We start from the raw sequence: 72,089 nt of genomic DNA on the forward strand, positions 1-72,089 counted from the left end.
TGGAACAGTTAGTTGATAATCACCCTGCTCCTTCGGATATTCAGACGCCCGCACCCCTTTCCGACCCCGAGACGGCTGGGCTTCCCTGGCCTCACGTCCAGGTTTATTCAAAATTGCGCAGTTCCAAAGAACAGGCCCATGGTGACATTCCCGCCAACTCTTCTCCTGCCCGTACCTTCTCTATCCCTCCCACTACTGCTACTGACATGGACACTGATTCATCACAGGAATTCCGACACCGCAAACGCGCCAAGAAGCACAAACACTCTTCCCCGCCCGTCCAACCTTTCCCAATCTCTTTTGACCCTTCGGACATCGTTCATCCCCGCTCCTCAGATTGGGCTCCCGCCCCGGCAGTGGCGGATTATATATGCAAACACACTTGAGCAAGAGCTTCAATAAAGAAGTTAGAGCCCTCCTTAAATCCGAATGTCCCTGCCCTGATCTGACTCACAAGGTGGCCATTACCCCGGATATTAATTCATCTATGAACACTTTTTTTAAGAAGTATAAGAAGAATCCAAAGAAGGTCATAGATCGCGCCCTTAGGGCATGCCAGGATAAGTTGTTAGATGTTGCAGGCTAAAATCCTTGAATTGGCCCTTCAGGCACAAGAGACCGGAGCTGCTATTTATCCGGAGGTTCTGGCGGGGTCGACCCAGAGGGCGATTTGTCTCCTTGGCAACACCAATTGCACCCTCTCGTCCGAAAGGCGTAAGTCCGTCCTTTTGCGCATCGACCCGCAACTTGTAGAGTTGGCCTCGGCCGAACCAGGCCCTTTGGCGGAGGGGCAGCTTTTTGGGGAACGTTTTGTCAAGGACATAGCGAAATTCGTCAGCACTTTTGCATCCTTGGACAAGTCACAGTCATCGCTCAAAAGGGTTTTTCACCCAGTATCTGGCAGGGCCGGTCACGGCAGGGGACGCTCGGCCAGCCACTATACCAATCCAAGTCCCCAGCGAGGATTCGCCCCACGGTGCAGAGGGTATACCCAGGAGCCAGAACAGGCGAGTTTCTACCCCTCCAGGTCCCATGGCTTCTGTGGCCATTTCAACAGAGGCATCAACAGGGGTTACAAGAATTTCGATGCCAAATCATCAGGTATGTCCGCCTATCTTTCCAATGATCCCCCTTGAGGGCAGAGTGTTGCATTTTGTGATGAATTGGACACAGCTAATCACGGATAAGTGGGTCATCCACATGGTTCAGGGTTACCAGATAGAGTTAATAGACTCCCCTTGCCAGGTGGCCCCTCCTCTTCCACTCTTTTTTCCCTACAAGAGCAAGTTGTATCGACTCTGAGCTTTAGGAGCTTTTGGCCAAGCAAGCTATTGCCATAGGACCCTTCATTCCTGGCGGGTTTTGCAGCAACGTTTTCCTGGTACAAAAGAAAGGAGATTAGTTTTAAAACTCAGGGAGTTCAACCCCTTTGTGGTATACAGGCACTTCAAGATGGAGGACATCCATCTGTTGAGAGATCTTCTCTTGGAGAACGACTGGATGGTGCGGCTGGACCTAAAGGATGACTACCTCACGGTTCCCATTTGCCCCTCCCATCAGAAGTTTCTCCAATTCTCCTGGAAAAAGCAATGGTATCAGTACCATTCCCTCCCTTTTGGCCTGTCATCAGCCCCTTGGGTTTTTACCAAACTGTTAAAGCCGGTGGTCACTCGTCTGCGAGAGATGGGAGTTCGCATGATCGTCTATCTCGACGACATGTTACTTCTGGCACAGGACCGGAACCTTCTGCAACCTCCCTGTTACAGGAGTTAGGGTTTGTGATACATCTCAAGAAATCGATGACCACCCAAAGTCAACAGATGGACTTCCTGGGGTTTCAGATCAATGCAGTCACCGCCCAGTTACTCCTGCCCATGACCAAGATCAAATCAATAAAGAGAGAGATCCGCTCCACTCTGTCGAAGCAGCTGATCTCGTTGAGTCTTAGCGAGGATTGTAGGCCTTCTGGCCTCATCTATTCAGGCCATCTTCCCAGGTCCCCTTCACTACAGGGCTTTACAGCGATTCAAGATCTATTACCTTCAAAAAGGGTATTCGTACGACCACCTGATTCCCTTGTCTCCAGAGGCTCTGGAGAAGCTTCTTTGGTGGTTAGAACACATGGAAGCGTGGAATGGCAGGGCCATTTTCGGCGCCTCTCTGGACATCATCATAGAGTCCGATGCCAGCCTTTGGGGCTGGGGTGCAAGATGTGGAGACTTTGCCACCGGCGGACGATGGTCTGCTGACGAGTTAAAGTTGCACATAAATTGTCTGGAGCTGTTAGCGGGCTCCTTTGCCATAAAATCGATCTCCCCTCTGAAGAGTAATTGCTGCATCCGTCTCAGGATGGACAATGTTTCAGAGGTGCGGTACATCAATTGCCTATGAGGGACGAAATCCCGGCTGTTGGCCAACATTGTGAGGGACTTTTGGCATTTTTGGCTGGATCAGAAGATCAGTGTGATAGCAGAATACCTGCCTGGCAAGCTCAATCAGATAGCGGATTGGAACTCCATGTTCCTGAGGGACTTCAGCGATTGGAGACTCCATCCATCGCTTTTTGTAGACATCATGAATATGCGAGGTCCATGCAGGATAGACCTCTTTGCCTCTATGCTTACCTCCCACGATTCTTCAGCTGGAGGACAGACCCAATGGCGATGGGAACAGACACGTTCCTTCAACATTGGGGGTCTCAGAGGAACTATGCTTTTCCCCCCTTCGCTCTGATTCCGAGGGTGGCGGCCCAGGTCCGTCGACAGGAGACGTCCGTAGTCTTGGTCACACCATTGTGGAAGACTCAGTCGTGGTTTCCGACACTATTGGAGTTATCAGTGGACCTACCTTTTCAGCTACCTGTGTTCCCGTTGTTTCTCCAGGACCCAGAGGGATCCAGTCATCCTCTAGGCCTGCAGAACCAGTTATCCCTCATGGTTTGGACGATCTCAGGAGACACAAAATAATTGAGGGCCTTTCATCGGCGGCTGCCAAGTTTATACACCAAGCTTGGGCTCCATCCACCCGCAAACGATATTCTGCTTCATGGAAGCGATGGGTGGGTTGGTGCCTTCAACGACAGGTGGATCCCGTCGGATCAGATGTGAAGGAAGTATTAAAAATTTTATCTGAATGTGCTGAATCATGTCTTGCTTACAGGTCTGTTAACAATTTTAGGTCAGCTCTCTCGGCTGGACACAATCACATCGATGGTAAGCCGGTGGGGATGCATCCCCTTGTGTGTAAGTTACTGAAAGGTATCAGAGTGGCTAGTCCGCCTCATCCCAGGTACACTACTTTATGGGATGTTTCTACAGTAGAATATTGGCCAGATAACAAAGACTTATTGTTAAAAGAATTGTCTGCTAAACTTGCTATGTTACTGTGTTTAATCTCCTGTAGGAGAGTTTCTGATGTGCACGCTTTAGATTTGACTGGGAGGATGTTCTCTCCACAGGGTGTGTCTTTCACCATCTCTAGGAGGAATAAGACCACGGCATGTTCGGTTGAGTATCCTGCCTTTCTTCACAATGACAAATTATGTGTTTTAAAATGTTTAAAGGTATATGAGGAACGCACATTACCTCATAGAACAGACCCCTTGGGTCATCTGCTGTTAGCAATACAATTGCCTTTCCGTCCAGTTTCAGCGGCCACCTTGGCGCGTTGGTTCAGATGGGTTATGTCTGAAGCAGGTGTTGACATTTCTGTTTATGGTGCGCATTCCGCCAGAGGCGCTATGGCCTCTAAGGCATATATTTTGGGGTCTCGTTTGGAAGACATTTTGAAAGCTGCAGATTGGTCTTCAGACTCAATGTTTAAAGTGTTTGACTATAAACCTATTACGCATGTTTCTTCAGTTGTTGTTGGTGAGCTTTGAACCAGCATAATCTGAGCCTCCGGTCCTGCCATAGAATACAAAATTGTCCAGCTATCGCGACAAGACTTTTAGATTCTATTAGGACACGGAGGCGAGGATTATCCCACCCATTGGGACAGGTAAGATGTCAACTCTCATGTTGTAAGATAATTACGTATGCAATGTTGTTTCCCACCCTAAGATATCAAACCGTTTTGGTTCCCTATTTTCAAACTTGTTTTCTGTTTCAGGAACTGATTCCAAACAGAATTAATGTTTCGATGATCTATATTATGGATCTCCTCGTCGTTGGAGGATTGCTGTCGTATCCAGGAATCTTGGGTTGTGCTCTCCGTTGAGAGCTGGATTTACTGTTACTGCTCTCCGTTGAAAGCCAGGATTGTTGTTTGTTTTTTCAGATGCTTAAAGACGGGTTTTGCAAAGAAAGAGGAAGCCAAGATGGTGCCTCATTATTTTGTATGCTAACCTCTGTTACTATTGGTTGTTGAAGGAGGCGTGGTTCAAAGCCTCATGGGTAATGTCATTTTTGTGTAATGTTTTACTTTTTTCTCATTGGCTGCTGTTGAGTAGTAAAATAATTGAGAAAGCATAATCCTCGCCTCCATGTTCTTAATAGAAGCTAAAATTCTTGTTGCGATAGCTGGAAAATTTTGTATTCCTCAGGATTATTGTGAGGTGGGCGAGAGTACTCTAAGTGTCCGTCATCTAGCTCCTTCTTCCAAGACTGATTGTTACTGTAACTCTTTAGGCACCCAATCTCTTGGGAATTACAGTGATTTCGGTTTTGCAGACATTATATTATTAGACGAGTGCATTACACTAGATGATCCAAAAGGTAAATGCTACCTACCAGTATGCATCTGTTCTTGGCATGTAGAGCTGCAGATCCGTACACTGTGCATAGATCGCCATCTGGTGTTGGGCTCGGATGCTTGCACCTTGTTGTTGTCTTAGAAGAAGTCTTTTGTAGTCACGAGATAGGTGACTCCTCCCTTGGACGATAGTGCGCATGGGCATCGACTCCATCCTCAGATTGTTTTTCGCCATGATGGGAAATGATGGCGTCAGTAAGAAATAGAAGAGATGTCCATGGGAATGTATCTACTTAAGATAACACTGGAACAGATACAGGTCCCGGGGAGGTGGGTGGGTGTGTACAACTCTGCAGCTCTACATGCCAAGAACAGATGCATACTGGTAAGTAGCATTTACCGTTCGAGGCATATGAGCTGCAGATCGTACACTGTGCATAGACTGTACAGCGGTGTCTCCCCTAGCGGTGGTCACCTGTATCTGTTGCAGTAGTTTGAAAAAGTGTTTTAAGAACAGCTTGGCCTACAGAAGCCTGTTGCTTAGCCTGTACCTCAACACAACAGTGTTTGGTGAAGGTGTGTGGTGTAGACCATGTTGCTGCTTTACATATGTCATCTAAGGGGATGTTCCCTAAGAATGCCATGGAGGCCCCTAGTTTGCGTGTTGAATGCGCTCTAGGGGGAATTGTTAATGTGCGTTTAGCCTTTTGGTAGCATATTTGAATGCATTTTACTATCTACCTCGCGATCCCAGCTTTGGAGATGGGGTTACCTGTATGAGGTGGGGAGAAGGCTACAAACAGTTGTTTTGTTTTTCAAAATGGTTAAGTCCTGTCAATGTAATAAAGTAGTGCTCTTTTGACGTCTAGTGTGTGAAGAGCTCTCTCAGGTACGGAGTCTGGGTTTTGAAAAAACACCGGTAACTCAACTGATTGGTTAAGATGAAAAGCAGAGATGACTTTGGGAAGGAATTTTGGATTTGTTCTGAGAACCACTTCATTACGATGTATTTGTAAGAATGGTTCTTGTATGGTTAAAGCCTGGATCTCACTTACTCACCTGAGATAGGTAATTGCGACAAGGAAAGCTACTGTCCACGTGAGGAGCTGAAGTTCACATTTATGTAGAGGTTCAAATGGGGGACCCATGAGCCTGGTAAGAACAATATTTAAATTCCACACCGGAGAAGGTGGCAATCTGGGAATTGTCTATTTTGTAAATAAGCAGCAAGTGCTGCTAGATGTAATCGTATGGATGAATATGCTAGATTTCATCTTTGCAAGTGCAGCAAGTAGCAAATGATGTCCTGGATGGAAGCATCCAGCGGATCAATCTTATTGTTTTTGCAGTAGATGACAAATCTTTTCCATTTTGCAGCATAGCAAGCTCTAGTAGTAGGGCGTCTGGCTTCTTTAATGATGTTCATACGGTCCTGCGCTGAGCTCTCGGACTTCAGGAGCCAGATTGCTAGATTCAGTTGACCTGGATCAGGGTGCCTTATCTCTCCATGGTTTTGCGTTAGCAATGTTGGGGCGAGGCGTAGTTTTTGGTGTGGAATTACTGAGAGTTCCAGCAGTGTTGTGAACCACGGTTGGCGTGCCCATGTGGAAGCAACTAGGATCATATTGAGAGACTGTTGTCTGAGCTTGCGTACTACTAGGGTAATCAGAGGGAGTGGCAGAAAAGCGTACGCAAATCTGCCTGACCAGTTCATCCATATTGTATTGCCTTTGGACAACGAGTGTGGAAACCTGGCGGCGAAGGTTGGGCAGTTTACATTTGCGTGTGTGGCGGACAGATCTATGTCTGGTTGACCCCACAGTTGGAAAAATGGTTGAAGAACTTGGGGATGAAGTTCCCATTTATGTATCTGCTGTGTCTGCCGACTTAGCAGATCCGCAATCTGATTGTGAACTCCTGGAGGATGTTGTGCAAGCAGGTGTATGTTTTGTGCGATGGCCCATCTCCAAATGTTTTGTGTGAGCTGGAACAGCTGCAAAGAATGTGTGCCTCCTTGTTTCTATATGTAATACATGGCTGTCATGTTGTCCGTCCGGACTAGGACAGTCTTGTTCTGTAGATGTACTTGGAATGATTTTAATGCTAGAAATATTGCTAGTAATTCTAGGTGATTGATATGGAGCACTTTCTGTTGAGTTGTCCATTTGCCCTGAATTGTATGTTTTAGGAGATGGGCTCCCCAGCCGGTGAGTGATGCGTCTGCTGTTAGCACTATCTGTGGAACCGGTTTGAGGAACGGCCGCCCTTTGGATAGGTTTCGTGTGTTCCACCACTGCAGAGGGTGATGTGTGCGGCTGTCCACCAACACCAGATCTGTAAGATGTTCCTGAGCCTGGTTCCACTGATGTGCTAGACATTACTGTATGGGGCGCATCTGAAGTCTTACATGAGGTACGATAAAGATGCAAGAGACCATCATTCCTATGAGTTGCATGAAGACCCTTGCTGGGAGGGAGTGCTGTGGTTGAAATTTGGTGATTAGTGTTTGCATACTGGCTATCCTGGCTGGACTGGGATATGCCAGAGCTCTGGAGGGGTCTACTGTGGCCCCTATATACTGATGTATATGAGAGGGCTGAAGATGTGACTTGGTGTAGTGTACTGTGAATCCCAAGTCGTGTAGCAGCTGGATGGTTTGATGAGTGTGATGAACACACTGGCTGAATGACTTGGCTTTTATTAGCAAGTTGTTGAGATAGGGAAAGACATGGATTTGTGGTCTTCTCAAGTGTGCTGTAAGCACCGCAAGGCATTTTGTGAACACTCTGGGTGCGGTGGTCACCCCGAGTGGAAGGACTTTGAACTGATAGTGTTGTCCGTCCACTATGAACCTTAGATACTTCCTGTGAGAAGGATGTATGGGAATGTGGAAGTAGGCGTCCTTGAGATCTAATGTGGCAAGGAAGTTGCCTTGTTGCAGCAGTGGGAGGACCTGTTGGAGAGTGATCATATGAAAATGATCTGACTGTATATAGAGATTGAAGGGTCTGACGTTGAGTATTGGTCTTAGAGTCCCGTCCTTCTTGGGGATTAGGAAATACAGTGAGTAAACCCCTGTTCCTTGATGCTGTAAGGGAAATGGTTCTATTGCGTGCTTTTGAAGCAGTGAGAGAACCTCTTGTTTTAAGACTGTAAGGTGTTCTGTGGACATTGGGCGCCGTTTGGGTGGTATGGTGGGTGGGGTTGCTGTAAGTTCCAGGCAGTAACCATACTGGATAATTTGTCTTATCCACTTGTCTGTTGTGATGGAGTCCCAGATAGGTAGGAACTGTGAAAGCCTTCCCCCGACCGGAGTGGAATGGTCTGGAGGGAAGTCACTGTTTATTAGTGGGGGAGGTGCAGGTGTTTTTACCTCGGCCTCTCCCTTTGTTATTTTCCCTTTATCCGTCTCTAAAATATCCTTGCTTAGGCGATGTTTGCCTGGTGTTTTTGTAGGAAGAGGAGGCGGTCTCTGTTCCAAGGTTTTTGGATGCTGCTCTATAAAGGGAGCGACGAAAGGAACCACGTGTGGATGGAGACTGTAATGCTCCCATGGATTTAGCAGTCTCTGTGTCCTTTTTCATGTTCTCTACAGTGGTGTCTACAGCCGGTCCAAAAAGTTGTTGCTGATTGAACGGCTGGTTGAGAATAGTTGACTGTACCTCCTGTTTAAAGCCTGAAATGCGTAGCCAGGCATGTCGTCTGAGTAGCACACTAGTGTTAATACACCTAGAGGCTGTGTCAGCTGCATCAAGGGCACACTTGATTGAGGAATTGGTTATTAATTTGCCCTCTTGAATTAAGTAATTTGCCTGGGTTTTGTACTGCTCAGGTAAATGTTGTAATAGGGTCTCTAGTCGGTCATAATGAGCCCTATCATACCTAGCAAGTAATGCTTGGGTGTTGGCTATGTGCCAGTGATTGGCTGCTTGGGCAGCAACTCTCTTGTCAGAGACATCTAACAACTTAGATTCTTTATCTGGAGGTGGTGCGTCACCGGAGGTTTGAGAGTTGGCGCGTTACCTAGCATTAGTTACCACTAGTGAGTCTAAGGGTAGCTGCCCTTTGATGTAGATGGGATCATCGGGGGCAGGTTTATATTTCTTGTCAATCCTGGGATTGAGAATTCTAGATCTCACTGGGTCTTTGAATATGTAAGGGGCATGTTTAATGACCCCTTTTAGCATTGGCAGTATTTGGACAGTCTTCTGTGACTGTTCGAAGGTGTCTTGAAGGAAATCCTCATCTGCAGGGTCTGAATGCCTGTGAACACCACGGTGGACAACAGCTCTATTAACAAGCTGACCAAAGCCAATATCATCTGGGGAAGATGGTTTTGTTGGATATGGCTGGGGTCCAGGGAGGTCTGGGCGATCTATTGGGTCATTATAATCGTCCCAATCGTCGTGTGGTGTGTCCGTGTCATCAACAGGGTCAGTGAAAGGGTCAGTGAAAGGGTCATTGTTGCCTCCCCACCCCCAAAATCATCATCCTGCTGTGGTGGTGATAAATGTGGTGGAAGTTGTGGAGGAGAGACAGGTTTAGGAAGAATAACAGGCTCCGGAGGAAGAACAGGAGAAGAGGGTCTTATAGGTGGAGTAACACAGTCTTTTTTCTTTACAGGCACTGCAGGAGTGTCTGGTGTGTCCAGCTTCCTCTTCTTGTGTGGAACAGCAGCCACATGTCCTGTTTTGGGGTCTAAATGGAGTTTTTTCTGCCTGGGATCGACAGGATCCGGTCGAAAAAGTTCTCCCTCTTCGGTAACCGCTTTCGGCGCAGACTTCTTCGGGTCCGAGCAGGTTTTGGATTTCTGCTCCGAGGCCTTAGGAGGTGGTTTGGAGTCCTTTGGCTTGGCTATGGAGACGGAAATCTTTTTCGGTTCCGAGGGCTTTGGCTTCGGATCTGATGGTTTGTCTTTCGGTGTCGAGGTGGTTGGTGCAGACTTCTTTTTGAGAGTTTGCTCTCCCGTCTTTGGTGACAAAGGCGCCTGCGGGACACTGATATGTGGTCTGCTCGGTCCCGAGCTGCCGGAAGGCTTGTCCTTTATCTTCGGAGCCAGGGGTAGGGCTTCTGAAGCTTTTTTTCAGTCGCGACTGGGCCAGCAGTCGAAGTCTTGACAAGGGCCTTCTTTTTTTGGGTGGGGTTGGGGTAGGGGCAGTTGTACTCACTCGTTGACCAGGAGAGATGTCGTCGTCTGAGTCGGACACGATTTCCAAATCCTCAGACTCTTCCTCTGAGACATCGGGGCCTTCGTCGAAGATATCCACTGGTGCTGGAGCTGCTCTCTGCACCAAGATGTGTCGTCGGGCCCAGCGATCACGGATGGGTTTCTTGGATCGAAAAGAGGCGCAGGTCTGGTAATTGTTCTCGTCGTGCTCAGGCGAGACACAAAGGTTTCAGACCTTGTGATGGTCACTGTGTGGGAATTTCGCTCCCCACTGGGGTCATTTTTTTAATTGAGTCCTTTCCATGAGCTGTAGGCCCGAACAGAGTCGATAGGCCCAGCGGCCCACGTCGACGACTGGAATCGAGTAGTTGAGATGCGTATCGAAGATCACGCAATCGAAGACAATACCGTAGATAGTTTGCGCGTCAAAATGGTTTGGAAAATAAGGTGTCGAACCGCAAAAGTTAAATCCAAACCCAATGACGGAAAAAAATAATCTGAGGATGGAGTCGATGCCCATGCGCACTATCGTCCAAGGGAGGAGTCACCTATCTCATGACTACAAAAGACTTCTTCCAAGACAAAGTGCAAGCATCCGAGCCCAACACCAGATGGCGATCTACGCACAGTGTACGATCTGCAGCTCATATGCCTCGAACATAACTTTATTATGTAAATGCAAAACTCCTAACAAAATCTCCATTCAGACATGGCTATGCTACAGTCAGAGTGCGGATAGTATTTCACTGAAATAGTTAGACCTGGTAATTAGCAAGCACTCAATCTGGAAAAAACTAGATCTGTAGGTCCAAAGAAATGCAATCACCATAATGCACTACTTCAGGAAGGAATGAAACATATCTATAATATTCATTTAAACCCCAGACTTCTACACCAGAGAACTCAATTCTCCATAGATACAATACAAAGTGATGGTAGGTCATAGACTCCCACAAAACGTAAACTCATACTTGACTTACATAATGCACGGTGTCTGTGAGCGAGCTAGAGCAATGGAGGCCTATGGGATCCATTTTAGATACGCAGACCTGGTGTCACACAAGATGGAGGGGAGGTTGTTTTCCCAGACAGTGGAAGTGCATTACTGACATTCTTGAAGCTGGAGGGAGGAGCTCTAGATGCTGAGGTGAAGGAAGAGGACACATACTGCTTTAGAATTTCAACTAGGATTTTTGCAGAGCAAAGAGTTGCTGACTCGCCTCCCTGCACTATCATTTTGTAAATGGTAGGGGTGAAGGGTGGGACAGCAGATTGTTTTGCAAGGTGAAGGGGACTTAAAAAAAAAATTTAATTAACTGAACAATGCCGCAGCCTGCGGCATTGCACTCTTCTTCTGGGCAGAGGCTACAAGAAGGAACTGGGGTCAATTCCGACACTGCATGAAAGCAGCGTTGGGATTTGCCTGAGTGCCAGCAACTTGCACTCCCAGGCAGACTGGGAGTGTGTGCCTGCTCCTTTCAACCCCAGCAACGCAGCTGGGGCAGGATAGCTCCACTGCACATGAGGGTTTGGCCAGCCAAACCATCATGAGCAGTGAAGGGAGTGCCCACTACTACCCCCAACAACAGCGCCATCCCCTGGGTCCGTCCCTAATATTCATCAGAGTCCAGGGGGTGGGTCCTGGGGATTAAAATAAAACAGGTTTGTGGGTGGGGTCAGCGCTCCAATGGAGCAGCCGCTGTCTCCCCACGGCAGTTCCTTCCTAGCAGCAACTGTGAGAACTTGACTCTACATCGCCAAAGCCTTGTCAGGGATGTGAGCAGAGTTCAAGATTTGCCTGTGATGCACAAATTGTCCAGCTTGTGCGTGGTTTTGTTGCCTCAAAGATTGGCCTGTGCATGGCTGTGGTGCCTAGATAAATATCAGTCTGTACGCAATTGCATTTTCTAGATTGGCCTGTAAGTGGCCGTGTTGCTTAGCAGCTCAGTCTGTGTAGCCACACCACTGGAAGTTCTGCCGGTGCAATGCCACACCACAGGAGGAAGGTTGGCTGCATGACCCTTGCAAGCCTGTTCGCACAGGGCCCACCTGTTTGATGCTGTGATCAAGCCTTCCATGGGGATCACTGTTCCTGTCTGCCTGACTGCCACCAATGAACACAAGAAATGTGCAGAACAAATTGCCTCTGCCAGTCAGGTACCAACAGCCAGTGACGAGACTCCAGACACAGCTTCCAGTTAGCACACCTCCTCCCCGAAGCAGGAAGAATCGTACACGCCGAGAGGAAGCCAGACGACTGCCGAATAGGACTGTTTCACTACGAGCAGTGACAATGACGCAAACCAAACAGTAAGAACCGAGTGAACTGAGTCGTGAAAGACTGGGTGCATGCATATTGATGGGGGGTGATCTGCACTTGAGCCAAAATCACGCTATTATCCTAACTCAAGCTGGGGCATCTAAATTAGGAGGACTGACGAGATAAGAGGCACAGCTTTATTCCGCTCTGATTTGCATTAAAGTACTTGTCTTTCTTGAAAGTCAAACACTGGGTTGGATATTCAGTCACTGCAGTGCTGTGTGAATGTTGAATCCTGAGCTTGAACACCACACACTACCTCCCTGAGAACCTGTGACTGCTCACCATCACTACCACAGAGTCAGTCAATCAATCAAGAAAAGCTTTATTCGATTGTAAGCAAACAATCATAAAAAGCACAGTAGCAGCATTTCATATATATAAAAATTCATATAAAAGCTCATTTGGACAAATTAATTGAGATTCAGTAAAAAGATAAAGCATTATTAAACTTGACAAGCTTTACTGGAATTAAAAACATTTAAAGAAGAAACAATTGTTTTCTTTGGCACAAAACCTTTTTCAAAAAAGCAACCATCATAAAAACAGTTTATACATTGTCTAGTTGTTGTAGTGCCAAAGGGCAAGGTCGACATTGACGAAGCCCAAACCGTTTTTGCATGGGGACTATGCTCATTCTCCTGGCATTAGAGTAGAATTTGCAGAGAAGAATAACATGAATCGTAGTTTGCTTGGAGATATTGTCGCAGGGGCACAACTGTAGGTCTTGAGACCAGTCATTCGCTTTGGGAAAAGTGACAAGTCTATGGAAAACTCCCAAGCGGAATAGAGTTAAAAGGAACCTGTTGTATTCGCTCGGGACCAAGGTGAGGTAGGGTTGAATATTAAAAGTAATTAAAATCAGCTGGTTGTGCAGGACAGAAGGTTTTGTAATTTCAGGTGATAGTCTAACAGTGTCTAGTAGAGACAAGCCCTTTGCTTTTAGTTCCTTCCTAGTTATTTCCCTGATGGCGCTGGGATTAGTGAAGTACTCTAGGTAATCAAGATCTTGTAGAAACTTTCAAACATGGCTTATCCATGGAATCCTCAGGGCCCCATCCAGTTTCAAAACATCCAGAATGATGTCTCTGTTTAATTTGGTCTCTTCCTTTGTCCAGAGTCTGTGCCATAACAGCACAGGCTCGAGTTTTATTAGATCTGAAATAAAGGAGAGGCCCAGTTCTGCGTGACAGATACATGCAGAAGTGCCGTTCGGGACAGATAAAATATATTTAATAAAAGAGTTTTCTACTCTTTGAATAGGAAGCAAGTCAACTGTCCCCCAAACCCCAGTCCCATAAACTGCCGCTGAGGCACATTTTGCTTTGTATATTTTGATAAGCTCCTAGGCTGGTCTTTTACCTAGTTTTTTTGCAAAGGCTCTGAGGGCAGATGTTGTACGCAGTAATGCCAATTTTTTCGCAGACGCAGCCTGTGACCAGGAGTCATTGTGGGCAAAAAGGATGCCCAAATATGAAAATGTCTTGGTGACCCCAATCTTTTGTCCTGACACAAACATATCTTTAGATTTGTTGATGCCGGTACGCAACGCATGATAAAAGTCTTGGAAGAATTGACTCTTAGGCCTAACTCACTCATAAATTTAGTAAAACTATCCAATACCCTCTGAGTTCCTACTTGGGTGCGGGACATCAGCACTGCATCATCTGCATATAGGAGGGCTGAGATAGGTCGTCCCGCCACATGGGGAAAGTCATGGTTATCGTTTAAGAGAGCCTCCCCCAAACCGTTTAGATATAAATTAAAAATAAATGGTGCCAGGACGCAACCTTGCCTGACTCCACTTCTGACCACAGAGTCAAGCGCTGAGGGTGGAGGACTTGGCCCATGGCAGGACAGACTCCGGAACATCAGAGGCAAACTACCTCACAACAGAGGTCCAGTTGCCGCCATGGGTCCTGTGGCCTCCCCAACCAACAGGGTCTGTCAATGTGTTACTGCTGCCCATGCTATCCCTCTTGTGCACTAGGGAATACTGCACTACAGCTAACTGTGCTATACCAGGTGCATATTAATCTTGCACTGCACTGAACATGCTGTACCCTAAAAAGTGTGCACTTCCAGTGCCTTTGCTTTATAGGGTGTGGCTGAATCTTGCACTGCTGCTAAATAGTGTACACCTGTTGTGCCACATAAGCTTGCTCTGCTTCTAGAACTAAATCTGTTTTAGTGGCGGCTGGGGTATCTTGCACTATTGATGTCTATGCCATACAGATATGTGGTTGTGCAGAAGGTGTGCATTACTGCTGCCCCTGTTGTATTCAAGGAAAGCTTGCAGATCTGTGGTATGTACTATCCTTGGTGTGTGTGAATCTTGCACTACTGATGCACAATTACATTTATTCTATGCAAGGGAAGATTGCACCACAGCCGACTGTGCTATTTATTCATAGTGCGTGTAAATCCTGCAGCGCTGCTACACAGGCTGTATATTTTCTGTGAGGTCAGCTTCCTCTACAGGTACCTGTGCAATAGCTGTTGCATGTGCATCTTGCACTGCTACTGCACAAGCTATGTGTGTGATTAAGCATCTAATACCACTGCCTGTGCCGTACCTGCTACTTGAATCTTGCATTAGTACTTCTGTTCTACTTCCCAGCTGTGCCTACTCATTAACAGAGGCTTGCAGCACTGTAACTTACACTTTAGTGGTGGCAACCTTGCACTGTTGTTGTCTGCGCTCTTGTGGTGTGTGGGTTTAGAGTCACATTCTACTGCTACTCATGTAGTACCTCTTGGCACTAAGGAAGCTTTCACTGCTGACTGTGCTATATCTCTCGGCACTAAGGAAGCTTGCACTGTTGCCCATGCTGTACCTATTGGCACTAAGGAAGCTTGCACTTCTGCCCATGTTGTACCTCTTGGCTCTAAAGAAGCTTTCACTGATGATGCCCTTGCTATACCTCTTGGCACTAAGGAAGCTTGCACTGTTGCCCATGCTGTACCTCTTGGCACTAAAGAAGCTTGCAGTGCTGATGCCCATGCTGTACCCCTTGGCACTAAGGACGCTTGCACTGCTGCCCATGCTGTACCTCTTGGCACTAAAGAAACTTGCACTGCTGATGCCCATGTTGTACCTTTTGGCACTAAGGAAGCTTGCTGCCCATGCTGTACCTCTTGGCACTAAGGATGCTTGCACTGCTGCCCATGCTGTACCTTTTGGCACTAAAGAAACATGCACTGCTGCTGCCCATGCTGTACCTTTTGGTACCAAGGATGCTTGCACTGCTGCCCATGCTGTACCTCTTGGCACTAAGGAAGCTTGCACTTCTGCCCATGTTGTACATCTTGGCTCTAAAGAAGCTTTCACTGATGGTGCCCATGCTGTACCTCTTGGCACAAGGAAGCTTGCACTGCTGATGTCCATGCTGTGACTCTTGGCACTAAGGAAGCTTGCACTGCTGATGCCCATGCTGTACCTCTTGGCACTAAGGAAGCTTGCCCTGCTGCCCATGGTGTTACTCTTGGCGCTAAGGAAGCTTGCACTGCTTCCTATGCTGTACCTCTGGACACTAAGGAAGCTTGCACTGCTGATGCCCATGCTGTACCTCTTGGAACTAAGGATAAGGAAGCTCACACTGCTGCCCATGCTGTTACTCTTGGCACTAAGGAAGCTTGCACTGCTGGCTATGCTGTACCCCTTGGCACTAAGGCCGCTTGCCCTGCTGCCCATGCTGTTACTCTTGGCGCTAAGGAAGCGAGCGTGGCTGCCCATGCTGTACCTCTTGGCACTAAGGAAGCTTGCCCTGCTGCCCATGCTGTACCTCTTAGCACTAAGGAAGATTGCCCTGCTGCACCTTTCGGCACTACGGAGGATGCACTGCTGATGCCCATGCTGTACCTCTCTGCACTGCTGATGCCCTTGTGGCACTGGTTTCCTGTGCTTATGGTGGCTTAAGAGATCAGAAAGTGTTGGTTGCTGAGGGTCATACACGCCCGTCAGATACATGACTCGCTTGTGAACCTTCCTGAGAAGCCTCACTCACACCACTCAGGAGATTACCTGGGCACACAAGCAGCATGCCCACCATGACTAGCCATGAAACTGGAGAGGATGGCACAGGCCTCCTCCAAGACCACTCAGGTTTAGCAATACTAGGCAGCAGAGATGCTACGGTGCACCCTTCACATAATGGATCAGGCTTCACTTTTGCGTGTTCCTAGACAGATGCGTGCCCTTCCCCTCCACACCCCAAATATAAGGACACACTGTAACGCCCTGAACGTCTCAGGATCGTTTAACAGACACGACAATGAGGACGCAACCACTTGTGAAGGGTTAGTTCTTTTAATGAAGGCAAATAAAATACAAAGAACAAACAAAAGTTATAGTCACTGGAATCCTCCAGGCTAAGTACGTTACCAGCCCACAGCACGGATGGTCCTAACCGTCCTCTGCATATACGCCGATCCCAGCGTATGCCAACAGAGGGCAGAAATGAAATGGCCGACAATGCCAATCGGTAGGCTGTGAGGGGCACGAAGAGTGTTGGGGAGAATCGAGGAGTCAGGGAAACACCCAGCCGGGGTCTCTACCTGAAGGGAGCAGCCGCTCAACCTCTTCCTCAGACTGCACCGGGACGCGGAGTCACCTCCTGGTGATGTGTCACCGATACCCCAATCACAAGCAAGAAGACTGAACCGAGAGCAGCCGCTCGATCGATCCTGTGGACTTCCGAGTCTGTAACGCGGCAAACACCTCCTGGTGTGCGTTACAGCTGGCAGTCCCTGTGTCTCTGGTCGGGCTGGGAGTTACGACTCCAACCAGCAAAAGCGCCACTGCGCTTGGACTCAGCCGAGTCAAAAAGCGAAGCTCAATGGTTGACCGGTAGAGCTTCCGGGTCCTTCACAGGTGACGATGGGGCAAGACACGGCCCAGGGAGTAACGACTCGACCTACCTCCGTTCTTGCCTTACTGGAGCACCACTCCGGAACACTGCTCTTCACGAAGCAGGTACGTCGGTGTAAACACAATATCCGACAGCCTTGTACCTCCCGGTTCCTCCCTTTATAGGGAGTGTTTTCCTTGAGTTATGTAACAGCTCTCCTGTTTACATAAGGGCGTGTTTCCCTTGAGTTATGTAACAGCTCTCCTGTTTACATAAGGGCGTGTTTCCCTTGAGTTATGTAACAGCTCTCCTGTTTACATAAGGGCGTGTTTCCCTTGAGTTATGTAACAGCTCTCCTGTTTACATAACCTCTCAACCGCTAAGCATCCTGGGAGATGTAGTCCGTTTTCGCTGGTTACCGTTTTCCTCCCCTCGTATGACAGGAATTCTTGACACACACAGAGTTTCACTGCTTTTATTGTGATCATTATGTATAGTGTTCAACCTCATGATTAAGAATTCATAACAATAAACTGGCATCACAGACTCCAGAATCACAAACCGACTACGCGTTTGGACCCAAATGACGTGCACCGACCTCCTAAACAAGTGACGTCCTTTTCTCCACACCCAAACACCTTACTGGCTATATGATTTTACACCCTCGTGTGTAGCTCTTTCGGTACTCTTTATATAGGCTTTAAGCCTAACCATCTCTCTATTCTTGGCCTATGCAGTGACCTATACGTTAAATCAGACCCTAACAAAAACCCTAATCCTAGCTTCAGCTTTGTACAACATTATTCCTGTGGCATTAGGGCCTAATTAAGAGTGGCTTGTTAAATTACATGTTTGTTTTTATTTTGACACATCTAATTATTATCGGTTAAGTTAAACACCCCAACATACGTTACATTTGGGCAGGTATGACATGCTGAAACGTAACGGGTGAAAACTATATAGTATTTACAGAATCATGCGGGTTTGGTGCATCAAACACCAAAACCCACATTATTCCCCAACAACTCGTAACAAGTGGTATTTATTGCACTCGATAAATAACGTACCCCATGGTTTTGGTTTTATCCTGTGCGGACTTTAGCACCTAAACTCGTAAACAGGGCCTATGATTGTTCCTTATTTTCTCCATTCACTGTGGGGGCACTTTCCGTCATGGCATATTCCAACAATGTCACAACAAAGGGAGGGACAGGATATGACAGGATGCATACCAAGGACACAGGTCAAAAGCAGAGCTTGCTTAGCGAGACTGCCTCAGCAAACACCGCCACCCCCCTCCCCCCCATTGGTTCATTGTTTTGGGAGTTTCCGTGTGCAAGTCCCAACATTGCTCTTGTTTAGAGAAGAGCAAGATTGGGTCTGGCAGTGCAGACTCCTTGTCATGTCTAATCACAGGTGTGCGGTTACCTGGGCATTTTTGGTACCGGGCAGCACCCCTGTGTAGCTGCTCTGTGATAGTCAACAAACGCAGCCCCAAATGCTAAGAACACTTCTATATGAAAATCCATCCCAATGTGTGGTCAATGTGAGTCAGCTACCCCTGTAGGTCTGGTATTGTGATGGCTAGGTGCCCATAGGATACTGAGGTGAATAGCTAGATTTTGACATAGGCTGGTTTGTGAGGGCTAGTTGCCATAAGATGCTCTCACTTCTTGGTGGCTGGCGTGTGAGAGGTCAGTCCCATGTGCATCTGAGCCTGCCCTACATCTTCTGAAGACAGGGTTCCATATGATGCTGGGACTTCCTGGCTGCCTTTAGAGAACCGGTCCCATAGGATTTTGAGGGTTTAACATATGCTTGTTTGTGAGGGTTAGCTGCCGAAGGACGACGGCATTTCTGACTGCCTTGCGAGAGCTAGGTTCCTTGGGATTCTGAGGCTGCCCTATATATGCAGGTTTGTAATGGCTAGTCGAGATAGTGCACTGCGCTTTACCAGTTGGTTTGAGCTAAGGTCCCCTAGGATGCCGGGATTTCCGAGCATATGTTGGACAGCGTGACGCTTCCCAACTTTGCAAGGGCATTAGGGGCTTCCCAGCTGGTATCTGAGCATTCCGCCCCTCCCTGCAGCTTTGTAGTGCTTCATACTTCGGAGTACACCGCGGAATGGCACTCATTTTGTCAACCGCGGACATCTATCTGCTGCTTGGCTTTGAACCCGTGACCTGCGGGTTTCAGCCATCTGTACAGCAGAAGCATTAACTTAACTTACAACTATCACTTTATCACAGTATAGCTTATAAAAATAAGACGTAGGCCCAGCCCCTTCCATCTAGGAGTGGCGATAAACCATCTGTGCAGAAATCCACTTTGTTAAGTCAACATTCCAACAAAAGGAAAGAACTGGCATCGCCTTCAAAATAAATTAAAATGTCAAAAGACTAGCAGAGCAGGTCTCCACTCCTGGCACAGACTCTTGGGCGTGATCCACCATGGCAGGAAAAGGCACAATTGGCTGCAGTTCACCAGTATGAGGGAGGCCATCTTGGATTGAGGCACTGGGCAAGGCACACAGTTGGTCACGTATCTGCCAGGCGCAGCAAGGTCCCGGATGTCGTGGGGATGCTAGGGAAGAGAATACAGAGGGAAGTTAGACGCATACAGGCTAAATTAGCCACAAGCTTTGTTGCCCGGAGGGTTGAGACCCATTCCTTTGCTTACCCTACCTTAGATCACATATTTGGACATTCTGCAACACAGAGCTCTGTATCCCCAACTGCTTTGGAAGGAGGCAACCACCACTGCCCACCCATTAAAAGGCCCCCCTTCTGCCTCAGAAGCAGTGCTTGTTTAACTGTGGTCCGAGATAACCTGGTGTTCCTTCTTGTGTGCCAGGAAGGGGGAATGGTGACGGGGGGAGGGGGGGGGGGGGACGGGGGAGGGGAGGGTAATCTGCATGTAGAGTGCCTGGCTATAGTTTGGGCTGGAGTGGATTCCTGCCCAATGCGAGGGCTGGAGTCCGTATCTTAGATCGGGTGTGGTTCCCCGTGTGAGGTTGGTGCTGAAGCTCGACTCTTGCTTGGTCTGAGGGGGTGCCTCTTCAAGGCGGGCAGTGGTGGTTGCTTCCACTGTGGTGATAGTTGCTTCCTTGACAAACAGATGGTGATACAGATGCTCTGTGTCGCATTTTTAACAACACACACAACAATCAGACACTCTGTAAGCAATGCTAGGGAAATGCAGTTAAGCCCTCACCTATACGCAAGGCCCCAGGCACTGCAGTAGACTGCTGCACAACAAGGCACTCAACAGTCCTCTAGGTAGGCAAGCACTCATGACCTTGAAGAGACCATCATTCCCAGCCCCAGGGTGTAAGGCGACATCACATCCTGCCTAAGAAATCGTGTAATAGCTAGTAAGCGAACGCCATCTTAACCTGTACACTGGCACTCCACCCTAGCATTTACGGGACCGTCACACTACTCTGAAGAGACATGCACTAGAGGACCGGTCTTTCAGGGTCGTCACAGCACCACAACGAGATGAGCAACCCTGCGCTTGTGTGTGAGTGCACAACACACCGAAGAGACCATTACTCCAACCGTGACCTATAAGAACACACCATACTGGGAGTTCCTGTTTCACGTCACAAGGTCACTGGTCCATAGATGCCCTCAAGGAGTGTACGCCAGAAGGGTATTGGGGCAATGAAGAGTTAGGAGGTAAACAAAAGGGGTTCAAATGCAGATGGGTGGTTCACAGCAAGGTCTGCTTTTAAAGGTTGGGGGCCGTGAGGAGAGTAGGGATGATGAAAGCAATGTACGGACACACTCCTTGGGCTTGTGCTGCTTAGGTCTGACAGAGAGATCAACACCGAGGTGAAGGCAAGAGAGCGCCCTGCATGCTGATATTCTTCCAAGAACAGTGAGACACGAGTGGCCAATGGCCAGTCGCAGCACTGATGGTTACAGGGTGTAGGGGCAGACATGCATCATCAGAGTTGGGTCTGAGGGTGTCATGGTGAGGCCTGCGGGAGAACTTCCTGTGGAGTACAGTAAGTGAGGCAGTGTTGAAGGAGACAAGGCTGTAGAGCAGTTGCTGCCCTTCTTTATGGCACGTTGAATGTAATGAGACAGGAAGGATGGGTGCTAGGAGGTTTGAACTTATTGCCTCTGTGTAGATCACCAAATCGTAGTCTACATCTTCCGCTAAGTATGTCCCTTCAAACAACGCCAGGTTGCCTTTCTCTAGATTAGCAATGCCACCACACTCCTCCGTCTTTCAGACACCTCCTCAAACCTTCAGCCATGGCACAAGGAACATTAGGCCATGCAACGAAGCAAGGACTTTCTACAGCAGTCCTACATTACCAGTCAACGAGCTCCGCGCCAATGAGGTCGTAGATGTGGTACTGCAGACCGAGCTTAACGTTAAATGGCACTTTCCGGCTCTGGAAGTCCTGCAGGAGCACCTCTTTATATTTGGTTTTTCGAATTACACCCAGGAGGGTTTTCCGACCTAACAAAAACAAAACCAAAGAAAAAACAACGTAAACAATGAAAGAAAGTAAATAAGGAAAGGAAGATAGTCAAAGCACTTCCAGTTGTATAAGATGCCTATGCAGTGCGAGGAGGCCATGTGAAAGAGGCCTCTATACCTCTTTAGAGATGCCTGAAGGACTCTTTGGATGCAGTTCTTCTGAACACTTTACACAACAGGCCTGTTTAATGTTTTGGTAACAGTATGCGAGGCTCTGACAACATGTTGGATGGTGTAAGCAACATCTGTTCGGGAGAAAGGGGTGGTAAAAGAGGAATGTCCCAGAAGGCCCCGTCCTCCCGTTCATGAAGGTCTTCAGACCCTCCGTGTTTTTTGTGCTAACCTCCCACGGGATATGGAGAAAGCACGCGTTTTTCCTGTATAACCCTCAATCACCAGGGTTGCCCCTTTGTGGCATGCTTCATCATATGGTTCTATCGTTCCACTACTGAACGTGGCGTGCTGCGACCTATGGATTATGTGAGAGCAATAAGCAGTGTACTCTAGATGACGAAAGGAATAGGAAATGGTAAGGGTTCTAAGTGGAGGTTAGCTATTGTGCTAGTAAATGCTTCCAGAAATACAGTTCAAGCAGGAGACCAAGGCAGCTGCCTTGGTTAAGCTGCTGTGCCTCTAACAGGATGCCCACTCTTTGCCCCCTACCCAGTAGTGGAACTGTGTTCTGCTGTAACATACTACAAGACCATCAGAAATGTGCCCAGTCTATTGTAAGACATGGGTGCAAAAGTGCCCTCGCACTTGCACACCAGCACAGCTCCGTGCCACGAAAGCACAGCTCCGTGCCTCTAAGAGCACCGTCCCTTCTAACCGGACACTGCCGAGGCTCATCTTTCTCTCCACTAAATCAGGCAAACTCAGTCCTCCTAAATATAAATTCTATCACAGAACCATAGTAGATCTGCAAACTGCAGGAACTGCTTGTGCCCCCAACCAATAGCACATTCTTGCATGTAGTCCTTCAATCGCTACTGCGAGAAGAGGCTTCCAGTATCCGCCTAAACAGCCTTATTGGGAATTTATGAGCTTGTAATAAAAACTGCGCCATTAATACTGTGCAGGAGTCACAACTTAAAACCGGCTTGAGTGCACAATGGCAAGGGGAACCATACACACAGTAATGCGTGCTGTGCAACTGCTTGAACTAAATACAGTTATGCACAAATGTACAACTGCTGAGGTTCATTCTGGCAGTTCAAAAAGGAGGCCTGTGCTAACGAAGAAAAAGCTTGCCAGCCGAGCACCACCTGCATGTTTAGAGCAGAGAACTAAGAAATAATAAAATGGACAGTAAGCATTCCTTTGAGACATTGGCTTGAAGCTAGGCAGAACTGATTAAAAACGTCATTAATGTAATGAAGCTACCCACAGTGCCTATGCTCATGGCAATCAATAAGCCAACCTCTTCACAGTTGTGGGCCTAAACTAAAAGCAGGAAATAAAGGTGACATGGATGAGAATACATACGAGTGCAGCTTACATCTACAACGAGGGGGCAGGAGGAGAAACACACGACAGAGACAGCAACATGGGGGCAGGGGATAAGCACAGTAGTGAGACAACAACATGGGGGCAGGGGATAAGCACACTAGTGAGACAACATGGAGGGCTGGGAGGTTGTACAGGGAGAAAAGCACATGGGAAAAAGAGCAGCCACGAGGGGGGTGGTCAAGCGAGGGGAGATTTTGGGAAAGAAACACAAGAAGGATGGAGCCAGAAAACACATGCACTCTGATGGAGTGCTTATGCAAAAAGGAAAAAAAATGAATTCCTAAAAGTTATGTTATGTGGTTTTATATAGCGCATAGCTGCCCTGGCAAAGGGGCGTCCCAGCGCTGAAGCATAAACTGCAGAAGCAGTAGAAAACAGAAGCCAGGTAATTTTTCATACTCCGGATGGCGATGGGGAGCGTATTCCAAAGTTTGGCTGCCAATACACGAAAGGAGAGCCCACCCGCACAAGCCTGCCTCACCCGAGGAATAATCGCCAGGTGCTGGCCCATAGACCGAAGGTGACGGGAGGGAATGTAAGATGTAAGCAGATTGGCCAAGATATCTGGAGAGGAAAGATTTAAGATTTTAAAGGACATACAGAGAATCTTGAACTCTCTGTGTTTCGCCTACGAATAGCACTAGAAGTAGGGCAAGTCCTGGGCAGACCCAACAGAGTTCTAGCCGCATCGTTCTGGACCCTTTGCAGTCTTGTAATTTCCACCTTATTGGCTCCCAAGTAGAGTGGATTGACAGAATGAAAGCCTGAACAATCATCTGCCTCATGGGCGGGTCAAAGAACCCTAGCACTGGTTTGAGCCCCAGTAGAATGCCACAGCATGTTCCTGCTACCTTCTTGGTTTGCATCTGAAAGCTTCGGTCAGAGTCTACCCACACACCCAGATTTCTTACCACCTGTGTGAGGACGGGTGCACAGCCCAGCTTAGCAGGCCACCAGCGCTCACTCCACAGCTCGGTGTCTCTCCCAACTAGCAGTACCTTGGACTTGTTGGCGTTGAGTTGAAGACAGTTGGCTGTCATCCACTCAGAGATGATCTCCAAATCTCGTTGGAACTTAGAAGCATCCTGCCCAGTCATCCGAGAGTGCAACTACCAACTGTTGTCCGCATAGGACACTGCTGTGAGCCCTCTGCCTTTTGCCACTACTGCCAGAGGTTGTATATATAGATTGAACAGTGTCGGGCTAAAAGCTGAGCCCGATGGTATGGATCTTGGAAGCAAAGGGGGGGGGGGGGGGAGGAGGGGGAGTGGGGGGGGGGGGGGGGGGGGGAACTGCAACCTGGAAAGTCCTGTCAGTTAGGAAGGAGACGAACCACTCAATGGCAAATTCCACGATGCCCACCTCCTCCAACCTCTGCAGCAGGATCTGGTGGGATACGGTGGCAAACGCGGCAGTGAGATCTAACAAAATCAGTGCCAGTGTGCGACCCTCGTCTAGAGCCCCCATCAGATGCTCAGTTACAGCCAGGAGAGCTGACTCCGTGCTGTGGCCCGTCCCAAAACCGTTCTGAGAGGGGTCCAGTAGGTTATTCTCCTCCAAATAGCCTGTAAGTATGGAATTAATATAGGCCTCCATAATCTTGGAGACCCAGGGCAGGAGAGAGATGGGCCGAAAGTTCTCCGGTTGATCAGTATCCAGCTTGGGCTTTTTCAGCAAAGGGGCCACCCTGGCTTGCTTTCAAGCTCTGGGGACAGCTGATGTGGACAATGACAGATTGATGAAATGGCTCAGAGACGGTAGCAGCCCGGATAGAGATTTCAGGAACTGGTCCAGCTTAAGGGGGGGGGGGGGTCAGCAGGAGAGCCTGATTTAATCGTATGGCAGAGCACAACAAGCTCCTCTTGAGGGATGGGTGGAAAAGCAGCCAGAGTATGGCTAGATAAAGGTCCGGACACAGGCCCCTGATAAACTGCGTGTTGAGGGAAGGATCTATATATAGTTTCCACCTTCTTCACAAAGAAGGAGGCAAGGGCCTCACATTGCGCATCAGATGATACGGAGGGTGTTGTAGTATCTGCCGAGGTTTTAAGTGCTTTTACTATAGAGAAGATACTTTTGAAGTGAGCAGTGGAAATAATTCCTCAAAGTGAGCAGTGGAAAGAATCAAGGGGATGGTAAAGAAGCTATGCACCAGGGCCTGGACAAACACAAAATATACAAGGAAAGCTTTCAAACGAGAAGCAAGCAAATGAGAGTGCCAATTAAGGCAACCAATGGGCGGACTTTAAGCCGTCCTAAGTTATTGATAAACCCACAAAAGAACTTTTGCAAACGGACTGATATGTCACCTAAAAACCGGTGAAATTATTTAGCCCCATCTTGGTATGAATAGAAGCTTCACTCAGAAATACCTCGGGCTTTTGGTTGGTTGCAGGGTATGTACTGATGCATGGGCGGTAGTGTCCAAGCCCTGTATCCCAACACCCGCAAGCATGAGTTACGCATGTGTGAAGGAGCATCATTGGTGAATTTTGGGCTGCTAGGTTTTGCAACGGAACCAATACCTCACTGTAACTGGGTTTTGTTTCCTGTGAATTTCTCCACATGTGAAGGTTACTGCGTTTGCACTGACTGCTAAAGTTTAAAAGAAAAAAAAATCTAGTGAATACATTCATGCACATAAAGAGAGACTATCTTTTGTCTGTGCAGTGCTTATAGGATGTTGAAGGCCTCGGGTGTTTGGCTACATAATTTGACACGTTTATAATGAATTATAGGTACGTTTCCGTAAAAGCGCTGTAAAATACCACCAGGCCACTTCGTGTAAATGGTTAGTGTATAGCTTTTCCATAGAAACTACAAACCATTCACAAAGTATTTCACGAACCGCCCGGCATTTGGTATCGAAAGCCACCAACTTCCAGCATCCCTCACTGTCAGCACACCGGCGTGAACAAGTAGTCTGCAAAGAAACGTAGGACAACAGGTTTAAGAGAAGCGGCGTTTTTAGTATATTTAAAGCAAAATCAGTGATGAGGGTTATGCACCGAGGTCTGATATAGTTCTGCCTTCCAGTACATGATATTCCAATAGATAACAAAGATGCAAATATAAGTCCAACTACGAAGTGAATGACTCATGCACAGCATGGAAATCTAGAGTAGCTTAGAGTATCATATTTCATACACCTCATTCCGTACTTGCTGCACCACCTATTCCAGTACTGCCACCCATACATCTGTGGTCAATGCAGCTTACCATTACATCTATCAATGCGTTCTATTCCAGTACTGAGCCCACACACAGGGTCCGGCAATGCACCACAATCCTGACCTGATGTGTCCTCTCCTATTCTGGTACCTGTGCCACCACCTGCACTGCTTACAATGCCAGTAAATGGACTTGCACAAAGCTCTGCCTGAATTACAATCCTGGCCAGATGTGTCCTATCCTGGTACCTGGGCCACCACCTGCAGTGCTTAAAATGCCAGTAAATGGACTTGCACAAAGCTCTACCTGAATTACAATCCTCACCTGATGTGTCCTATCCTATTCTGGTACCTGGGCCGCCACCACCTGCATTGCTTACAATGCCAGTAAATGGACTTGCACAAAGCTCTGCCTGAATTACAATCCTCACCTGATGTGACCTATCCTGGTACCTGGGCCGCCACCACCTGCATTGCTTACAATGCCAGTAAATGGACTTGCACAAAGCTCTGCCTGAATTACAATCCTGGCCGGATGCACCACTTATTATTCCGGTACTGGACAGGCACACAACCCTCTTCTGCGTTCTTACTTTGGAAACCCTTTGTTACCTATGGATAACCAGGCACAGCTCGGACACTGCACCATGTATTATTCTTGTACTGAGGCCCCGATACAGTCCTACAAATACACTTGTGGTCTGACTTGTAGCACTGCCTACTATCTCAGTTCTGGGTCCTAAATGCACCTTTGTGAGATTGTGGGGTACGTTACATAGGGGATTGCAGGAGGACTCAAGGGAGTAGTGCAGCAAGACTATGCACTTACGAGATCTCACGGTCATGGAAGCCGTGTTGCGACAGCATCTGCTCTTTGCTGAAGCTGATATCATGGCAAGAAGGCAGCACCTTCTCAAGGAACTTGTGCACCGTGGTCGACCCAGCCTTGCCCTCTGCAGCCGCTCGCACTTTGCTAACATAGTCTTCCGTGAAAACCACACCAAAGACGTCAGTGTCGAAGCCTTGCTGGAACATTCGGATCTCACCCTGCTCCTTCATGTCACTCTGTGGGGGGAATGGAGGGAGAGAGCGTTAATAATCTCTACATGGAGCCAAAAAGACATCTCACAACACGAGAATGAAGACGAGCTAAGCAGGGATCAAAAGGGCATTTGGTGGTAACATTTAATGATCCATTAAGGATGGCATCGCCCTGTATGTCACCGTATTAGTAAGGAGACTTCATTGTACAGAGATCACTGCATCATTTGTGATTCTCAGACATGAAAAACCAGGCCATGGCGCCCTTTTGAAGGACCTTTATGTGGTTTTTAACTCTTTAAACTCCAATGGATCTTGTTAATCACCCTCTTCCTCTCTAGGTAAGAGACAGATTAGGCAGAATAGCTGAGCTTCATGGAGAGTTGTGGGAAATCTTGAGCCTGAACGATTGAGACTTCTGACCCTACTGATACACTTGGCCATAGATGTATCCTTCATACTTGCATTTCAGTTTTCTTTGCATTTACCAGCCCCCTACTGTCATGATCAGCCATCCTCCAGAAAAGAGGTTGACTCGGCTATATGTATGAGTGATCCCCCATGCACGGTTAAATGTACTTGATTATTCTGAGGGACAGTCATTAGAAAGGACAGTTCCCAGAATGGCAAACACAAGCATCCAGTTTCTAGCAATGTCAGTGCCTTTAAAGGTTGGATAAAATAGCCATCTCTGCGACACTAACAACATACCCGATCACAATGCCACCCACACACACACTCTCCTCCCTCGATGGAACTGTTTACGTACTTAACTCAAAAAGTACAAGCTCCTAAATGTCAGTTTCTTTCTATACATTCTTCTATATGTAAAGCTTGCTTTGAGTGAACATGCTCGTGGACTTTATTCCACATGTATGTGCTCCTAAATGTAGATGATTTCCTGTAAATTATTCTATGTGTAGGTGAGCATTTATGCCCCTACTTTTTTTGCACTGGTTTGACATACCCAAGGAAATTAGTTAACTCTTTCCCATGGAGTGTCACGCATTCCTTTGTGAGGGTGTTCTTGTACTTTTTATGTATGCACTTATTCCAAAATATTGCACTTTCCTGGTCAATTAAATACATAAGCCACTAAAATGTAAGGGCCAGATGTAGGTGGCCAAATAGCGAGAGTTAACTCTGAAATTCGCAGAATTTCAGCGCTTGCGATAGCTAATAAACCATGTGAAACGTAGAGGCAGAAACACAAACTCGCTAAATGAGGAATCGCTAAAAACAACTAGCGATTCCTTATGTAGCGAAAATGCTACACCGACTCACTATTTAGCGATAAGCAAAATAAAGAATCGCTAAAAGAAATTCGCTAAGCAATGCACATAAACTCGCTATTGCCGAATCATTAAAAAAATAGCAAATTAAGAGTCGCAAAATACCATGAACTCAAAGCAGGAGGTAACCAGGTGCACAGCATATAAACAGCCCCAGAATGCATCAGCCTGAACACAATGGCGGCCCTCTATGTCATTGCAAGGCGGTCATGGATACGAGCTGCAGCACAAAGGATCTTGAGACGACAGGAACGCGTATACAGATTGCGCCTCCCCTTATTCCAACTCAGAGGCTGAAATACATGAGAGGTACCGGCTTCACCCAAACACCATCCTGGACCTGATACGGGACCTGCATCCAATCCTGGAGCACCAGACACCAAGGGCGCACGCAATAACTCCACATGTACAGCTACTCTGTTGCCTGCACCTACTGGCATCCGGCAGTTACCAAGGGGTAATAGCTGCGGCAGGTGGAGTCTCACAGAGTTGCCTGTCATGTTTCTTCAATACATTCCTGGATGCCATGTTGCAAAGGATGCCTCACTACATCCAATTCCCCAGCCCACAGGCAGAACTGCACAAGACAAAGATGGACTTTTATCAGAAGGCCCAGTTCCCACATGTCATAGGGTGCATTGACGGGACACATATACCAATCTGCCCCCCCCTCTGCGTCTGAGTACATCTACCGCAACTGCAAATCCACACATTCAATCAATGTACAGGTTATATGTGATGCTCCTCACATCATCACCGACATAGTTGCCAAATTCCCAGGGAGCACGCAGGATTCCTACATCGTCAGGAACAGTGGGCTCTATACCAGTCTTGTTTGGGGTGGACCTGTGTTGCCAACCTCCATGGGGGACTGTGTTACAGATGCGTGTACACCATCATCCTGAGGGGTCTGTTGTGCTTCCTGGCTCTCATCCTCTGTGCCCTCCATCTCCTGGAGGCTACCCACTGTATACCTCCTGGCTCGTGGTGGTGGTGTGACGTCAGCAGGTGATTGGACATCCTCCTCCAGTGTGTTGTGCTCCCTGGAAGCCTCTTGTGTCTCTCCTTCTGCAGCCTGGCGCGATGTTTCGACTGTGGATACAGGATGTACTATTACTCACTTGTCTGGCAGTATTTGCCTACAAACAAATTTCATGACTGCCAATCTAGCTGTCTGTCCCCCGCTTGCTTATCTATTGATGCGTTTGACATGCATATGCTTTTTTGTGGACTGAATGATATGCTATTAGTTGATAGGGACTACATCTCCCATGATGCATTGCTGATTTTAGGCAAAACATGGCCTGGGTTGGGATTCATGCAGGGGGATTGGGGTTAGGGAGGGGGCACAGCATGCTGTGCATGCATCTTACCTTGTCTGTTGGACCCTGTGGCTGAACTGTCCACGTCTCCAATGCCACTGACGCTCTCCGGCTGGAGGGTGGACTCCACCATTTGTTCCAATGCAGTCGGTGCAGGTGATGTCCCCCCCCCACATGTCTTTCTGGCTTGTTTGAGCCGTTCGGCCACCCTCTCCTTGGCACGTTTCCGGAGATCGTACCAGCGCTTCTTGAGGTCCTCTGTTGAGCGATGGGTGACTCCGATGGCATTGATTTTCTTCTGGATCACTAGCCAAATCTTCAGTTTTTGTGACTCAGGGACGTGCAGGGATTTTTTTTTACAGAAGAGCTGGTCGTGATCCTTCACCACCTCCTCTATTAGGACCGCCAACTCCCTCTCACTGAACTGGTGTTTACGCTTTCTTTCTGCAGCATCCTTCCCCTTCTCCTGCGAGTCCATGGTTCTGTTGTTGTGTATCAGCTAGGTGGTAGCTGTGCAGCTCCTGTGCTTTTGCTCCTGCTCCCTGCCTCTCCAACAGCTTCAGGATCAGTGTAGCTGCAAGGGGGGTGTGGCCACTTTCTGATTGTGAGGTCATCAGGAAGCACAGGAATTGCGGATTCACAGCTTTGCGATTTTTTTAAATACCGGGTTCGCTATTTACTGATTCGGTAATATGGAATAGGTAATACCGATTCGGTATTTTTAATAGCGAATTTTACAGAAACGCTAACTTTTAGAGATTTTTATCTACATCGCATAGAATGAGTTCTTAATAGAGAATCAGTAAATGTTGCTATTAAGAACGCGCTATTTCGGTTTTACCTACATCAGGCCCTTAGTTTTTCCTTATGCAGAATTCTTTAACTACCTCTTCTTGAATATGAGCATGCTTATATATGCTCATAAAGTAGGTATCTACTAAATTACCATATGCTTAATATCTGTATGCTATATTCTATGAGGGTATGTATGTTGGTGCACCCTTCTTGTGCAATATTCCACACACAATTCCCTAATGGAAGTCTGTTGTTCTATTCCTCATAAATGTACATTATCGTTACCTGTGAAATATCATGTGCGTTTAGTCCCTACCTGTTCTGTATGCAGCTGTTCTGCAATGTTCAATGTAGTTTTCCATGTGCTGAGGCTTTGCCAAATGGACCAGATGCCGTATCATCAACCCACAATACCCATTTATCATACTGAAAAGCTGATCCAGTGCTGTTTGATTCGCGGTGCCCTACCAACTGGCGATCAACTGCTGTGCGATCCTTCACCAGGCTGTAGATCTGGTGTTTCATCACCACAGGGGGCAGAGAGTCCTCAAAGAGCTTGCGTGGAAACAGCGATGTTAGGTGCTGCAAAGCAGTCCTTGCATCCTGCAGGCCAGCTGAAAAAGAAGAAACAGGCCTAGTATGAAGGATGATGAAAGCAAGTCAACTGAGTGGGGGCGGCTCTCACCAAAGATGGTGTATACCTGGAAAGAGCGTGGGAGCCACATTCTCTTCTCCTTGGCAGTCGTTAATAGGAATAGGCTCCGCCTTGCGTTTCTTCACTTTAAATGTATCACAGATTAATTGCCGCTTTCGGTCCATGGCCTAGAAAAAGATGCACTGTATAAAAAAAAATATATATATATACATATATATGTTCATTTGAACTGCTTGGAGCAATGAAACTGTTCAGTTTCAGTTCACTAAATACATGCTATTTAGCCAATACTTAACCTTTGACACTTTGTGGTATGAAAACGATGCCATTGAAACTAGAAATTCTAAAATGGCAGTTAAAATACACATATAAAAGCAACTGTAAAACTTGCTTTCACATGCAAGACCTAATCAGTAAGGATATATGTTATTGCTTCTAGATACCATTTGATCAACCTTAGCAACCTATTACAAATGATAGAATGATTGTTACTGTGCTCCACGTTCTCCAACATTAAAATATTCCTCCGTTGGATCCCATCACCTTTACACTAAACCCAAGTTCTCCAGTATTAGGGTGTCTTTCATAGATTCACATGCTTGAATATTCCCCGTCGTCGGAGTGGGAGTCCCACGGTAAATAAAATAGCAATATATATATATATATATATATATATATATATAGTAAAATATATACATAAGTAATCATATAATTAGTGCATATAGGTGTAAAACACACATAGTGTACCTATAAGAGAAAACTCCATAGGAATACAATGGAGAGAGACAAAAGACCTTTGTAGTCTATCTCTGTCATTATGTAAGTCCGAACTCCAGCCAATCAGGCGTCAGCCCCTCTCTAGAACCTTCTCCTCAGAGCTTCTCACCTCAGATTTTCTACCGCACGTCGTGTGACAGGGAGTCTCCCTGAGCTCTGCTCAGTTTTTGTCAGTAAGGATGTCTTCTAGTAAGAAATCTTTGTTCAGACCATGTTCTTCATGTGGAAAGCTGCGTTTGTTCTCTGAGGACCCACACAGTAAGTGCATTTACTGTTTATATCCTGACCATGAGGTGGCAAAATGTAAATTTTGTAGAACTTTTTCTACAAAAACTCTAAAGGACAGAGAGGGCCGCCTGCTAATATGGCTACAGAGACTGAAGGACAAGGATAACCCACTCTCTGATGTGGAAAGTCTCTTTTCTGGTCGTTCCCAACCAGCCTCTAAGCGCAGTAGTGTGCAGGAGTTACCATCTCCTTTCCTGAAGAAGAGGAAGCTGGCTTTGCCTCTGACAACTGCCACCTCTGTGGTCTCACCTACTGCTTTGTCGCCTAAGGGACACTGTTCTCAGGCTGCTGAGGCGTCTACTTCCTCTGGGAAAAAATTGTCAGCCTCGTCGACGTTGCTCCCAACGACGAGATCTGCTGTTTCTACCTCGTCGACGGTGACCCCGACGACGACGTCAGCTGCTTCGTCGTCGACGAGCGTTATGTCGACGTTATCCTCGTCGACGATTACCATCAGTTCTTCGAGGGCGGTGACTTCTATTGTGCCCATTACTTCGACGTCGACGAAGAAGACAAAGGGTCCGTCGACGAAGACTGTGCCGTCGACGAAGACGTCGTCGAGCTCGTCGACGCCCGCTCCGTCGGCGAAGAAAAAGAAGATCCCGTCGACGACACTGTCGACGGTGGTTCCGTCGACGAAAACCTTATCTACGAAGACCTCGACGACGGCTCCGTCGGCAGCGGCTCCGTCGACGGTGGCTCCGTCGACGGTGGCCCCGTCGACGACGGCTCAGTCGACGGCGATTCCGACGACGGCAATTTTGTTGCCACAGACTTCGTCGACGATAATTCCGTCGACCATCATTCCGTCGACGACGGCTCCATCGACGAGTACATCTCCACAGACATTCGTAAGGGTACAAATAAGAGGTGTTGCGTCTACCCAGAAAACAAGAAGGGAACAACAGCCTCAGCTAGCTTCAGCATCGGTTTCATCTTTAGCTGGAGTTTCTTGGACACCGTTACCTCCTACTGTGGGCCCGGATAGCCAGGAACATAATATTCCTGTGGGAGATGCACAGCCTCCCTCACCATTATTCGCTACGGATTCGGATCAGGAGTCCGAAGGGTTACCGGAGTCTTTCGGAACGGCACAAAGTCCATCCGACTTAGTTATTAAGTGCCAGGATGTCAGTAGTGAGGATGAGGATCCGGTATATATACACCAGGCCCCTCCGAAGCATAGAACGGCGACCCTTCCTTTGTCGCTCATTACTAATCTCCAACGCATGTTGGACGACTACAACCAACGGTTCCCTCTATCCCCTCAACGTTCAGAGATTCCGTCAACCCCGGTGATTCCAGCAGTTGTTCCACCGGTACCTATTGTAGATCCTGCTCCTCAGATGCCGCCTGTACCGCCACGACAGGTTCCGGAAAGATTGTTGCCTCATTATGAGCCTGTAGAGGAAGGCCCTCAGGACACAGAAGAGGGTGAAATCCCAGATGATGATGGGGATGTAGATGACAATGATGATGATATGGCGGAGTGGGACAATTACCAGGCACAAACACCATCCCCCTCACAGATAGTAACAGGGGATTCACCTCCAGTGGACATAGCCAACTTTCACCAACTGATGGAAAGGGCATCACACCATTTTAAGTTAACAACGGAGCGCAGGGAGGAAGATTGCTTCCTTTATGATTTCAAGAATCAACCTTACAAACAGACTCATGCTATTCCCATAGTTGAGTTTATTTGGGAAGAGGGCAAGAAGTTAATGCAGACACCAAATACCTTGCCAGCTCAGGTGCCTCGATTAGAAAAGAAATATAAGGCACCAATAGGAACCCCAGCATGCCTCACGGGTCAGGCTAAACCTGAGTCGGTCGTAACGCAGGCAGCGCAACGTAAGGCGAAAAATCCGGCATCTTCTATCACCTCACCTCCGGATCGTGACGGACGTCGGATGGATGCCATAGGGCGTAAATTCTCTTCTATGGCCTCTACGGTGGTTAGAGCAGCTAATGCCTTGGCCATCCTGGGACGATATGACAGACAAGTTTGGGCTGATATCTCGGATGTGGTTCAGGAGTTACCAGAGCCATCTAAAGTGGAGGCAATGAAGTTGCTCCAAGAGGGAGAAGCGGCATCGGCGGAAATAATCGATTGTGCAGTAGACATCGCCTGCATGGGTTTCCGTCAGCTTGCCGGAGCGGCTGTTCTGCGTAGGCAAGGATGGTTAAAATCTACATCCTTTCGTCAGGAGGTTCAGTCCATGATCCTAAACATGGCATATGACGGAGAGTCTTTATTTGGGAGCCATGTCGATGAAGCTCTACAGTCCATAAAGAAAGACACTGAAACAGCTAGATCACTAGGAAGCCTTCAATTTCAGCGGAGTAATTTTCGTGGTGCACGCGGACGCGGCACCTCCTCAAGTTTTCGAAGAGACAATAAACAATACAAACCTTACAATCAAGGGTCCAACCGTTACTCTTATGGACAGCAACAGCAATCATCACGGCAGCAAACCTCCAAGTCATATAGAGGAAAATCTTCATACAGAGGAACCGCATCAAAGAGACAGTGACTCTTACCGGACGGACAAGGTTGGAGGTCGAATCTCTCTGTTCTTTTCCCAATGGTCCTCCATCTCAAAGGACCGTTGGGTTTTGGACATTGTGAAGAAGGGACACGCCTTAGAATTCACCAAATTCCCTCCTCCCACTCCACCCTCCGGAAATCCACCAGCTCACATGAAAGAACTGTTGCATCAAGTACGACTTTTAAGGCAAAAAGGAGCTATAGAACTGGTACCAGTGTCTCAGAAGGGAAAAGGTTTTTATTCCCGGTTCTTTTTGATCACAAAGAAGAACGGAGAGTGGAGGCCCATCCTCGATCTAAGAGCACTAAACAAGTATATAAAGAGCCAATCCTTCCGTATGATGACGCTGGTAGACATCTTGCGCTTACTCTTGCAGGAAGATTTTCTGGCGACGATAGATCTCCAGGATGCCTATTTTCATATCCCTATTTTACAGCGGCATCGAAAGTTCCTGCGTTTTCGAGTGGGTCAACACGATTACCAATTCAAAGTGTTACCATTTGGCCTGCGCTCGGCCCCTCGAGTGTTCAAGAAGGTACTGGCTCCAGTAATAGCGTATTTGCGCCTCCAGGGAGTGCAAATATTTCCATACCTGGACGATTTTCTCCTGAAATCTCAGTCAAGCACTCACCTGCGACAACACACTCTTCTGTGCCAGAACGTGCTTCGCTCTTTAGGCCTATCCGTAAATGTGGAAAAATCCCAACTTCATCCGTACCAACAAAGAGATTTCCTGGGCGCAACTCTGGAGACTGTGTCAGCAAAGGCATTCCTCTCCCAGGAGCGTCTCAAAAAGATGCTGCGACTGGTGGCTCTGATCAGATCAAGAGAGTCAGTTTCTGTGAGACTATTAAAATCATTTCTGGGAATGGCGTCATCATCCATTGCCTTGATCCCTCATTGCCGGCTGAGGACACGTCCTATTCAGGAAGCTCTGGATGCTCAGTGGCGTCAGGTAACGGGATCTTTCCACGACATGATATGTGTCACAGATCAGTTAAAGTCAGCACTCGCATGGTGGGCAATTCCAGCCAACTTGACGGAAGGCATGTCCTTTCTGTCGTTGCCACCGGACAGAACACTCACAACAGACGCCTCATTGGAAGGATGGGGCGCACATTTGGAGGATCTCTCTGTGAAGGGAAGATGGTCCACACATCAAAGATCTTGGCACATCAACAAGTTGGAGCTCATGGCGATTTTTCTGGCTCTAAAATCATTTCTGCCTTTGCTCCAAGGAGAGTCAGTGCTAATACAGACAGACAACACAACCTGTATGCACTATGTCAACAAACAGGGCGGAACAAAATCCCCAAGTCTCTCCAGGTTAGCTCAAAGAATTTGGGACTGGTCTCTCAGTCATCAGATCTTGCTTACGGCAGTACACCTGCCAGGAGTATCCAATGTCCTAGCGGATTCCCTGAGCAGGTCCTCCTCGTCGACCCACGAGTGGGAGTTACACCAACCCACTCTAGAGAGGATATTCCAACTATGGGGCCATCCGCTACTCGATCTCTTTGCTACGCCGGAGAACCGGAAATGCCGAAATTACGCAAGCTGGCATCCCCACAAGGAATCTCAAGGGAATGCCCTTTTGATAAACTGGTGCAATCTATTTGCGTACGCCTTTCCTCCAATACCCCTCATACCTCGGGTTCTTTGGAAGATGAGGAGACAACCTTGCCACCTGATCCTAATAGCCCCGCGCTGGCCACGGCAAGCGTGGTTCTCAGAACTGCTCCTCCTGTCCCAATGCCAACCAATCCTCCTGCAACATCGGACGGATCTGCTCACAATGAGCGAAGGGAGAATTTGTCATCCAAATCCCTCCTCACTGAGCTTATCAGCCTGGAACCTGAACACCATGAGTTCGCCCACCTAGACATCCCGCAGGATTGTAGGGATATTTTGGCCCAGGCAAGAGCACCTTCTACAATCAGGACGTACAAGTTTAAATGGAAACGTTTCTGCCATTGGTGTGCTGCTAACGGAGTCCATCCGATACATTCCACGGCAGAACAATTGCTACCATTCTTCTTGCACCTAGCCAGTTCTGGACTGTCGCATGCAACCCTAAGGGTTTTTCTAGCAGCCATTTCACGTTTCCGGCAAGATGGATCAAGTTCCCTTTGTTCCTCTAGAATAATCCGCCAATTCTTTAAGGGTCTATTCCGGAAATTTCCGCCAGTTCGGCGTCCTCCTCCGTTGTGGCACCTCAACGTTGTGTTAGCACAATTGATGAGACCTCCGTTCGAGCCCATTCACAAGGCCGACCTAAAATATCTCACTTGGAAAGTAGCTCTACTTCTGGCACTAACGTCTTCTCGTCGTGTCAGTGACATCCATGCTTTTACCATCAAACCTCCGTTCCTGCAGTTCAAACCGGATGCTGTAGTGTTACGCACCAATCCATCATTTCTACCCAAGGTGCCTACTGACTTTCACATTAATGAGCCAGTAATATTAAAGACATTTTTTGCCAATCCTCAGACACCTGCAGAACAAAGACTACATTCTTTGGACGTCAAGCGGTGTCTTAAGTTCTACATCAGTAAGACAGCTTCTTTCAGGAAATCAGATCAACTTTTTATAGCATATGGACGCTGTCATAAAGGACGTCAGGTTACTAAACCAACGATTGCACGCTGGATCTCGGCAGCTATTGTCTTCTGCCACCAAAGGGCAAATAAACCTCTGCAGTCTCCAGTGAGGGCACACTCCACTAGGGCAGTATCATCATCTACTGCCTTATTTGCTGGAGTATCTTTGCAACACATCTGCAGAGCAGCTACGTGGTCGACCAGACACACGTTTACTAAGCACTACTGCTTGGCAACTTTAAGCGAGGAGGATGCTGCAGTGGGACAGGCAGTGCTGCGCAATCTTTTTAAGTAAGGTGAGCCTCTTCCTCCCGCCTCCATATTGTTTCCATATATATTATGCATTTACAATGTTACAGTTGTTCAATACTGTTTTTATGCATAAGAAGATTGATTATCTATATATGTTGAATCTATTTTGGCATGGAAACAATGGTGATTGTTACTGCTAGCTATTCTATATTCAAGCATGTGAATCTATGAAAGACACCCTAATACTGGAGAAGAACAATTGTTACTTACCTGTAAACAGGTGGTTCTCCAGTATTGGTGTCTTTCATAGATTCACATGCGACCCTCCCTCCTCCCTTCAGAGGCTCTCTTCTCCTCATGCACTTTACAGTCACTCTTGTGCTACGAAAATCTGAGGTGAGAAGCTCTGAGGAGAAGGTTCTAGAGAGGGGCTGACGCCTGATTGGCTGGAGTTCGGACTTACATAATGACAGAGATAGACTACAAAGGTCTTTTGTCTCTCTCCATTGTATTCCTATGGAGTTTTCTCTTATAGGTACACTATGTGTGTTTTACACCTATATGCACTAATTATATGATTACTTATGTATATATTTTACTATATATATATATATATATATATATATATATATATATATATATATATATATATATATATTGCTATTTTATTTACCGTGGGACTCCCACTCCGACGACGGGGAATATTCAAGCATGTGAATCTATGAAAGACACCAATACTGGAGAACCACCTGTTTACAGGTAAGTAACAATTGTTCATTTCATACATATTTGATTCAATACTATAGGCCTTATTACGATGTCAGGTGAAAACTGGACCGACCGACCGACCTACCTCCTGTCCCGATCGCCTAATTTCAATGGTGCGGTCGCATTCTCCTATTTCTCAATGGGAGCTGCGTTACGGCCGACATATTCAGGCCCCATATCTTAATTAAATTAAAACGCCCATATCTTAAATTAAAATAAAACGCAGGGCTCCCTAGCCTTACCAATATTAATAAACATTAAAGTAAATTAGGGAATAATAGCCTCGATGAGTAATCTGACATTACAAAATTCCAAGGCTCAACCAGCTGAACTGCTGTTTGAAATTAATTTTCCTTTGTTTGCTACAGCACTGGTTTGTTTTCTAAATAATATCATGCTGGAAATCTTCCTTTATTATTTTTTAATTTGTACTGTGCAGGTTGCGTTGACTGTGCTTAACCTTAATTTGTAAAGCTATGTTTGTAGAGTTTATGTACAAAGAACTGAAAAACAATCTAAACTACACTTACACAAATGCAATTTGAAATAAATTCAGTTACAAAAATAGTGAAACCATCTGACAAATTATAAATGGTAAATTAAATAGGGATCCCTAATAAATTTCACACGCTTAGTTTCTAAGTTGTTCATTCCCTTACAAACTAAAATTTTAGAGAAGCCCCACCAAATGTTAAGAATTGAATTAAATTAATCATAATTTTGCATCCTTTTTCATGGGTCGAACCCAGAGAATTTGCCTAGCCTCCTTCCCATCGGAACACAAGAGCATCCTACAAGGTTCATAACTCAACCCCACCCTCCGTCTCCCTCCCTCCATCTCCCTCCCTCCCCCTCCCTCCGTCACCCTCCATCTCGCTCCCTCTCCCTCCGTCTCCCTCTCTCCATCTCCCTCCCTCTATCTCTCTCCCTCTGTCTCTCTCCCTCCCTCCGTCTCCCTCTATCTCTCTCCCTCCCTCCGTCAGCTCCCTCTCCCTCCCTCCCTCCGTCTCTCTCCCTCCGTCTCCCTCCCTCCCTCCGTCTCCCTCTCCCTCCCTCCGTCTCCCTCTCCCTCCCTCCGTCTCCCTCTCCCTCCCTCTCCCTCCGTCTGTCTCCCTCCCTCTGTCTCCCTCCCTCTGTCTCCCTCCCTCTCCCCCTCCCTCTGTCTCCCTCCCTCTCCCCCTCCCTCTGTCTCCCTCCCTCTGTCTCTCCCTGTCTCCCTCCCTCTGTCTCTCCCTGTCTCCCTCCCTCTGTCTCTCCCTGTCTCCCTCCCTCTGTCTCTCCCTGTCTCCCTCCCTCTATCTCTCCCTGTCTCCCTCCCTCTATCTCTCCCTGTCTCCCTCCCTCTATCTCTCCCTGTCTCCCTCCCTCTATCTCTCCCTGTCTCCCTCCCTCTATCTCTCCCTGTCTCTCTCCCTCTGTCTCCCTCTCCCTCCCTCCGTCTCCCTCCCTCTCTCTCTCTCCATCCATCTCTCCCTCCCTCCGTCTCCCTCCCTCTGTCTCTCTCCCTCCCTCTCTCCCTCCCTCCGTCTCTCTCCCTCCCTCTGTCTCTCTCCCTCCGTCCGTCTCTCCCTCTCTCCGTCTCTCCCTCCCTCCGTCTCTCCCTCTCCCTCCCTCCGTCTCCCTCTCCCTCCCTCCGTCTCCCTCTCCCTCCCTCCGTCTCCCTCTCCCTCCCTCCGTCTCCCTCTCCCTCCCTCCCTCCCTCCCTCCCTCCGTCTGTCTCCCTCCCTCCGTCTCCCTCCCTCCGTCTCTCTCTGTCTACCTCCCTCTGTCTCCCTCCCTCTGTCTCTCCCTGTCTCCCTCCCTCTGTCTCTCCGTCTCCCTCCCTCTGTCTCTCCGTCTCCCTCCCTCTATCTCTCCCTGTCTCTCTCCCTCTGTCTCCCTCTCCCTCCCCCTGTCTCCCTCTCCCTCCCCCTGTCTCCCTCTCCCTCCCCCTGTCTCCCTCTCCCTCTCTCCCCGTCTCCCTCTCCCTGCCTGTCTCCCTTCCTCTCCCTCCGTCTCCCCCAGACTGCGCCTCTTTGTCGCCCTCTCTCTGTCTCCCTCCCTCTGTCACCTCACCCCCTGTGTGTGTCAGCCCTCAGCCTGGGCTGAGACAGCTTCCACGCGCACAGCAGCACCAAAGTACTTCACAGGTCTTTAAAAGACCACTTACATGTTAATAAAGCTTTGTTGAATTTCACCTCTTAGGCCTCTGCATCTCCACTTTGACAATCACTGGAATCCCCCGGACCCCACAGAGCAGAGTCTCAGAGTCCGGGCTGCTAACACTATTTAATTTTTTTTTAAAACACATTTAGGATGTCTGCAAGGTCCGTGACTAATACATTTAACTACTCAAATAGTTCGAACAAATCGGGGTTGTTAAGCTTATCTTTGGATCCGTGCATGTACACACCGTTTGGTTCACTGCTAACTTTTAAACAGTGTAAACCAACTGCTGTGATTCACAAACGGGCATTGTTTCAAGGAATAATGTTTTATTCGTTCAACGTCTGATTCGAAAGCGTCTTCATCGGTAAACACCACCCGTTGACGGTTATACATACATTTCACAAATAAACACATTATTTAACGGGGCTGACCGTTTAGTCATTTTGTGTCAAAACTTTCCGCATGAATCCCTCCATACAAACGCCGTGAAGGAGAGCTCAGACAGTACCTGCATCTCAGCGCCAGACCACCCTCACGGAGTCCTGCCGGGCTGGGTCTACGAGCACCGGTTCAAAGCCCACCGGATCCCGGTCCCAGCTGAGCGACTGAATCTGAACGTTGGTGTTGGTGTGTGACTACACCATATGACGTCAGCGCGCGCATTGCGTCATGGCTCTCCTGCTATTGGCTGGAAGCTGGCGGGCTCGTGCTATTGGCTGGGACCTGCGTGTGCGTCCTCCCAAGGGAGTGCACGCGCCCAGCGATGGCTGCTCGTGGTTCTCAGTGCGTGTGGCCGCGGTGGAAAGGGACATGTCGTATACAAAAGAAACAAGCACTGGCACAGCCAATAGCGCTCGTCTTTGGGGCCAATGCTTGTTGTTATATCTGGGCATGTTGAGAGGCTAGGGACTGGGCCTCGATGCCGGGTTGGGAGCACAGCAATGACCTGCTCAATTTGAATGCGTAGGTAATACAACAGGAATAACAGGAAGGTAGAAAGTTCGGCTGGTTAGAAAGGTAAGGAGGGGTAGAGGCAGCCATGGTGGTGAGGGGAGAAACAGAGGCATGCTAGGAGAGCGCGGTGAGGGAGGGAGGCGAAATGGGAAGAGGCACTGAAAGGCGTTTCAGGTAAAGACCGTAGTGAGGCAAACGGAAGGGTAGCGAGGGGTGAAGGGTAGACAAAGAAGTGAGGTGTAGAAGAAAAAGATTCAGGAGCAGAGACAGATAAATCAAAGCTGGAACGAGAGAGGGCCAGGTAGAGAGAGGGAGAGGTGTGTCAGAGACAGGTAGAGACAGCTGAGGAAGAGCGAATAATAAAGAGTGAGGTAGACAGCTGAGGTAGAGGGGTGCGTTGATATAAAGAAAGTGCAGAGATGTGTCAGAGAGATGTTACTGAAGAGGAAAAGAAGTAGCGGTATTGAAGAAAGGAGTAAGGTACTAAAAGAAGTAAGGGGGTGAACAGAGGTAGAACAAGTGTAAGGGGAGAGAACACGTCGAAGATGAATGGCAGGGTAAAGTGAGCGATCAGGCACTGAGTGTGAGGAGTGGGATACAGAGGGATATGTGACAGTGAGCGCGAGGTGTGGGGTACAGAGGGATATGTTGTGGCAGTGAGCACGAGGTGTGGGGTACAGAGGGATATGTTGTGGCAGTGAGCACGAGGTGTGGGGTACAGAGGGATATGTTGTGGCAGTGAGCGCAAGGTGTGGGGTACAGAGGGATATAAGGCAGTGAGCACAAGGTGTGGGGTACAGAGGGATATAAGGCAGTGAGCACAAGGTGTGAGTACAGAGGGATATAAGGTAGTGAGCGAGAGGTGTGGGATAAGCACGCAAGCACACCACAGGAAGCAGTGACAAGCAAAGGTGACTGCAAGAGCACAGCTAGGAAGAGACATGCAAGACTGCTGCAACACAAGCACTCATGGACTGCTTTACCAAAAGGAAAAAAAGTAGGTCAAGTAAGCAGTGGAAAGGCATAAGTAATAAGGCCGTCCCACCAAGGGAGAGGGTAGAAGAGGAAGTCAAAGCTATACCAGGCAACGAATATTAAGCAAGCCAATGTGCGACAATAAAGACGGATTGTAAGCGATGGGCAGGCGCTAGGCCCGCAGCAAGGTCACCAGGTCTTCCACAGACAAGCAAGATCTAATATGCAGCTTCCTGACAACCATTACCTCCGCTACGGTGTTAATAGCGTTAAACGTTGTGTTTCAAAATTCTCTGCAACCATTGTATGAATCAGTAGGGACACGGGGTACCTGCTTACAGAACTGTAGGCTGAAGGAATTTAATGCCTTGTGATGTTTCAGAAAAGCTTTACTTACTGTTACACCTTTCCTGCAAGTATTAGTCTATACAGGGAAACAAACATGCTGTAAATCTTGAGAAAAACACGAGCCAGCTGCAGCCCGTAAGCAATTTTCTTTTCAAATGAGCAGGGTGGGCACAGAAGCTACGGGGATAGGAACAAGGGTCAGCTGGGGACACCCAAAAAAATGAACGCGAAAGCAACATTTAGTAAGGGCGTGGGGCAGTCATTGGGGTATGCAAAGGGATAGAGAACGGTACAGGTACACAAGTCGACAGCTCAAAACCCAAGCAGTGGAAGCGGAGATGCCAGAAAAGCGATGAAAATGAGGAATAACTTAACGATATCAGACCGTTGCCGTTACAATTTAAAAAATTGGAAATGGCAGCAAGCAGAAAAACCTTCAAGGTTTAAGCCATTTTCTTTTGTGGTTTGAAAACAGTTAAAGCCATTGCATGCGTTTTAGGGAAGAATGTATTTAGGCTTAGCGCCACCCCCCACCCCAATATAGTCAATGTGAGTAGGAGGAGAGCCCGGGAGTGGTGCCTGCGTGCGCGCGCAGTCTGCTCATTTTCGAAGAACATACTCGTGCTTGTGGCGCGCCCCTGCTCGCTCCTGCAAGGTAGAAGCCACCACAAGCACGAGTGTGTGCTTCGTCCTCCTATGCAGCGCATTCACGCTGCGTAGGCGAGACCTAAAAACGATTGATGTAAGTGTCCCTATTGTTTAGTTCTTATGAATCATATTATGTACTCGGCTCCTAAAAGTGAGGCGTTTTCCGCAGGGTGAATTTCGAAGTAAACCATGCGACCGTAAAACAGTGGCAGAGTCTCTTCAGTGAAGGAGACGGTTCTAAAATGTGGGTCGATTATTTTTGAATGGCGAGAGTGGCCTTAGAGGTGAACACTCAAGGTAAGCACACCGCCATGTTGGATTGGGAGTTGTTTTCGCTTTATTCGAGTCTGTTCTGCTGACTGTACTCCCAGGAGTAGCGCAGCACGCCCAAACCGGAAGTGGGCGTGGCAGAACGGAAGTGTCGTAGAAGAAGCATTTTCTTGAAGTAAACACGGCTCCAGCACCTCTCTGTGCCGCTGTGAGTACTGAGGGCGATCTTGAGGGGTGATGGAGCAGTTAAAACAAAATTTTGTATACCTTCTCTATTTTGCATGAAAATACTAATGACGTAATCACTTTATATATTAACCTGTATTAACTGTGTGCTGTGATTTATTAACCAACAAAGTGCACCTTTGATAAACACGAATTACACGCGGGACTAATTGCTATTTGCATGGCAGAATAACTTTAATGACTAACTATGGTATGCCTAGTAACAATAGAAGGTGTGGTTAAAGAAAATTGCATGATTTATGTTGCTTTTGGTGACGTTTCCATTCCTGTTGGGACCAAATGGTGAGTATTATTGCTTTAAATGTCGCTATCAGCTAGGAAAATACTAATAAATAATGGGATTAGTGTGGGTCTAGACATTAGAATCTTCATTTCCGTATATTAATTATGTTTTATGTTTGTTTTGCTTAAGTTGGCATTCGGGCCTACCAAGCCATGACATTCAAAATGGAGTTCGAAGTGGCCACCGTCTTGTGAACATGATGTCTACTGCGCAGACTCGGATGGCTCCGAAGATCTCCAGACATCCTCAATTCAGAGCACAGTTTTCATTGTCAAAGATAGGAAGGTAGAGGACTGCCAGATTTCAGTCAGTGTAAATGACCCGAAGGAACAATAGCAACCTATAACGGAAAGCCAAAACGTTGATACATCGGACATTTTCGCATGAGAACTGTATGAGCTAAGAGAATGACAAATCTTATGAGAACCCCGGTTTATGAAAAATAAAGAATTAGTTTGTAACTTTAAGGGGTTCAACCAATCCCAAAACATTCCCAATTCAGTAAATGTTACACGTTCCCCCAAATTTGTTATAAAGGGATAGTAGAATAGGGCGGAGTCAGTGCGTCCCGGAGGAGTTGGTGCATTCCAGAGGGGTGTCCCGAATTTGCTTGCACGATTGCTTGGTCCGTTGGATATCTTTGGGACTGTGCCATGCTGAGCGAAGGAACTTTTCAGACTTATTGAGTTTTGGCCTGCGTTCGATTGGGACGATTTTTAAAAAAGGATTTGGGTTATGCAGAGCCAACTGAATTAGAAAAGACCCCCGATAGCGAAAATAGGTAAATATAAATGTCATGCTAAATTGTGTTGAATAAGTAAATTTGAACTTTGTTGACTTAAATGCTAATTATGCAACTGAAAGCAACCAATTAGATAAACTAAACATTGATTAACAAAGAATGAGTTTGTGGTTCTTTTGAGCAGGACACTAAATAAGGATTCCGAAGCTTTAATGTGTTTTAGCTGGTTCTAGATCACAAGCAACCAGTCGACCAAGTGGTGGAGTGCCTTGATGTTAAGGTTAGGATCCTATAGGTATTGATGTAAAAATGTATATATTGTAACAAGTTTTCCTTCCCTATAGGTAATAAGGTACCCCCCCCACATGTCCAGCGGATTCCTCATTCCTCCTGTGTGCAGACTCGTGAGAGAAACGTATGAGTGTTGGTGTTATGGGCCCCACCAATGAATGTGTGTGTGAATAAGTTAGCGTGACGACGGGTCTGTGGCGCAGGGAGGATATGTAAATTTGCCCCTCTTTCCCCGCTGGAGCAGTTCTTCTGGTAGCAGAGGATGGTTTTATTGTATTGGTTTGGTGATTATTGACTATTGATGATCGAATGATTGATTGATTATTGATTTATGTTCTAACATTCTATGTTGAGTCCCGTTTTATGTCGTTTTTGAAGACTTCCGGGATGTATGAAGTTGGATGCCCGGTAGGTACACGGGGAAAAAGCGTGGCAAGTGAAGTCGCACGGTGTATTGTCTTGTTGCCCTGTAGGTACATGGGGAAAACGTGTGACGATTGGAGTTGCACGACGCATTGTCTGTGTTCGAATTGGAAACATCGTCGTGTGTTATCGGTAGGGACATTTTCTGAGCGAAAGTGGTGTATGGATAGCGAAGGCCACCTGTGAAATTTCAGTCTTAAGAACAGGAGTCAATTGTGAGCTCTGATTACACTTATCACTGGAAAGGTAATAGGTCTCCCCTAAGCTTGTAAGAAGGGTAAAGTAGAGGGGAGTGCTACTTTATCGGCTAATGAAATAATTCTGTAGTAGGGCAGAGGTAAGCGCTGCTCTCGAGAAATACGGAATTCTTGTGTAAATGAACTATATTTTCCGTATGAACGTGTGTAAGTGAAATAGCACTCAGTTTTCTCGTGAAACTCTGGCCTTAATTCTCAGGAGCATTGTAGTCTCCACATGTGTTCTATCCCCAGAGAAACGGTTAGCCTTTGCTTGTTAGAAGGGTAAAGTAGAGGGAAGTGCTACTTTATCGGCGAATGGAATAATTCTGTGGAAGGGCAGAGGTAAGCGCTGCTCTCGAGAAATACGGAATTCTTGGGTAAAAGGACAAAACTATTTCCTTGTTAAGCGAAGCGGACAATGGTGGTGTTTTTATGTCGTTACTAACAGATGTTTGATTGAAGAGAACGTAAGAGAAATTTCTGCCGATAAATTTTGTAAAGGAGGGGTCAGCAGAAGCAGGAGTAACGAGACAAGCTGATGTCAGAAAGACCGTGCTGGGATTGGCCAGCCATAGAAAGACGAAGTGTTCACGCAGAGGTGCATTTGTGTGAGCCGCGCTAGGATTGGAGAATTTCAGGGTGACGTAAAACGCTCCGGATTGGTGCGTTAGTGTGAGTCGCGCTAGGATTAGAGAATTACAGGGTGACGTAAACACTCCGGATTGGTGCGTTAGTGTGAGTCGCGCTATGATTGGATAAGACCACAGAATAGTAGTAGAGGAAAGTTAGCGATACAGGATAAGGAAAATTATGTACTACGATCCGCCAGAGAAAGAGAAAAAATCATGGTTTGGAAAAATCAAGAACTTATTTAAAAAGGATAAGCCAATTGTGACTAGGGAAGGACAGATACTTCCCCCCACCGAAATCGTCCGCATCCTTTATGGCGGCGAAATATGGGTATAATACGTGTATTTGGTTAGATAATTGGGCGAAGTATACCAAAGAAGATGGAGTATTAGCATTCCCAGAAAATGGCTCTTTAAGTTTAGCGGTATTAAGGAATTTGAGAGAAAAGATGATGATACTAGAACCGAAACCTAGACGTACTCAGTTTGAAGCTTTGACAGAATGGGAAGATGAGACGTATGAAAGGGAGCGACAGCGGAGTGGCGGAAGGTATAAATAAACGTTTGGGAGACCGTGTGGACAAGAGAGTCATGATGACAGGATGAGGAGATGGCGGAGTGCAAATATGGCTGATGGGATGTTTCCTCTGAGAAATGCTGAAGAGACTAGTAGTAGAAAGTGTACAGAGAAGAGAAACAATACAGGACCAGAAGGCTACAAGTATGGTGTGAATGAGTCGAAGGATGATGTACTCGAGGACATGTTTTATAAAAATCCTCCCCCGTACCAACCAAATTCCACTTTGCTGACGCCAAGTGCGCTAGTAAAAGAAGCACCACGAAATAAGAATTTTGAGCCAGCACCACCTGATTTAGGGAAAATTAATCCCTTTAGGGAATATGAAAATACACAGCCTGTTAGGATGACAAATGAAAACGCAGCTGAATTAGCTAGAACTACCTTGGAGTTAACTGAAAAGATTAGGGAATTGACCAAAAATATGGAACCTGTAACAAGAGGACCAGTGATGCCTGTCTTTGATAAGCAGAAGGATAGTCAGCATTGTCTAACAATTCCTTACAATAGTAATAAACAAACTGAAACGGGAAAAAGGGATTCAGGAGAAAATCCATGGGGAAAATTGGTGGGAACTTCTGGGTTAAGTACTCCTAAACATTTGATAGTAAATCAAAGTCTAACAAGTAAAACATTGTTGACAACAGAATCGGCACCAGAATCCCCAGAGAGGAGTCTAGAGCGAGTAAGAAACAAAACAATCCCTATAGGTCCTACTTCTGAAGAACTAAGTGATTGGTTAAGGAGCCTACAGCGAGAAGATACCAAACTTCGACCTTTAGATGTGGCAAAATTGAAAATAACTTTGGAGGAATTGATAGTAGGGACTATTCCCACAGAAAAGTTAAAAGCATATCAGGATGGAGAGCTAATGTTTCTATGTAAAAGTATGTCACGGGGACCGCCCGGCCTCCGTACTCAAAGGAGGAGACTGGTGGTCCCCTCCAGAACTGATCGGTGACTTGTTTTGTGTCCCTCAGGACGATCCGTGGCCAACAGAGACTTCAGACGGCACAAGAACAGAACTCTGTACCTTTAACTGGGACGCCTTCCAGGACAGCCACGCCCTCTATTCCACCGTAGAGGGCCTACCGCCAATAAGAACCCGGGAAGAGAGAACCAGGGTGTGTGACGACACCGGAGGACGGAAGGAGACAGCGCACGACGGTGAACTGGAGGAGGAAGACGGGACAGAGCGAACCGAACGACCGAGGAGAAGCAGAAGTCGAGAGGAGGACTGGAGGCCGGAGGCAGGAGACCTCGGCATTCACGCTCCGCCGAGCCACGCCCCAGGAGGAGGTGCGTGGCTATCCCAGGTACGGGATCGCTTCGCGGGTTGGGTCGGGAGGAGGGAGAAGAGAGCGCGCCACTGAACGCCGCCGCTCACCGCCTTGTATATAGCTACACGCCCTTCCTTTCACTCACCCCCTTCACGAGCGTTCGTTGAGAGCACCTTATCACCAGTGTGTTATCCTCACTCCCCGTCCCTCAAATACAGTGATAAAAGAACACTCGTATCCTAACACCCGCCTCTCTTTCTTTATTTGCATTTGCACGGCGAGAGCCCTCCTTCCCACGAGCCAGGAGCCTAGAAGCAAGAGGGACTCAAGCCCGCTGGGACCAAGAGCACATTACCGAGTCTGTCGACCCTACCACCGTGCGAGAGCAGAGCTCGTCCATTATTGTGAAACCTCAATAAAACACCTCATACCACCCTCCTGTTATAGCGTCCTCTGTGCAACCCGCTTACAGTGGTGGAGAATGCGGGTACATCACCACGCTAGACCTGACCAAGGGGTACTGGCAGGTGCCCTTAAGGGAAGAAGACCGCAAGAAGACCGCCTTTTCCACCCCAGACGGCCTCTACGAATTTACGGTCCTTCCCTTTGGCCTCCATGGAGCCCCGGCCACATTTCAGCGACTGATGAATAATGTCTTACGGGAACATCAGACCTTTTCATCAGCATATCTAGATGATATCGTGGTCTTTAGCCCTGATTGGAAAACGCACCTGCAACACCTCCAAACTATATTCAACGCCCTGCATAAGGCAGGCTTACACGTCAACGCAAAAAAGTCCAGGATCGCCTTCCATAAAGTGAACTACCTGGGTTATGTCCTGGGTCATGGTCTCATAGCCCCCCAGACCGAGAAGGTGAAGGCGATTCGCAACACCCCTTTCCCCTCCACCAAGAGAGAGATGAGGGCGTTCTTGGGCCTGATCGGCTACTATAGGCGATTCATCCCTAACTTTTCAGAGCAGGCTACTCCCTTAACAGACACCCTTCTGAAGCACGTAAAGCCCCATGTCTTCCAGAATCCCACTCCAGAAATGAGAGAAGCATTTCGGACCTTGAAAGACATAATCACCTCCAGCCCGGTTTTGTCCTCTCCTGATTTTACCAGACCATTTATTCTACATACGGACGCCTCTAATCATGGCCTGGGGGAGGTCCTATCCCAGGTGGCAGCCGATGGTGTTGAGCACCCCCTGTTGTACATAAGTCGCAAGCTATTCCCCAGGGAAATGAGATACCCCACAATCGAACGGGAATGCCTCGCTATTAGATGGGCTGTAGACAAGCTTAGATATTACCTGGAGGGGAGGCACTTCACCTTATATACTGATCACGCCCCTCTACAATGGATGAGCCATAACATATCCAACAACCCCAGGGTACTTCGTTGGTTCCTCACCCTCCAGCCCTTTTCTTTCACCTTGAGACATAGGAAGGGGTCTGAAAACGGCAGCGCTGACTATCTCTCACAGACTTCCCCTCTCCCCGAGCGGGAGAATCCAGGGGTGGAGGAGTGTCACGGGGACCGCCCGACCTCCGTACTCAAAGGAGGAGACTGGTGGTCCCCTCCAGAACTGATCGGTGACTTGTTTTGTGTCCCTCAGGACGATCCGTGGCCAACAGAGACTTCAGACGGCACAAGAACGGAACTCTGTACCTTTAACGGGGACGCCTTCCAGGACAGCCCCGCCCTCTATTCCACCATAGAGGGCCTACCGCCAATAAGAACCCGGGAAGAGAGAACCAGGGTGTGTGACGACACCGGAGGACGGAAGGAGACAGCGCACGACGGTGAACTGGAGGAGGAAGACGGGACAGAGCGAACCGAACGACCGAGGAGAAGCAGAAGTCGAGAGGAGGACTGGAGGCCGGAGGCAGGAGACCTCGGCATTCATGCTCCGCCGAGCCACGCCCCAGGAGGAGGTGCGTGGCTATCCCAGGTACGGGATCGCTTCGCGGGTTGGGTCGGGAGGCGGGAGAAGAGAGCGCGCCACTGAACGCCGCCGCTCACCGCCTTGTATATAGCTACACGCCCTTCCTTTCACTCACCCCCTTCACGAGCGTTCGTTGAGAGCACCTTATCACCAGTGTGTTATCCTCACTCCCCGTCCCTCAAATACAGTGATAAAAGAACACTCGTATCCTAACACCCGCCTCTCTTTCTTTATTTGCATTGGCACGGCGAGAGCCCTCCTTCCCACGAGCCAGGAGCCTAGAAGCAAGAGGGACTCAAGCCCGCTGGGACCAAGAGCACAGTACCGAGCCTGTCGACCCTACCACCGTGCGAGAGCAGAGCTCGTCCATTATTGTGAAACCTCAATAAAACACCTCATACCACCCTCCTGTTATAGCGTCCTCTGTGCAACCCGCTTACAAAGTATAACATGGAGGGCGAGAAATTTGCATGAGAAATTGGAAGAAGTGGCGAGTGAGATTGGTATTGATTTTGAGAGAATAAAATCGTCACAGAAACCATACAGAGTAGACTTTGCTGAAAAGGACATTGAGAATTTGAATATCGTAGGAAGATTAACTCAAATTAAAGAACTGATTGTTCTGCTAAGGAAATGGGGCGATGTAGATAAATGGAAGAGCAGGTAGTTTCGGAAACGAGACGATGCAACAGACAAGGCTTTTACAGCTTTCCCAGTAAGAAAAAAAGAGACAGTGGTAACTGAATGTCCCATGAGGGAAATCCCAGGAGGGGGCTACGTGCATGTTCCTTGGATTAGGCAGGACATTTTATCATTTACAAATGACTTTCCCCGCCTTCGCGAGAAGCCGTTGGAATGGTACAGGCAGGTAGATAGGTTTGTTAAATTATCAAAAGTACTATGGATAGATTTGAATTGTCTATTCGACATAATTGTGCCAGCAGATCTATGGGCAGAGTGTAAAATTACAGTTGGTTGGCACACTCAGGAATACCCTAGAGATCCTAAAACAGGTTACCCTGATCCAGAAGTAATGAGAAAATACGAACAGGTAGTTACCTTCTTGAAAAATAAAGTACATCCAAAAGAAACTGATTGGGTAAAAATTGATAGAACTCACCAAGAAGTAAAAGAATCTGTACATGCCTATTATAAAAGATTGTTATTGGCTTTTAAACAATACAGTGGTGATGAAAATTTGAGTGAGGAAGATTTAAGTCATTTTGTATATCGATTTGTGTACGGCTTGCGACCTGAAGTACGCGAAATGATAAAACAGCATACTGTGGATTGGCAAAATAAAAAGATAGACGAAGTATTGAGGCGTGCAAAATATTTTAGTGATGAGATTGAAGCCAAACAACGTAAGCTAAAAGAAAAAGCCATGTGGGCTCAGGTTAAGGTGGCGGAAAGACAAGAAGCCCAACTGATTGAACAGGCAAATGGCATGAGCCATGTGAAATGAAAACCCAATATTGGGAAGGGAAAAGGACATATTAGTCTAGAAGAAGCCAAAAAGAAGTGGCCATGTCATAACTGCGGAAAGGTAGGGCATTGGAAATCCGAGTGTAAATTACCCTCAAGTGCTAATGGCGATAATGCATCATTAAATCCACAGGTGCAGAATGAGGTGAGTTGTCAACCACAGCGACAGCAGCAGGTTGTTGCCCAACAGTGTCAGGTGCCAAAACCACCTTTTCCACAGGGCATAAACCCACAGAGATACAGTAATGAGACAGGATTCTACACCAAGGAACAGGTAACTAAGCTGCCGCGCGCTAGTGCTGTTTCGCAGTATTGGCTGCTACGCGATGAGAGTGAATCAGAAGAGAGTTATTGACGGTGCCGAGGAGAGGAAGAAGAGTGGGTACTTGGCGCAACTCTGGAAGTAGACCAGACAGGCCCTTTTGTGGACGGAAAGATAAATGATGAAAACATTACTTTCCTAGTAGATAATGGTGCTACTCGCTCAACTGTTAGATCAGCTGACGTTAAAAATCTTCCTCTCTCGGATGACACAATCCAAGTAGTTTGAGTCTCAAACAGACAGATAAAAACGTATCTTACTGAACCAGTTAAGGTTAAAATAGGGAAATTTTCCGACATGCACCGCTTTGTCGTATGCGACACCAGCCCTGTGAATTTGTTAGGGAGGTATTTATTGTGTAAGATGAACTGTACGATCTTCTGTACTCCTGATGGCATAGCTTTTGAGACTCCTGACGAGGATGTACTGTACAAAATGACCATGGCCAATATGGAACCTGAGATTACTGAGGCATTTGCTGTATTTGACCCAGAAGAATTGCCTCAAGAAAACAGTGAAAACGGAGATATGGGATTTCACAGGAGAAGACATGGGAGTAATGAGAAATGTAGATCCCGTAAAAATTACTGTAAAAGAAGGAATAAGTTACCCAAATATTCCACAGTATAAATTGACACCCGAGATAATTGCAGGAGTTACTCCTATAATAGACAAAATGATTAAACAAGTTATTTTGAGAGAAATAATGAGCAGCCCATGTAATTCGGAACTTTTAGGATAGTATAAGACCTGAGAAAAGTGAATAAAATTGTTGTATCATGTTGTCCCATCGTGCCAAACCCTTCTGTGATTCTATACCAGATTCCTCATGATGCAGAATGGTACACAGTCATTGATCTGTGTCATGCTTTCTTTTCCATTCCATTGCACCCTGACAGCCAACAGATTTTTGCGTTTCGGTTTGGCGTATGTACTTTGGCATGGTGCCGAATCCCACAGGGGTATACAGAAAGTCCATCAATATTCAATCAGATTTGAAGAAGTCCCTAGAAGATTTAAAAATGCCCGAAAGTTCAGTACTAGTCGAATATATCGATGACCTAGTGGTGGCATCGAGAACTCGAGAGGCCTGTGCAGTGGATACTGTAGCGTTGCTGACTCATTTAGCGGATGGAGGACTTAAGGTATCCCCATCAAAATTACAGTTTTGCCAAAAAGAAGTACAGTACTTAGGCCATAAAATTGAAAAAGGGCTGAGAAAGGTGACTGCATATTGGATCAGGATAATCAAAGGAATGAGAGCACCAATGACTCAAAAAGAGGTGAGAATGTTTCTTGGAATGGTTGGGTATTGCCGTCAGTGGATCAGCAACTTTTCACTGATTGCAAAACCTCTGGTGCGTTTGACAAAGAGTAATGTGAAAGACCCCATTGAATTGAATAAAGAGGAATTGAAGGCTTTTAAGAGACGGATTGTGTGAAGCCCCAGCTCTTGGCATGCCTGATTATGAAAAGGAGTTTGAGCTTTATTGCAGCGAGAGAAATGGATGTTCACTTTCTGTACTGGTACAGAAACATGGAAAATGGAGGCGACCAATTGCATATTTTTCGGCTATACTAGATCCTGTAGCTGTGGCATTACCTGGTTGTTTAAAAGCTGTAGCAGCTACCTGTAAGTGCCTGGAACAGAGTGAGGGAATTGTGATATCCTGAGAGAGTGTTTGTGCCTCATGACGTGGCGATCCTTTTAACTAGGAGTCGCACACAGTTTATGATGCATAGTCGTCTAGCTAAGTATGAGAAGGTCATTTTAGGTTAAAAAATGTGAGCCTTGTGAGATGTCTAAATGTGAACCCATCGACATTGTTGCCTGATGCTGAGAATGTGGAAGTAAGGGATGATGTGGATCATGATTGTCTGGAAGTGCTTGACTTTTGAACTAAACCACGCCCTGATATAAAAGATGTGCCTCTGAAAGAAAGTGACTATGTAATGTTTGTGGATGGATCATGTTTGAGAACAAACAAGGGAATTCTGAGTGCAGCATATGCAGTATGTACTGTAGCGGCTGTACTGGAAGCGTCTTGTCTGAAAGGAGTGAGATCGGCCCAGGTTGCTGAATTGTTTGCATTAACAAGAGCGTGCAAATTGGGAAAGAATTTGAGAGTCACTGTGATTACCGATAGTCAGTATGGCTTTGGTGTGGTGCATGACTTTGGGCAGCTGTGGTCCCAAAGAGGGTTTTTGACATCGAGTGGAACTCCTATAAGGAATGCTGAAGTGATTGGGAAGTTGCTTGAGGCGATACAGCTGCCTAAGCAATTGGCAGTCGTAAAATGTGCTGCCCATTCAAAGACCGCTGACTATGTGCCGGCGGGGAACGAGTTTGCAAATGACATGGCACAATATTGTGCGTGCAATCAGAATTCGGTTAATCGAGGCAGGGAAAAAGAAATTAATTCATGTCCCTTACTTTTTACTAACACTGTGAATACATGGGAGGAGGTGAGACAGTTACAAGAAGAGGCAGGAGATGAGGAAAGAAAACAGTGGATAAAATCAGGATGCGCACCCCGAGATACAGACCACGTTTGGGTTTACAGGGATGGAAGACCAGTCATGCCTGATAGCATGGTCTCTACCATGGCATGGATGTATCATGGACAGGCACATGTAGGAAGGGATGCTATGATTAGGCTTTTCAAACAGACATGGTATAATGTAAAATTTAGGCTTGCAGCTGAGAGCCTGTGTCAGCGATGCCTTATACATCAGCAATACAATCCTGGAAGAAAAACAGTGGTGAGCCTAGGAACGATAGGACGGGAAGGAGGGCCTTTCACCAGAATGCAGATTGACTTCATTGAAATGCCCTCCTGCAATAGGCTGAGGTATGTTCTAGTAGTAGTTTGCTTATTTTCACGTTGGGTGGAAGCGTACCCGACTAGAAGGAGTGATGGAATTACAGTGGCAAAACTCCTATTGAGAGAATTCATTCCCAGATTTGGTTTTCCAGTCACGATCGAATCGGATAGAGGGAAACATTTTCATAATGAAATCATGAAACTGATTTGTGAAGCATTGAATGTACAGCAAAAACTGCATTGTGCTTATCACCCAGAGGCTTCTGGAGTGGTAGAACAAGTGAATGGCACCATTAAAAATAGATTGGGCAAAATATGTTTGGCCACAGGTTTGAAATGGCCTGATGTCTTGCCTCTATTGCTCATGACTATTCGATCTATCCCAGATAGGAATACTGGACTGAGTCCCCACAAAATTGTAATGGGAAGGGCAATGAGACATGTTTTCGTTCCTGTCAACAAACTACTGCCTATATCTGATGACTTAGTGTTGGATTATTGCAAGGGGTTGGCTGACTCCGTTCATTCTGTGTTTCATCAGGTTGGATCGGATGCAACCACTCTTGAAAAGAACAAAAACAAAAAATGGGTGTCAAGGGAAAGAACGCGCAACCAGCAAAATTTCACACCATCAGTAGTATTGATACACAATTATCCTAGTGCGGTGCTTTCAACTTGAGGATAGGCACCCTAATCCTCAGAACAACAATCAAATTGATTCATGTATTTTCTCGTGTTGAAGCACTCACAAATTAACCAACAACGTTTCCTGTTACTGTCACAAAACTAAATACACATTAAAGTGGGCTTCTCTTCTTCTTTTATTTTCATATGAATCTCCAAACTTCTTTTATTCATAACATTCCTCCACTCCCAACGCGTTTCGTCGATAGGGAATAACCCATGCGACTTCCTCAGGGCTGGAAGCAATAAATAATAAACATTGGAGTATAGAAACTCACTTGTTTCATATTCCATAGCCCACATTATTGCATGTGCAGAGGAAAAACATGCTGTGTGACATACCATCAATATAATCACATCTACATGAATAATTATTACATTAAGGAATTCGACCCATCAATTTGAAAATTCAATCTAAAGAAATTTCAATCTAAAAAATTAATTAATCACCATTGTAGCAGTGAAACACTATAAACAATCGTGATGGCACCATTCTCCCAACAGTGAACCACACCAATTAATCATGCCTTAAATAAAGCCAAATGGTACCTTGATCTTGTGTAACTGTCTCCTAAGTTCAAAAAAGTATAAACACCTAGTCAAACACACTGCGGTATACATGAGGCAAGGATGGCGAGGGTAAACACCAAATATTAATTCTTGAAAACACATACCTTAAAGCAATTTGAATTAAATAATATCCGTATCTCCTTCCTAATGGTCGTTTTGTTATCCAACAACACCTACAATACAAATTAAACTGTAAGTAACCCTGCACTAAAGATATTATGTCAGTCATGCCACATGTCTTAACAGACTGAAATATAGTCTCACCTGATATCACTGAACACTGTACGTGACCATTAGCGCAATTGTTTAGGCAGTAATCCTCAAATTTGTATTCCAAGTCTCTGAAGTACGGAGACCTATAAATCAATATGAACACCAAATTTTAATATATGTCCTAACAATACTACATGGCATCCCCCAATAATCTTTTGTAACTCTCCCATTTTACTTACTTTTAGCAATAGCAAGCGTCCCCAGATACGGAACCGTCTTCGTGTCTAAACGCGTCGCGTTTACTAACCCTCTTTATCACTACAGTCAACATAAACGAGGTGACTACTCCGTCGTTTAATGAGCGCCATTTTGGATAGGTTTAGGGAGACCACGAACATAATTCTCGGGCGCCATTTACAAAATGTTACGAAATACTGCACATCGAATCAGAACTATCTTTTAATTAGAAAATATGGCGATCCACGAAAGTAATCGAGGCCATAATTATTATAAGTTATACCCCGCCATACCTATGATTAAAGTTTACAAATTCCCCATAAAAGCGTTCCATATTAATTTCTGAGAAATAATGCCATTCTTAATAGGGCAACCTTAACGCCTTGCCGCAGTAGATCATTTCTGTTGTTATGGCAACAGATAGATAAACACAATCTCCAAGTACTAAATTAAATCAATCCATTATACCAAGCTATTAAACAAAAAGTAACAAATCCACCGTCATCACTGATTAATAGAACCTGCACATCTTTATTTATTTAATTCTTTGCTAATACAGTATAACATGGAATAAGTACCTATGCAGAAAATACTAAGAACTGCACGAAACATACAGCTAGAAAATAGCTACCAACTAAAAGCAACATCGCAACTCCAACAAGCCAACACTAGATCTACTTATTGATCACTCTTTTGCTCAACCTGCCCAGTCCATTACGTTCTCATTCCCCTAGGAAATACTGTAACTCACGGTCATAGTTAAGACCATCCTCCACGGCCCTCAAGCGCATGATCCATCTTGCCTCATGCCTCCGCAGTGCGAGTTCTCTGTTACCTCCACGCGCTTCCCTCTTAACATGCTCAATGCCACAAAATTGAAATGATTTATGTAAACCTTGCGAAGTGCAGTTATGTATGTGTTCCGCAATTGGATACCTTTGATCATTATTCTTTACAGCTCTCCAATGTTCAGCAATCCTATCTTTAAGAGCCCTTATTGTGCTTCCCACATATATTTGCTCACACATACAATTAATTACATATACAACATATTTAGTACTGCAATTAATGTTAGTCACAATATCATATACTTGTTTACCATTGTACTGAAATTGTTTAGTTTTGTCTTTCGCATGTTTACACATCCCACAGTGGCCACATTTAAAAAAACCTTTACTCATTTGGGTAAGCCATTGTTCTTTCTCAGCCTCTCTCGGGTAACTTGGACTCAATATTGTACCCAATGTTCTCCCTCTTCTGTATGTAATTTGTGGTTTGTCTGGCAGAAATTCCTGTAGCGTCCTATCCGCCTTCAGGATATGCCAGTGCTTATGCATGCTCTTATAGAGAATTGAATTTATAGGATTAAAATCTGTTATCATCCTAATCAAAGTAGACTTATTTTTAGTTTTTTTGGGGGTTAAGGTGGATGCGCGTTTTATCTTGAAAGCCCTCTGTGTTGCCACCATAAGATCTCTTTTATCATAGCCCCTTTGGGTGAACCTCCTTTCCATGTCCTTAATACATTCTCTGAATTGGTTGTCCTCACTACAGTTACGTCGCGCCCGTAACATTTCTCCATAGGGAATTGCCCTAATCTGATGTTTGGGATGCGCACTGCCCGCATGTAAAATAGCATTGCAGGACGTAGGCTTACGATACATCCTACTACAGATTTTATCATTGTCTATAAACAGTTCCACATCTAAAAAGACCAAATTAGTCGAACTGACACAAGAAGTAAATTTGATATTCATAGAATTGTTATTCATGTAATCAATAAATCCACTTAGCTTTTCTTCTGTTCCTGTCCATATTAAAAGACAGTCATCTATATATCGTCCCCAATATAAGATGTCATCATTCCAGTTACTACCCGCTGGGCCCCATATCACTGATTCTTCCATCCAGCCCATGAATAGATTCGCGAAAGCAGGTGAAAATCTTGAACCCATAGCCACTCCCTGCGTTTGCCTAAACCATTCCCCATTAAATAGAAAATAATTATTTGACAAAATAAGATCAGTCATTGTTAATAACATTTGAGTATGTCCCCATTGGCTCGCTGGTTTCTTCATCATGAAATGTTCAATAGCTTTCAGACCTAGATCGTTGGGTATACTCGTATACAGTGATACAACATCCAACGACACTAATTTCATTCCTGATTCCCAAGTAATATCACTCAATATATTTAAAATATGCTTCGTGTCCCTAATATATGACGGCAGATTCACTACCATCGGCTGTAGGAACACGTCTACATACTGTGAAATTCGTTCTGTAGGACCACCTATCCCTGCCACAATGGGCCTCCCTGGTGGAAAAGGGAGGTCCTTATGAATCTTTGGCAAAGTATATAAGCAGGGATAACGTGGACGATTCACTTTTAAATACAGTAATTCATCTTCATCTAATAGACCCTGATAGTGCCAGTCCTGTAACAATCCATTAATTTTAGTGATCAGAGAGAACATGGGATTATATGAAACTTTTTGATAGTTCTCCACTTTATTTAATTGGGAGTAAACCTCATGATCATAATCTGCTTTATTCATTATAACAATGTTACCCCCTTTATCTGCCTTTCTAATGATTATCATAGGGTCTTCTGCTAGTATCTTAAGTGCCTGACGTTCACTTGTCGTCAAGTTCTCACCCCGATGTTTAAAAGAATGACCCATTTTATCTACACCATTCTCAAGATCAATAGAAACCAAGGTGTCAAAAATTTCAATATTGTTCCCACTAGTAAGGTTTGGGGACCATCTAGACTTCTCTTTCAGACCACTCGTCAATGATAAGTCTGGTCTTACATCCAAATCCTCCAAAACTTTCCCAATAGTTACCGGATCATCTTCCAATTCGGTTATAGAGAGTAGAGTCACTGTATCTTGTATATCTCTTATCGTTAATGTATTAGACACTGAATCACAAATCTGTGAAATACAATCTTTATTAGGCATAGGGTTCAAAGCAAAGTGTTTCTTCAGTTTTAGTTTCCGAATGAACGTGGAGTGGTAGAACAAGTGAATGGCACCATTAAAAATAGATTGGGCAAAATATGTTTGGCCACAGGTTTGAAATGGCCTGATGTCTTGCCTCTATTGCTCATGACTATTCGATCTATCCCAGATAGGAATACTGGACTGAGTCCCCACAAAATTGTAATGGGAAGGGCAATGAGACATGTTTTCGTTCCTGTCAACAAACTACTGCCTATATCTGATGACTTAGTGTTGGATTATTGCAAGGGGTTGGCTGACTCCGTTCATTCTGTGTTTCATCAGGTTGGATCGGATGCAACCACTCTTGAAAAGAAGCCAACTCATGATCTAAGTCCAGGAGACAGGGTAAGGATTAAAGTGCATAGAAGAAGAAATTGTCAAGTTCCACGGTGGGGAAAATCACGTCAAGTGAACTTGACCACCACAACAGCTGTTAAATGTGCCAGAGTGAAGAATTGGATTCATGCGAGTCATACTTTGCGAATCCCTAATCCAGCGAATAACCCTGAAGAGGAATACTTGGAAGAATCTGATACCAGTTCCGAGTCAGATTCAGAAGAAGCAAGAACAAGTCCAACTCCTGGAAGGGGGAGTTGGAATCAAGTCCAGTTATAGCACCAGAGAATTTGCCCTTAAGAAGGAGATTGGAGATTTCTGACACTAGCTCAGAGTCAGATTTTGAACAAGTGCAAGTACATGAGAATGTAAAGGAAAACATTGAGGAAACTGTCAAGGAAATCCTTGATAAAGAAGCTCCACCTGTAAGTACGAGAGAAATTCCATCTGAAGTCACAGAAGTAGATGGTGAGGTACTAGATACAGAGAGAGAGGGAAAGATTGTTGCGGAAGACCCCCGAGGAGGTGTAGGGAAACCACACATCCAGGTAGAAGAAGGGACAGTTAGTCAGCAGGAAGATTGCGTGGAAGAAACACGAGGAGGGACAGAATTAGATAAGGAGCAGGAAGTTATGGAAAGAAAAACTACCGAAAATAAGGATCAAGGTGGAACAGAATCTGAAGACAGTGAAGAAGAAGTACAAGAAGGCCGAGTCCTGAGGAAAAGAGCATGGAAAACTGAAAGAAGTGAAAAGGGAAGTAAGTTGAAAAGGCCAGCGAAGGAGGAAGTTTGGCCAAATAAGGTAAAGAGATTAAGGTATCGATTGACACGAGTAAAGTCATCTAGAGCAGAACAAGTAAATGAGGTGTCTAGCCAAGAGAAATCAAAAGACATTGATCAGATACCTTTGGAAAAGGAAAGTCGGACTAAGAAACCCAACCAGAAGTATAAGTCACCAGAATGGACATATGTGGCACTTCCTGAAGTACAAGAGGAAGCAGACAGCCAAGGAAGTCTAGATGTGACTATACCAGAAGTGGTTGAGGAAGACGAAGATTCGGAAATCCCGAGAGTTCTCTTGTCCGACATCGGAGAAGAGACGGATGTTCAGGAAATTCTGAACCGAGACTGTGAGAATAAAGTGAAGAATGATCAAATGCCAGATTGAAGGGACGAAGGTGTTCCAGAAAAAAAAAAAATTGAAATACTGAATAAGACACATACCTGAAAGGAACCAAGTAGGCGCTCAGAGCCTTGGGTTTAGACAAAACTAGTTGTGAGTAGATGAGGCTAAGTCAAAAGACACTGATCATTTCCGAAATGGCAAACACAGAAGGTAGAAAATCTACATGTGTGTTCCTTCGAAGAGGGTGCAAGGTGTGTTGTTGTTGTACAGGATTACTAATGCTTCTATGGAGTGTATTAGCTTTAATAGTCTCATTTAAAGTAACAATCGAAACGATAGAGGGACATAGTGAGAATAAGACTAAAATAGAAAATATTCATGATACTCATTCAACTGGAGTGATAGATAGAACTGATTTACATAAGGATAGGTCCATAACAGATTTTTCTAACAACGTTTTCTCGAAGTTATTATATGAATAAGTTAAAACTATGGATGTAAGAGATTGTTACGTCTGCATGCAGTTACCTGCATCAGTGTCTGAAGGTGTCACGTACCACCACCTTCCTGTAACATATGGAATAACATGTAGTGTATTAGCAAGTTTGTTTTATAAAACAGGGAAACTAGAATATTATTTTTCTGATATAGATAAAAAAAATCACAAGTACCTGTAGTTCCTGAATTAAATAAGATAAAACCTGGTAAAGTTTTAGGTGAATATTTCTTAGAAACTAGAGAATTAACTTTAGAATCAGTATTTAGAAATAATTTCACTTGTAGTCTGAAAAGGGAAGAAAATACCTTTTTGGATATGGTGGAAGAGAGGAGAATCAAGATGCAAAGAAAGATACCTGAGGTAAAGGGAGAAAAGATGGTCTGGGATGTTGAAAGAGAAAAACATTTGAAAGGAGAAACCAGTCCGGCTTTGGCTTTAGATTGGCCTCAGAAAGGGAAATTGTGTATTGGAAGAAATGAAACTGTGTATGATAACTATTTTATAGGTGCAAGTGAATGCCATGATACGTATAGAATCATGGGAGGATGGGGATTTAAAGGAGGAAATGATCCGGTATTCCCTGGATTATATTTTATCGGTGGGATCAAAGCTTATTATCGACTACCTGTCCATTGGTATGGCACATGTTACCTAGGCCTGGTCTTCCCAAAAATATTTCATGTGGGAAGGGGAAAAGATGGTGCGCATGAGATAGGTAGACAACTAACACGTAGAAGGAGGGAAAGTTGGTCAGAAATTGTAGGGGATATTTTTGGAGCACTGATACCAGCCGTTGGAATATCTCTGAATGCAAACAAAATTAGAAAATTGTCTACAGTAGTGGATCACTTATCGACAAGCACTGGTGGAGGGTTCTTACTGGTAAATACCGAAATGGTTGCCATGAGAGCCATGGTTATGCAGAATCGACTTGCCCTTGATATTATTTTGGCAAAAGAGGGAGGAGTCTGTGGAATGCTGAAAGTGCAACATTGTTGTACTTATATTCCTGACGAAAGTCAAGATTTAAAGACATATATTAAGAATAAAACTGACTTGCACAACGAGATTGTTCCATTGGTGGTTGAAAGTGTTTGGGAAAGAATTGGGAAGGGTTTTCTACTATTAAGAACTTCTTAGTTAAGTTTGGAAGTACATTTATAGGCAAGATTCTAATTCCAGTAACTTGTGTGGTAATGTTAGTATTATTTCTGAGGTTAGGATGTGTGTGTATAAAAAGAAGAAAATTACAAAATAAAATAAAAAGAGAAGTCATTAAGAAAAGAGAGAAAGAAAGAAAGGAAAGAGTAAAAGGGGACATAGAACTGGAAGAATGGAAAGAGAGTATATATAAGAAAACTAGAGAGGATGAGACGGGGAAACTATAATGTGACGTAATAAACTTAAGAGAGCTGAATTCATTTCCGAAATTTTTTATCAAAAGTTAGTGGAATTTATGGTGATATTAAAAATCACCAAAGGGGGGATTGATGGAGCAGGTAAAACAAAATGTTGTATACCTTCTCTATTTTGCATGAAAATACTAATGACGTAATCAGTTTATATATTAACCTGTATTAACTGTGTGCTGTGATTTATTAACCAACAAAGTGCACCTTTGATAAACACAAATTACACGCGGGACTGATTGCTATTTGCATGGCAGAATAACTTTAATGACTAACTGTGGTATGCCTAGTAACAATAGAAGGTGTGGTGATAGAAAATTACATGATTTATGTTGCTTTTGGTGACGTTTGCATTCCTGTTGGGACCAAATGGTGAGTATTATTGCTTTAAATGTCGCTATAAGCTAGGAAAATACTAATACATAATGGGATTAGTGTGGGTCTAGACATTAGAATCTTCATTTCTGTATATTAATTATGTTTTATGTTTGTTTTGCTTAAGTTGGCATTCGGGCCTACCAAGCCATGATATTCAAAATGGAGTTCGGAAGTGGCCACTGTCTCGTGAGCACGATGTCTACTGCGCAGACTCGGATGGCTCCGAAGAGCTCCCGGCATCCTCAATTCAGAGCACAGTGTTACTTGTCAAGGATAGGAACGTGGAGGACTGCCAGATTTCAGTCAGTGTAATTGACCCCAACGAACAATAGCCACCTATAACGGAAAGCCAAAACGTTGATACATCGGACATTTTCGCATGAGAACGGTATGAGCTAAGAGAATGACATGACAAATCTCATGAGAACCCCGGTTTATGAAAAATAAAGAATTCGTTTGTAACTTTAAGGGGTTCAACCAATCCCAAAACGTTCCCAATTCAGTAAATGTTACACGTTCCCCCGAATTTGTTATAAAGGGATAGTAGAATAGGGAGGAGTTAGTGCGTCCCGGAGGAGTTAGTGCGTTCCAGAGGGGTGTCCCGAATTTGCGTGCACGATTGCTTGGTCCGTTGGATATCTTTGGGACTGTGCCATGCTGAGCGAAGGAACTTTTTGGACTCATTGAATTTTGGCCTGCGTTCGATTGGGACGATTTTTAAAAAAGGATTTGGGTTATGCAGCGCCAACTGAATTAGAGAAGACCCCGATAGCGAGAATAGGTAAATATAAATGTCATGCTAAATTGTGTTGAATAAGTAAATTTGAACTTTGTTGACCTAAATGCTAATTATGCAACTGAAAGCAATCAATTCGATGAACTAAACATTGATTAACAAAGAATGAGTTTGTGGTTCTTTTGAGCAGGACACTAAATAAGGATTCCGAAGCTTTAATGTGTTTTAGCTGGTTCTAGATCACCAGCAACCAGTCGACCAAGTGGTGGAGTGCCTTGATGTTAAGGTTAGGATCCTATAGGTATTGATGTAAAAATGTATATATTGTAACAAGTTTTCCTTCCCTATAGGGAATATGGTACCCCCCCTACATGTCCAGCGGATTCCTCATTCCTCCTGTTTGGAGACTCGTGAGAGAAACGTATGAGTGTTGGTGTTATGGGCCCCACCAATGTATGTGTGCGTGAATGAGTTCGCGTGACGACGGGTCTGTGGCGCAGGGAGGATATGTAAGTTTGCCCCTCTTTCCCCGCTGGAGCAGTTTTTCTGGTAGCAGAGGATGGTTTTATTGTATTGGCAGGGGCATGCAGGTAAGTGACTAGCAGGACTCTGGCCCGGAACACAAAGGACAATGGGTGTCAAGTCCCACATGCACCTCTGAAACGTCTGACAGAGGGGGCTAAAAGATATTTTTCAGGCCCTACTCAATATGCCTGACTGTAAACAACGGGCATAATTAAACCCCCACGGTGCATCATTCGTGCCAGTTTACCAGCCAGGATTATATGAGTCACGCACACTGGAGTTCAGCTAAGGACAAGGGCAGAGACGCGACCTGCATTCACCCAATGGTTATTCGTAGTCTCCTCCAAAGAGGTGCAAACTAGACTGGCAGTGTTTATCAACCAGTCTTGAGTATTTCCTTTTTCTGTTTGTAGCCCTGATTATGTCTTTACTCATGTAGCACTACACGTACCAGGATATACCAGAACTGTACTGGATGAGTTACTGGCTTCTGCACTGAGTCGTGCTGGCAAAGAGACTGATCTACAACTTTCAAATCACACTTGCCCCTGTAGAGTGCGGTTTTGGGAAACTGCAGGCTTTAAGTTCCTATCGCTACGTTGTGTAGCGCAGTACGCTGGTAATTACACAAATCCCACAATACAAGACGTTTTGCTCCGCAGATGGGCATGTTGAATGACACAGAAACAAGTTCCGCTGTTGCAAAGTAATATACATGAGTGAGTGCAGCGATTGCCTAAGGCCATTTCAGCAATCCACTGCTGACTAGCGTTTAGGAAACAAGCAGCCACAAATTCAACGCTGCTAGTGTGTAGCTAGTTACTCATTGTGACAAGACCGAGACGCAGTCGGACCCCGGGGGCACCGAACCACAGCTACTGGTGCTACTCACAACCCAGAGGCGGGGCCTGAGGGAGTTAAAAGCACTGGAGGCGGGGACCGGAAGAGGAGGAGGTCAGCCCGAGGAGCGGAGCGAGACCGAGGAGCGGAGCGAGACCGAGGAGCAGAGCGAGACCGAGGAGCAGAGCGAGACCGAGGAGCAGACCGAGACCGAGGAGCAGAGCGAGACCAAGGAGCGGAGCGAGGTCGAGGAGCGGAGCGAGGTCGAGGGACAGAGAGTGGACGAGGAGAGGAGCGAGAACGAGGAGCAGAGCGGGAGCCCGGAACAGAGCGCGGAGAAGGGGGCGGCCCAAGGCGAGACAGGAGGAAAGAGAGAGACGACGGCGGCAACCGAGAGAGACTCGTGGTGGTGCCCCGTGGAAGGACGCAAGGACGAAGCAGCCGGGGTCCAGAAACCGGGCCCCGGCCTCAGGCAAGTGGCGGAGAAAACAGGGAGGGCCCTTGTGGGTTGGTGGCAAGTACAGATGTCCTACTCGGCACTATAGCCGAGCCCTAATCCTCTTCCCCCCCCCCCACCAGATAATGGCTAGGTAACACAGGGGCGGGTTGTAAACTATCTCCAGCGGGTTTCCACCCTGACTAAAAGGGCCCGGGGACGATAGTATCCTCCCCAATCCATACACTAGCGGGATTAAGGTTAACGTGGGCCACGAGACCTGAAAAAGGGATTAAGGTCGAGTACTAATCGTCCTCTTCTGTTCTTCTTTTCCGAGGGGACGCCTGGCTGGACCACACCCCGCAACGCCACCAGAAGACGGAAGACGCTTGAAGAAGCCCGCAGCAGCCAAAGGCCTTTCTTTCCTGACGACAACCCTCGTGGGGAACCCTTTTTCTGTACCAAGAAAGACGGTTATCCATAAAGAAAATAAAAACATAAGTTACAACCCCAGTACTGACTTCGCTGTTCTGTGGGGCGGGCGTGACAGTGGTGTCAGAAGTGGGATTGCCGAACGATCCCTCACGCCCATCCAGTCGTACTCCTTGGGAGATACGCCCCCACCATGTCGCAACCCATAGGCCTAGACGAGATGTTGGCCCAACTGGCGGAAGGACAGCGCCATTTACAATTGGTGGTAGAAGCCCAGTCAACAGAAGCAAAAAAGGACAGGGACTTTGTACAAGAAGCTTTACAAACCCAAGCGGGACTCCTGGTACAGAACCAAGCGATCCACGACACAGCGATCCAGAAGCTAACGGACACAATCGCCAGCACCAAGGTGCATCCAAACGTCCCCAGCTCCGTCTTACAAAAGTACCGGACAGGGGAAGACCCTGATTTCTTTTTCACCAATTTCGAGCGGGTGGCGAGTACAGCCCAGTGGCCCGAGGACCGGTGGGGCCAGTACGTCGCCCCCCTTCTCTCCGGTGAGCTCCAAACAGCCTACCAAGCTGCTAATCCCTCCGGTGATACACCCTATGCGGTGATTAAACAAACCATCCTGGAACGTCTCGGTTGCGACCAAGAGCAGTACCGTAGTCGGTTCCGGAAGGAAAAATGGCAACCCCAAGACAATCCCCGAGCATTCTATTATCGATTACAGGACCTAGGGACCCGCTGGCTCCAACCCCACACAAGCAGTAAGGAAGAAATAGTGGATAGGATTCTGTTGGAGCAATACATTGAGGGTCTCCCTCCCCTGACTCGGGCCTGGGTTAAACAACATCCCAACCTTACTGTACCACACGCAATAGAACTAGCCTGTGCACACCAACGGTCCCCCGAAGCCCGACCCTTCACCCCCCGACTCCCTACCTCCATTATCCACCGATGGAGGGCAGCCAACCCTACTCCCAGTTCACCCAACCCACGGCCTCTCATTGATCCCAGGTTTTTGCCTCGCGGGGAGGGGAGAGGAGGTAGTCAGGGGCCCCAGTGTTTTCATTGTGCAGAGTGGGGCCACATCTCCCGCAACTGCCCCCAAAAACCCGTCTCCGTCGAACCAATGGAAATAGGCTACACCAGAGGCAGGGTACTATGGGCTGGAGAGGGTGAGACGGCTTACCGGTTAAATCTTAGGGTGAATCAGATCAACACCCTGGTACTTGTGGACTCAGGGTGTCGTCATTCGGTCATAACTCAGGAACGCGTACAAACCCACCAATGGTTAGAAGGAGAGGTAGTGGTGATCACTTGTGTACATGGGGACCAGAAGCGCTACTCTGTGGCCAGAATCACCCTGGAATACGGAGACCGGTGTGCCACGATCCAAGTAGGGGTCATCCCGAACCTGGTTGAGGACATGATTATAGGGACAGACTATGAGGACTTCCCTGCTCTCTTGTCCAGAGCGATCGAGGAGAGAGACGCTCGAAGATGGCTCAGTGAAGCACCATTATCGACAGTAGATTTAACCCCAGGGGTCTGTAGGAAACAGAAAACGCGACGCGAAAAGAGGGAACAAAAACGGAACACAGTGCTACACGGACAAGCGGCAATCCCTTCCACCTCCTCCGCCATGGGGGAAGAACCCAGAGCCACTGGCAGCTTCAGAGCCGAACAGAGGGAAGATCCAACGCTAGGGCATGCTTGGGCCCGGACTGTGGACGACACAGACGACCAGGTAGGACCCTGTTTTATCCTATTGAAAGGGCTGCTGTATAGAAAGGTTACCAAACCAGATGGGCCACTTCGACAGCTCCTGGTACCCCTACCGTTCCGCAAGCAGGTACTCCATTTAGCCCATAATCAGGCGGGAGGGGGCCACTATGGGAAAGAGAAAACGGAGGAATACCTACTGCGCAGGTTCTACTGGCCAGGGGTCTTCTCTGACATAAGACGGTACTGTGCCGCCTGTGCCAGATGCCAGATGTCCAATCCCCCTCATGTTCCCAAAGCACCCCTGTACCCTCTTCCGGTAATTGACGTCCCCTTTTCCCGGGTGGGAATGGATTTGGTTGGCCCCCTGATCACCTCAGCCCGAAGCTATCAGTACATCCTAGTGCTAGTCGATTACGCGACCCGGTACCCGGAGGCCTTTCCCCTTTCCAGCATGTCTACTGCTAGCGTCGCCCAAGCTATGATAACATTCTTTAGCAGGGTCGGATTCCCCAAGGAACTGCTCACCGACCAGGGGACCCCGTTCATGTCAAAATTGATGGCCCAGATCTGCTCTCTTCTAGGGGTACGCCAGATACGCACCTCTGTTTACCACCCCCAAACAGATGGCCTGGTGGAAAGATACAACCAGACCATTAAAACCATCCTGAAGAAAACTGTAGCTGAGACGGGGCGAGACTGGGACCGACAATTACCACTCACATTATTTGCTATCCGAACCCATACCCAATCCTCCACGGGGTTTAGTCCTTTCGAGTTAGTGTTCGGGAGGAAACCCAGGACCTTAGTGGACATGGCAGCTGAAAGGTGGGAAGATGAGGAGGATGAGAATAGAACCCTGTTGGAATACGCAACCCACCTGAAAGACAGGCTCTCCTCTCTCTGGGACAGGGTACGACATAACCTGGAAGCAGCCCAACAGAAACAGAAAACGCACTATGATCGACAGACCGTTCTACGGCAATTTGCAGTGGGGGACAAGGTCTTGCTCCTCTTGCCCTCTTCCGACAACAAACTGTTAGCCCGCTGGCAGGGCCCCTACGTGGTGCTAGAACAAGTCACACCTGTCACGTATAGAGTAGCCGTACCTCACTCAGGGAAAAAGGGTCAAGTATACCACGTCAACCTGTTAAAAGAGTGGTTCGTTGATCCTGACGATGGAACCCATACCCCTACGAACCTGCTCATCACAGATAGCAAGCCGCTAGAGATTCCCTTTCCTGGGGTGGGCGCTACACTCCCCAACAGGGACATCCCCACGGGCACCTGCTTATCCCCAGTGCAAAACCATGAGCTCCAATCCCTTCTCGCCTCCTATTCGGACGTCTTCTCCGCCAAACCAGGGAGAACCCACCTCATCCAACACGATATCCTTACCGAAGGGGCTACACCCATCCGGCAAAGGCCATACAGAATCCCGGAAGCTAGGCGACATATAATAGAAAAGGAAGTGGTGGACATGCTGAACAGTGGGATCATAGTGCCTTCCTACAGCCCTTGGTGTTCTCCCATAGTGTTGGTCCCAAAACCCAATGGTACGGTCCGTTTTTGCGTGGACTATAGGCGTCTCAATAGCGTCTCCCGTTTTGACTCCTATCCCATGCCTCGAGTCGACGAGATGATCGAGAGGTTAGGGACGGCTCACTACATCAGCACACTCGACCTCACGAAAGGGTACTGGCAAATCATGCTCACACCTCAGGCCCAAGAAAAAACTGCGTTTGCCACCCCCTCAGGCCTATACCAGTTTCAGGTCCTCCCCTTTGGCCTCCATGGGGCCCCTGCCACCTTTCAGCGACTCATGGACGTTATACTGAGACCCCACCAAACATACGCTGCAGCGTATCTAGACGACATAGTGATCTTTAGTACCACATGGAAGACACATCTAGAACATCTTCAGGCGGTCTTGTCAAGCCTCCGGGAAGCTTGTTTGACAGCCAACCCCGACAAATGCATGCTCGCCACCGACAACGTCCGCTATCTCGGCTACCATATCCAGAACGGACGTATCCGACCCCAGGTGGACAAAGTCAAGGCCATTTCCCTGTTAGGAAGACCAACCACAAAAAAAGGCATCAGGGCATTCCTGGGATTAGTGGGCTACTATAGAAGGTTCATTCCCCACTTCGCCGAGGAGGCGGCCCCTCTTACCGACATGCTAAAGAAAGCAGGCCCCAACTCCATTACCACCTGGACCCCTGCACAAACCCACAGTTTCGAACTGCTCAAAACAAGACTGTGCAACAATCCCGTGCTCACATGTCCCGACTTCACGCGCCCCTTCACATTACAAACGGACGCATCAGACTGGGGTTTGGGGGCCGTCCTCTCACAGCTGACTCCATCTGGGGACCCCCACCCCGTGGTGTACCTCAGCCGGAAATTGGTGCCGCGGGAACTCCGGTATTCCACCATTGAGAAGGAATGCTTGGCCATACGCTGGGCGGTCCAAGCTTTGCAATACTATCTCCTGGGTCGCCCTTTCACTCTCCTGACGGACCATGCTCCCCTTGTCTGGCTGGCACGACACAAAGACACAAACCCTCGCATCCTTCGATGGTTCCTAGCCTTACAGCCTTTCTCTTTCCAGGTAGCCCATCGACCCGGCACCCTGCAGACCAACGTGGACTTCCTCTCCCGCAGTCCGATGTCTGCATGGCCCGAACGGCCATGCCTGGAGGGGAAGCACTGTGACAAGACCGAGACGCAGTCGGACCCCGGGGGCACCGAACCACAGCTACCGGTGCTACTCACAACCCAGAGGCGGGGCCTGAGGGAGTTAAAAGCACTGGAGGCGGGGACCGGAAGAGGAGGAGGTCAGCCCGAGGAGCGGAGCGAGACCGAGGAGCGGAGCGAGACCGAGGAGCGGAGCGAGACCGAGGAGCAGAGCGAGACCGAGGAGCAGAGCGAGACCGAGGAGCAGAGCGAGACCGAGGAGCAGAGCGAGACCAAGGAGCGGAGCGAGGTCGAGGAGCGGAGCGAGGTCGAGGGACAGAGAGTGGACGAGGAGAGGAGCGAGAACGAGGAGCAGAGCGGGAGCCCGGAACAGAGCGCGGAGAAGGGGGCGGTCCAAGGCGAGACAGGAGGAAAGAGAGAGACGACGGCGGCAACCGAGAGAGACTCGTGGTGGTGCCCCGAGGAAGGACGCAAGGACGAAGCAGCCGGGGTCCAGAAACCGGGCCCCGGCCTCAGGCAAGTGGCGGAGAAAACAGGGAGGGCCCTTGTGGGTTGGTGGCAAGTACAGATGTCCTACTCGGGACTATAGCCGAGCCCTAATCCTCTTCCCCCCCCCCCCCACAAGATAATGGCTAGGTAACACAGGGGCGGGTTGTAAACTATCTCCAGCGGGTTTCCACCCTGACTAAAAGGGCCCGGGGACGATAGTATCCTCCCCAATCCATACACTAGCGGGATTAAGGTTAACGTGGGCCACGAGACCTGAAAAAGGGATTAAGGTCGAGTACTAATCGTCCTCTTCTGTTCTTCTTTTCCGAGGGGACGCCTAGCTGGACCACACCCCGCAACGCCACCAGAAGACGGAAGACGCTTGAAGAAGCCCGCAGCAGCCAAAGGCCTTTCTTTCCTGACGACAACCCTTGTGGGGAACCCTTTTTCTGTACCAAGAAAGACGGTTATCCATAAAGAAAATAAAAACATAAGTTACAATCCCAGTACTGACTTCGCTGTTCTGTGGGGCGGGCGTGACACTCATGAATCGACGAG

At 46.9% G+C, this 72,089-nt stretch overlaps 1 protein-coding gene across 4 annotated transcripts; it reads right to left on the reverse strand.

Moving 5' to 3' along the window:
• Positions 1-17,490: 17,490 nt before the first annotated feature.
• LOC146869124 (winged helix repair factor 1-like) lies at positions 17,491-41,347 on the reverse strand. 4 transcript variants are annotated; one of them, XM_085617916.1, is made up of 7 exons: positions 41,204-41,347; positions 31,357-31,477; positions 31,124-31,269; positions 27,035-27,270; positions 25,861-25,958; positions 21,358-21,505; positions 17,491-19,612 (listed from the first exon to the last, which is right to left on the reverse strand). In XM_085617916.1, the coding sequence occupies exons 1-7, from the start codon at positions 41,207-41,209 to the stop codon at positions 19,567-19,569; spliced, it is 801 nt and encodes a 266-aa protein (XP_085474042.1). In that variant the 5' UTR covers positions 41,210-41,347; the 3' UTR covers positions 17,491-19,566. The 4 variants fall into 4 exon arrangements, with proteins under 4 accessions (XP_085474042.1, XP_085475542.1, XP_085473249.1 ...); XM_085619416.1 differs by having other exon boundaries at positions 31,357-31,492; XM_085617123.1 differs by lacking the exon at positions 21,358-21,505 and having other exon boundaries at positions 41,204-41,338.
• Between the last annotated feature and the right edge of the window lie 30,742 nt (positions 41,348-72,089).

This window comes from Triturus cristatus, chromosome 1_1 (assembly GCF_964204655.1).
Source record: "Triturus cristatus chromosome 1_1, aTriCri1.1, whole genome shotgun sequence".
Taxonomy (NCBI): domain Eukaryota; kingdom Metazoa; phylum Chordata; class Amphibia; order Caudata; family Salamandridae; genus Triturus; species Triturus cristatus.

Bases quoted from the DNA above. Each gene is read 5' to 3' on its own strand.
- LOC146869124 (XM_085617123.1), bottom strand. The intron at 31,270-31,356 runs GTATACACCATC...CTTCTTTTTCAG, and splicing joins GGCTCCCACGCTCTTTCCAG to CTGGCCTGCAGGATGCAAGG. The intron at 27,271-31,123 runs GTAGGGCACCGC...TTCCCCCCACAG, and splicing joins CAGCAGTTGATCGCCAGTTG to AGTGACATGAAGGAGCAGGG.